Here is a 65,729-nt window from a genome sequence, read left to right on the forward strand (position 1 = left end):
CCAATGCACGTCCCACCCCGCCCAGGACAGGTCAGGATAGGGGCCCACCGCTGCGGGGACCGAGGGGCTCCCCGCCTGGCTCTGCCCACCCCAGGCCCGGGTGGCTCTCTCAGGTGGGCACAGGGCTGCTCTGATGTCAGATCCCGTCACACAGGTGGGAACACGCTCTGGGGCTTCTGCCCTCCCAGGGTCCCAGCCCCCCACCTCTCGCCACGCTGCAGACACCCCAGGGCCTTTGCACGTGCTATGCCCTCTCCAGGAAGCCCTTCCCGGGTGTCTTGGCTCAAGTCCCCCCTCTCAGCCAGGCCCCCTCCCCCAGCACTTTCCTCCTTCCTCGTGCCGTCACCCGGCTCCGGCGCATCCCGGTTAGTCGCCCGGCGTGAGGCTCGGTGGCGCCCACACGCGCAGAGAGGGTCTCACCCCGTCCCCACCCACACTCCGCATCCTTGTGACTTAGTCCTTGCTCGGCCACCGTGGGACGGTGGGAGGGTCTGAGCCACTGTCTGGATTCTACATCCACCATCACAGCCGCTGTCTAAGAAGAGCCGAGGCCCAGAGACGGGGAGTGACTTGCCCGGGGCCACACAGCAGGGAGGGCCAGACCCAGAGTCGACTTTGACTTCGGGCTGGGCTCCAGGGCGGGCTGAGGGGCTTGAGGACCAGCCTGGAGGGCCCCTGGAGCTCCCACCGGGAGTCCCAGGAACTACAGGGGACCCCAGGAGAGAGGGGAGGGACACTGGGCAGCCAGGGTGAGCCCACCCCACCCACGCTCCGCTGGGGCCCGGCCCCTGCCGCCCCGCACCCCAGACAGCACTCCCAGGGAGGTCCACGGAAGGTCATGGCGCAGGGGACAGGGACACTGTGGGAGGAAGAGGATGCCGGAATGGAGGGTGAGCCCTCCCCAGCGGGGGGCCCCAGGGGACGGCCAGGGCTCGGCCCCTCTGTCCCGTGGGCCAGGGCTTGGCTCCCCCATTTCCTGGCACCGGCTCCACCCCAGGCCCTGGCGCCCGCTTGACCTGGGCACGCTCACACCCCAGCTGGGCCGGCGGGTCAGGGGCTGCAGGCACCGGGCTCTGGGGCTGCTCTGCGGGGAGGGAGTGGGGGCGTTGCCGGGGCCTCAGCAGCCCTCGGGTACCAGGCAGAGCTCAGACAGCACAGTCTCTGCGAGGGGGCCCGAGACAGGCATCGGGGACCCCGAGTTGTGCGTCTGTGGACACAGCCGGGCCCTGCTACACCCAGACCTGTGACCATGGTGGAGGATGACGCAGGGTGGACGGGTGGTCAGCGCGGTGGGCAGGGACTTCCAGGCCAGGCAGGCATCTCGGGAGCCAGTGAGCCGGGACCACAGGGGGGACCAGGACAGGCCCCGTGGTTGTCCGAGAACTCAGGCCCCCAAGGCCGCGGGAGGGGACAGGCAGCGGCCAGGAAGGCTGAGAGGGAACCAGGGAATCCACCCTCCCCACGGGCTCCCGGTGGGTCCCCCTCCCCTCCAGGTGGGGGCGCGTTCTGAGTGTCCGGAAAGCCCCTCCTTGGCAGAGGGAGGCGGGGGTGGGGCCTTTGCACACCGTCACCCCAAGTCACCCCACTGCGTCTGCCGCGGCCCCCACTCCAGCTGCACCCGCGCCCCAGGGCCAGTCGCACCCGGCCCGGCGGTCTCCAGTAGGGGACCGAGGACCCTCAAAACAGGCCCCCGCTGCCACACGTAGAGGCCGGGCCGCCAGGACTTCCTCACCGACAGGCTCTCCGCCCCCCAGTTTGTGGGCACCCTGGAGCCCAGAATCAGAGCCGAGAGCCCCCCACGCCCTGGCGGGGGCCCCGCACTGCGTCGGGGCAGAAGTGGATGAGGTGCCACCCCCATGGGGGCTCGGGGCTCACTGGAGTCCCCATCTTCGTCCAGTTCATTTCCGAGGGGCCCTGGCGGGTGGTGTCGGCTCCTAGAGCCGTCACAGCTGGCTGTCACCCAGCACCTAGACCCAGGGTCGGGCCGCACGTCCTGAGGGGTGACTGGCAGGTGACAGAACTCGAATGGGGACCCGTCCCTCTGCTGCCCAGGCCTCTGCCCCACGACGTCCTCCTGAGACCTGCAGCTGCAGCCGGCGGGGGCCGGGGCTGGGTCCTCAGCTGGGGTTTCCTCGTCTACAGGGCGAGGGGCTGTCCCCACCTGGGGGCTCTCCAGGCGGGGGCTGCCACCCGGGGCCTCCAGGGCAAACAGCCCGGCTGGGCGCAGCGGGAGGGACGGCTTCCTGCCGAAACCGAAACTGCCAGGTGCTTCCCGCCCCTCCCTGCCACCCAGAGCCACCTGGGACTCATGGCCGCAGCCTGGACGCCCTCCCTGCCGCCCCACCCTCGCCGCACCTGCGTCCACCCTACGCGGCCTCTGCGGGCCCAGTGTCACTGAGGCAGCCCCGCCGGGCGCATGGGGCGTCGGGTCCCTCCCGCGGCTCTGGGGGCCGGCTGGTCCCAGCTCAGCCACGACGGCCCACAAAACACGCAGGATTTCAAAGCCTGTGCAAAAGCCAGGCTGCAGGATACCGCCACGGTCTTGAAACTGAACACGTGGGAACGCTGACATTTCACACGGCTCACGGGCGGACCACGGTGGAACACGAGTGGAACTGGGCGGAACTGGGTAGAACACGGGTGGAACACGGTGGAACTGGGCAGAACACGGGTGGAACATGGTGGAACTGGGCGGAACACGGGTGGAACACGGTGGAACTGGGCGGAACTGGGCAGAACACGCCAAGCGCCGGCTTCCTCCCTCTCCCGTCTCCGGCTGCTGGAACGCGTCACAGCCCCCTGCGTCTCGCGTCACACCCCTCCTGGACCCATCACTCCGGGGCAGACGTCGTTCCTGCGTTCGGACCCGAGTGGGAGGGACAGTCTCGGGCCTGAGCCTGCGTCTCCCGCTCTGTCTGCGCGGTGGCCGTCACGGCACGCGAGGGTTCGAACGCTCCAGCGCGCTGCGCCTCGTTTCAGAGCTCGCGCCTCCTGCCTCTTCCGCCTAAACACGACTGGTTGCAGGGTTGGTGTCCCCACCCCGGGGACAGCCCCACCGGGGGCGGCGAGACGGGTCAGCAGTGGGGCTGGGGACCCGCTCAGAGGTGCGGGGGTCTTGGTTGAGCCCCTCGACCCCCAGCCCCATCTCGGTCCCTCGTCGTGCACTGGGACGACCCCGGTGCCGTCTCCCGGGCGGCTGTGAGGCTGAGCAGCTGCTCGCGCCGGCGCTGGGTGGAGACCCCGCCAGGGCCCTGTTCTGTCCCCATCCCCCCCGGACACTCTGGTGTTTTACGCTGCACGGAAAAGGTATCGTGTTCTATGTTTTCCTCTTGCAACGTCTTTGAGGTCTGTTGTGTGGCTGGTTCACGTCCGGCCCACGTGCCACTGCGGGGTGGCCGTGCCTGCGTGGCAGCGGACACTGAGGGTGTCGGTCTCCTCTCGTTGCAGACGATCCTCCTCCTCGTCCGCTTGTGCCACCAGGGCGCCAGGTCCACCTGCTGCCTTCCGGGGGCCGAGGCCCAGTGGCCGTGGCTGGGGTCCCACTGTCTGCCCCTCCGAGCGGCGGGGGCCGGTCTCTGAAGGGCCCGACGGGAAGTCGGGTCTGGCTTCCCCCGCGGCCCCGAGCGAGGCAGGGCCGCAGCCCGGGCAATTCCGGGGACTCTCCGTCCCAGCACATCTTGGGAAGGGCCTTGTTCTGCCCAGCGCCCGGCCCGGCAGGTGCGTTGCTGACGGCCGTGGGCGCCTGTCGTGCCTGGAGCTCCTCGTCCACACGTGAGGGCGGGACAGGGGCCGGGAGGCCGGGTGCTGGGTGGCGCCTGGGCACCGGGCGTCTCTGCTGGTGCCACCGCCGCGTGCCTGGCGGCGTCCTCAGCTCAGTGGCGCCTCAGTGGTCCTCCAGGAGGGGCCAGGCAGGAGACCCCCCCACCCCGTGCTGAGCCGGTGGGAGACGGGCTGGGGGCCTGAGGACACGTGGTCCCCACCGGGCTCTGCTCTCTGCAGGGGGTGTGGGCAGCAGCCAACCCCGACAGCCCTGACTCCAGCCACGCTCCTGCCAGTGGCACCTTGTCAGCTGCTCTGGTGTTTGTCCCTGAGCCACGAAGGGACCGGCTGAGACGCGTCTCGGGAGAGCTCTGCCGTGTGACTCAGCGGCAGAAAGTCCTAGGGAGGCGCCGGCCGGCGCGGGGCAGCCCTCGGAGCAGCCTGGGAAACCCCGCTCCGCTGGCGCAGCCGGGGGGAGTCGCCGCGGCCCCCACGTGAAGGCAGAGGGGGAGACAGGGCTGCTCTCCCTGCCACGTGGCCGCTGGGGGGCTCTGCGTGGGCCCCGCCCCACGGAGGCTGCCGGCGCCGCCTCCTCCTCCCTCCACACCAGCCGGGGGCACGCAGGGGGCAGGGTCAGCGGGGAGGACACCGGGCCCTATTCCTGAAGCCCGGGGTGCTGTGCGGCTTTCATGCGCCCTGAAATTTTTCTGACAAACCAAGTCCTCCTTCAAGGTGACGTCTGTCTAAAAACGGCCTCATCCGCTTGGCCACACAGGCCGGGGGCTGCTGCTGTTTCGGCAGAAAACAGTGGCCACTGGGGGAGTTTTCAAAGGTGACAATTTTCTGCACCTCCGGGTCACAGGACAGGCGCAGAGCGCCCTGTGCAGGGGTGCATGAGGCGTGCATTCAGGGGCGCACGCCCTGCCCTGCGGGGGCCCAGCCCTGCCGTAGGAAACGCGGTCGCAGGGCTAGGACCAGGGCCTGGGCGGCCTCTCCCCGTCCTGGGACCCCCAGGAGGGCAGGGCTGACCTGTGACTGCTCATGTCCCTGCCAGGACAGGGCCCGGCGCACAGTGGGTGCGCAGAAAATATCAGCTGATGGGAATCAGAGAACGGCTGAGCTGGTAGGAGCTGGTCAGTCTCGGCACTACTGTGCGACTGAACCCCGAAAACCTCACGCTTAGTGGAAGAACCAGAGGAAGGCCCAGTGGAGTGTGGTCCCGTCTGCACAAAACGGGGGGACGGCGAGTGGACGGCGTCGCCGGGTGACCTCGGGGGGGTGGGCTTCCTGTTGGGGTGTGACGTGGAATTAGACAGGGGTGGTGGCCGCATGGCAGTGTGGCTGTAAACACCCCGACTTCAGTCCACTTCAAAACAGCTACAATGGCGGATTCCGTGTTCTCTCCCTCCCGCCTGGGCCGGAGCCGCCGCCTCCCACATCCCCAGACCTGCTGGGGCGGAGCCTCCTGCCGCCCCCGTGCACCTGCCCGGGGCCCCGCCCGGCCTCCAGGCAGAAGTGGAGCCGGGCGTGGGGCTCCCGCACCCCTGTCCCCGCCGCCAACCACAGGGTCGGCCCCGCGTCCTCCCCGAGGTCCCCGCGGAAGTCGAGAAAGTGAAGTTCTCGGACTCGCAGTGCAGGCCCCACCTGGGCAGACCGGGAAGTCGAGTCTGTGCCCAGAAACTGCACTAGGGCGACGCCCCTCGGCCCAGGGTGAGGAGCACAGACGGAGAGCTGCGCCCGGCTCCACGCCTGTGCCATGGCCTGGATGTCGCGCTCTGAGACGCCAGGGAGAGCGTGATGAATGTTTCAGTCCTGCCAGAGGCAGCCCGTGGTGGTCCAGCCCCGCAACTGCCCTGGGGAGCAGGTGGCCGGGGTCCTCGCCCTGGGCACACGGCAGGCATGGCCAATCTATCGGCGCACGGCAGGCATGGCCAGTCGGTCACGGCACTCGATCCCTCCACAATCACCCCGCCAGCCCCGCCAGCGTCTCACAGCATTGGGAGGAAACACGTGTTCCCCAAGCCGACGACGACCGATGCTTTTGTAAAAGTCTCAGAGTGAGAGAAAGCGGCTGGGACGCCCAGCACTCACCGTCCAGCTGCTGCAGAAGGTCCCATCGCCTCCCTCGCGTGCGTCTCGTCTGCGGACCTGGAGCGGCTCTGTCCTGGGCAGTGAAGCGCGCGGCGTTCGCACGTGTCTGAGAAAGCGCCAGAGACGCCAGGTCAGGATTAGAATAAGGAGAGGCCACAGTGGGCAGAGCCTCCTCCCACCACGTGGTCATGGCGAGACTTCGGACCAGGCAGGAAACCGCTCTCGTTCCTGCTGCTCCATCCGTGAACGGGGCTGCAGCTGAGGCCAAAGTCCAGATACGCAGTCGTGTCTTTTTTTTTTTTTTTTTTTTTGTTGAGACAGAGTCTCACTTTGTTGCCCGGGCTAGAGTGAGTGCCGTGGCGTCAGCCTAGCTCACAGCAACCTCAAACTCCTGAGCTCAAGCGATCCTCCTGTCTCAGCCTCCCGAGTAGCTGGGACTACAGGCATGCGCCACCATGCCCGGCTAATTTTTTCTATATAGATTTTTAGTTGTCCATATAATGTCTTTCTATTTTTAGTAGAGACGGGGTCTCGCTCAGGCTGGTCTCGAACTCCTGACCTCGAGCGATCCACCCGCCTCGGCCTCCCAGAGTGCTAGGATTACAGGCGTGAGCCACCGCGCCCGGCCCGCAGTCGTGTCTTAGTATAAGTATATTCCAAACATCGCCTGGGACATGTTGACACCAAAAATTACTCATTGCGCATGTGAAATTCGAATTTAAGTAGGAATCCGGTGTCTTTCTCTCCAAGTCTGGCAACTCTGTCTACGGAGGATTTGAACTCTGTATCCAATAGGATTGCGTTCAGCTGCGAATAGCAGAAACCCACCGGGAGCACAAGCAAGGTTTGTTTCCACTTAACAAAAGCCCTGACGTAAGTGGTTCCAGCTGGTGCAGCAGCAGCACCTTGGCCCCAGGTGTTTCCAATCCCTCTGCTCCATCCACCATCCTCCTGCGTGTGACTTCCTGGCTGCAAAGTGGCTACCCCACCTCCAGGCATCACCTCTGCATTCCAGGTAGGAAGAAAGAGGAAGAGAGAGGAGGCAGAGGACGAAGGCCGAGCCACCCTTTGTTCATAAGGGAAATCCAGGCTTTTATAGAAGTCCCACTCAGCAGACCCTGTTTAAGCCCTGCGATCGGGTTCCAATCCACAAATCAAGAGTGTTTGGCCAAACTCGGAGATGTCTGAGGCTCCTTCTCACACCAGGGCTCTCTGGCTGCCCCCTTGCACCGCTCTGCTGTGTTCTGTGCTCCACCCCGATGACCACACTGACGCAGCACGTGGCCTCGCGGGGTCATCGCGGCAGCGAGGCGCCTCATTTCACAGACACCGTCCACAGTGAGCTCGGAGAGCGAGGCCGAGGACCGAGCCGCCCGCCGCCCTCCCCTCCGCGCGGGCGCAGGGCTGAGTCCACCGGGCTGTCCTGTCCGGAGAGAGCAGGCGGCCCCGGGAACGGGGATCCTGCCTTGTCTCCGCGAGTTTCCTGTTGAAAATCATCTGAGGAAACAAGAGACTCTGTTCCCTGGGGCTCAGCGCTCTTTCTGAACAGAGACCCAGCCCTTCCTCCCGGGGCCCTGGCACGGGCTTCCGCGCTGCTGAGGAGGAGGAGGCGGCTCCCCGGGACCTGCTCTCCCGGTTCCTTTCTCCGGCACCTTCCCTGCGTGGGCTCTGCCAAGCGAAGCCGCGGTCACCTGCCACGGCCTCCCCGCGGTGGCCCCTCTGCTCCCACGGGGCCCTGTCCACCCTCGCGGCCCACGTGTGGTCGCAGTGTCTACTGTGTGACAGTCCACGTGGCACCCGGCCCAGGGCACACCCCACGTGGGTGCCAGGGGACACGCGGTGCTTGGTTCAGCCGCTCAGTCAAAGGACACGGCCGTGGCCCCTCGTGCTTCACCCCAGCAGCCTCTGTGGGTTCACCTGAGGCCTCGGTCCCGGAGGGTGGCCCCCAGCACTCTGTGTCGAGCGGGCCCGGCGGGGCGCAGAGAGGAACCTGCCCCAGGACTCAGGTGGGGGGACCCGCAGCCGGCGGCAGGGGGTGCAGGGCCCGACTGTGGACCTGCCCCACTTGGGCCTCGGCCGCCTGCTCTGGGGACCCGGACGCGGCCTCTGCACCCGGGTCTGCTACAGACGGGCAGCAAGTGACGCCCAGGGACTTTGGGAACTTGCGTTTTCTGCCCAAGATCCGTTTCCTCCTCCCTTGCTGCCCGGCCCCGCCTGGCTGCGCTCTGACCCCACAGGAGTTTCCCTCCGGGCGAAGTTCCCGTTCTCGGTGACCACGCTGCCCTCAACTTCTCCCTGGGGCTTTCAGGCTCTCGGAGTTATTTTCGGTCTCTTCCCCGTGGCCCGCGGCCAGCGCCCTCGCTCTGGGATAGCTGGGCACCGTCTGAGACCGGACGCCCGACCTGCCCTCCCGCGGCGTGGGCACGGCCGCCCGCGCGCCTCCACCCTCCCGGCCGCCGCCCCCGGGGAGCCGGGCACAGGGAGCGGCTCACAGGGGCTTCGGTTCCTGGTCCGCTGTGGCTCGGAGCAGCCGTGTGGATGTGACACACACGTCACGCAGCTCGCCGCCGTGCCCGCTGCTGCCGCCGGTTCCGCACGTCCCCGCCCCGGGCTCGCCGCGCTCGCCGCCCACCCTCCCTCAGCCCGGCAGCCCTGCTCTGCTGTCCCTGCGCATCTGCTGTTCCGGACGTTCCACAGAAAGGGAATCACGCAGCTCCTGGCCTTCCATGTCTCGCTCCTTCCGCCACCACGTTCCAAGGCCCCTCCTGGCCTAGCCCGTGTCACAGCCTCCGTCCTTGTCACGTCTGAGTGACACCCACGGTGCGCACTGAGCCTGCTCTGGCTGTGTCTGTGCCCGGCGACAGCCCGCTGGGAGCCAGTCCCACCCCAGGAGCCGAGTCTCGGGAGCCGCCCACCCTGCCTGGGCCTCGGTCCCCGAGGTGTACGATGGGGACGGTGGAGCAGCCACCGGGGCAGGTGTGAGGGCTCAGTGAGGGTGCAGGTGAGGTACCTCCCGCAGGCACACGTGCTGGCACGTCCTCCTGGGCTCCACACGACTCTGGCCTGGGGCCAGGGGCCATGCAGACAGGAGGGCCCCATGGAGACCCCAAAGAGGTATTTCACACAAAGCTAATGGCAGCTCCCTTGGTGACAGGTAGAGCTGCTTTTGTGCACACATAGGAAGGTGTCCCTGCCATCCCCCCGCCCCCTAACTCCCTTCCACGCAGCCATGCCAGATTTCTCTGCTGAGCCCCTCGTGCAGTGCACTCCCTGCACAACCTTACATGGCAGTCCTGATGCCAGGTGGAGAGGAAGACCCCCACAGTTCCATTTCCTCTGCCTTCCCTGGTGTCTCTGCCTGGGCTGTGGGTAGGCCTCCCCTTCTGCAAGCAGGGCCATCCCCGGATCGGGGTCAGGCCAGTCTCAGGGGAGGAAGCCAGGAGATGCTCACTGGGGCTGGGAGGCTTCCTGGCTGGAGCCCAGGACTCCCTCTGCGTTAGGTCTCTGTCCCTGCCTTCTGGTGGACTTAGTGGGCAACTTAAAGCCCGGGTATCTGGTGCCCATACCATCCTCCACTGATGGCCAAGCCAGGACGCCACCTGCCTGGGCTGATGTGCTTCCACTCCCGGCTTCCCTGGCATAGTCACTTCCTCCCACGTCTCCAAGAAAGGCCATGACTCCCTGCCTGGGACCAGCCTCAGTGCCTCACCTCCCTCTCTCACTTGCAACCAACAAGCCTTTTTTGCAATTCTGGCAGTTTCCAGTCTTGACATGCAACAAAACCATAGGAGGAGGTAATCAATTTGTCAGCTATGAGTCACTAACAATAATTTTTATGGCCGATGACCATGTGGTTTGAGCATCTGACTCTCAGAAAGAGGTCACGGTGAGACCACTGGGACACAACTTCCATTCTGAGCTATTTACGTGGTTGCGGTTTCTCTGGCTTTCACGTTAAATACGACAGAACAGAATCAATACCAAATGCTTCACGCACAAATACACAAACTAGTACCAAAAATGTGCCACATCCCTCTTTTTGGGAGATGCATTTCCAATAAAAATTTACTTTGAGCTTAGTGTGGTGGCTCATGCCTGTAATCCCTGCACTTTGGGGGTCCGAGGCAAGAGGGTCACTTGAGGCCAGGAGTTTGAGACCAGTCTGGGCAATATAGCAAGACCCTGTATCTGTAAAAAAAAAAAAAAATGTTTTTAAATCAGCCTGGCACAGTGCCTGCACCTGTAGTCCCAGCTACTCTGGAGGCTGAGGCGGGAGGATCGCTTGAGCCCAGGAGTTCAAGGTTGCAGTGAGCTATCAAGACACCACTGCACTCTAGCCTGGGTGACAGAGCTGTCTCTTGAAAAAAAAATTATTTTGTATGTTTAATAATTCTCAAATGCATAATACATTCACATTGTTTGTATCAGTTGTATATTTTAAAACTGTAGCCGGGCGCGGTGGCTCACGCCTGTAATCCTAGCACTCTGGGAGGCCGAGGTGGGTGGATCGCTCGAGGTCAGGAGTTCAAGACCAGCCTGAGCAAGAGTGAGACCCCGTCTCTACTAAAAATAGAAAGAAATTATATGGACAACTAAAATATATATATACAAAAATAACTAGCCGGGCATGGTGGCGCATGCCTGTAGTCCCAGGTACTGGGGAGGCTGAGGCAGTAGGATCGCTTAAGCCCAGGAGTTTGAGGTTGCTGTGAGCTAGACTGACGCCACGGCACTCACTCTAGCCCGGGCAACAGAGTGAGACTCTGTCTCAAAAAAAAAAAAAAAAACAAAACTGTAATGATAGCCCAATCCACAAGATACATTTAACAAAAGAATATGTTTAAATCTTGACATTCCAACTTATTTACATAGTCCTGTATGACAGGGGAGTCAAAAGACTTTCAACCATGAAACTATATGAGGTAAAAGACTGTTGGCTGGGATAGAAACACGCACTGAGGGAGAAAGAGCTACGTAGAGGTGAGGTGTCAAGGAGGAGACTATCCGTGTATGGTTTTCAGCTTCCCACGCCCTCTATTATTTATATAAGATGTTTAAAATGTCATATGTCTATATTTTTGTCTACTGGGTTTTTAATTAATAGATTTTATTTTTAGAGTAGTTTTGAGTTTACAGGAAAATTGAGCAGAAAATACAAAGTTCCCCTATACCCTCTCTCCCCTCGTTTCCCTACTAGGTTGCTCCTTGCATTGGTGTGATACATTTGTTACAACTGATGAACCAATATTGATACAATGTCATTAACTAAAGCCCATGGTCTACACTGGGCTTAGTTCTTGGTGTCACACCTTCCATGTGCTTGGAGAAATGCATAATGACACACGTGCACCATTAGAGTGTCACATCGGTGGTTTCAGGCCCTAAATATCCTCTGTGTGCCACCTGTTCACCCCCAACCCCCCACCCCTGGTAAAAAAAAAAAAAAAAGCTGATCTTTTTACTGTTTCCATAGTTTTGCCTTTTCCAGAATGTCGCAGCACTGAAATCGTACAGCACGTAGCCTTTTCAGATGGGCCTCTTACAATCAGCAACATTCACCTACGGTTGCCCAGGTTGTTCATGGCTTCACAGCTCATTTCTTTCTGTCGAATGATATCCTGTCGTGTGGATATACCACAGTGTTTTATCTATTCACCTATTGAAGGCAGCCTCAGTTGCTTCCAAGTTTTGGTAATTACGAATGAAGCTCCTGTAAACACTTATGTGCAGGTTTCCCGTGGACACAAGTTTTTGACTCAACTGGGTAAATGCCAAGGAGCGTGCGTGCCGGTTACTACTGTGAGAGTCTGCTCAGTTTTGTAAAAAGCCGCCAAACTGTCTTCCAAAGTGCCGCTTTGCATTCTCGCCAGCAATGAACGAGCGTCCTGTGGCTCCTCCTCCTCGCCGGCACGTGGCAGGGTCAGTGTGCGGGGTTCTGCCATCCTGACGGGTGTTCAGTGGCCTCTCGTTGTTTTAATTTGCATTTCCCGGTGACATAGGACACAGAGCATCTCTTCGTGTGCATGTCTGCCATCCCATCCTCTCTATTGCCTGTATCTGCGGCTCGTTTGCTCATGTGGTTTTCTTATTGTTTTCCTCTAAGAGTTCTTTGTGTATTTTGGAGAACAGCTCCTTTATCAGATGTGTATTTTGCAAATATTTTCTCCTAGTCTGAGGCTGGTCTTTTCACTCTCTTCGTAGCGTCCTTTGCAGAGCAGAAGTTTTACATTTTAATGCAGTCCAACTTATCAAATTTTTCTTTCATAGATCATACTTTTGGTGTTAGGTTTAAAAGCTCACTGTTTGGGCAGGGAGCTGAGAGGAAATCCAGGTGTTTAAGGAGAGCTTATTCACACATTGTAACATGGACAAGGGTGGCTGTCAAATTGCTATGGCATCTAGAACCTGTTAGCCACCCTCTTACTGTAGGAATACTCATATTTATACTGTATCCGATTTTATGCTCTTGGCAGCTGTCTAAACTTCTGTTGAAGATATCTAGGTATAGCAGAAAATGTTCGAGGGCATCCGTCGTTGCTCAGAACTATTTTCGAAGGTCCACAGGGGGCGCTGCCCGGTCTCCTCCCGGTTCCTCTAGACGGCGGGACGCCAGGTCCGCCAAGAGCAGCCTGTGAGAGGCAAGCACCAGATCTCCTGGGCCTGGTGTCCTCCTCCGGCAAACGGGGCTGGTGGCAAGACCCCCCTCCCAGGGTCGTGGAGGGCCACGCGGGAGGGCTCCGTGTCTACGGCTCCACCGGGGCCTACAGACAGCAGGCGTTGGGGGTCCGAGGGCGGAGCCCTTTACTGCAGCAGAGGGGACCCAGTGCAGGGCTGCCTGGGCACATCTTCGTAAATTGCACCTTTATCAAAACCCTGAGCTGGGGGCTGTGGCGGACAGAGGGGTTTCGGGTATGGTTGCTGCCCCTGCCCGGGGCCTGGCTGGCTTCCCAGGAGCAGCAGGAGGGAGCACCCAGCTGCCCGTCGGGAGATCTGGGTGTGCCCAGCTCTGCACCGTGGGCCTGGGGTGGGGCTCAGTCCCTCTTGGGGCCCCCATGGCTATGAGTGGGGGGCACTGGATGCCAGTGGGAGCCGGCTTAGCTCGGGGAAGCCAAGATGCTGTAAGGAGGGGCAGCGGCTTCCTTCAGGTGAACAGAGCTCCTGCCTCTACAGAAGCCAGCGCAGGGGAAGCTCCACGGGGCCCAAAGTCCCCAACCCCACTGCTCCGACCTCCTTCCAGCACCTTCCTGGGGCCCCTGCCTCGGCACTGACCCGGCCTCGGCCCATGATCTGGCCTCCTGGGTAGCTGAGTTTTGCTTCTCAGGACATACTGTGTACATCTTTCAAGTAGCGATGGGACTATCGTCCTTAAATGTCACCTTGCAGTGCCTAGGAGTCGTGACCCAGCCATTTCCAGTGTGAGAACCAGTTCGTGGACAGGCAATGGGAAGTCCAGGTGGGCGAGGCCCCTGCTGTGACATCTGTAAAATGGGGGTCCCCACAGCACCTGCAGGGCAGGTGGGAAGTGTGGAGATCGTGCCCGGCTGGGTGCTGGCCACTGTCAGAGCAGCCAGCCTGTGTCGTGGCCGGGCTGAGCCGCCCACGGTGCAGAAGGAAGCCCTGCTCGGCCGTTCCTGCCTTCCCCACCTGCCACAGTTCTCTCAGGTGGGGATGAGGGAAGGTTTGCTGCCGTGCCTGGGACTCGAGGTCGTATTCCTGTTGTTTGGGGATCTGTCACTCCTCAAATGGCCGTGAGCAGCCTGTGTAAATCAGGGTGATGTCACAACTGGTCGTTCAACACCAGGAGCCTGAGGCCCAAAGACCTGAGGTGATGGCTCAGCGGTGAGTCCGGGCGAGGGCTCCTGGGGGGCCGGGTGCAGCCCTGCTTCGCTCCGCTGGCCCTGCTCGAATCCAGCATCCTGAATCCAGCGACCGGGTGTCGTGGTTCAGCTCCCTGCCAGGCTGGGGGCTCCTGCTGCTGACTTCAGGGCTGTCTGTGCACTGCCGAATCCTCCCACCAGCGGCACCCCTTTTTTTATGATAACATCTCTGAAATCTGGAGGCATTTTAGGATTATAACAATGTTGTCCTTCCTTAGAGGCACATAAAGCAATGGTGTACCTTAAAATCCATGGGGCCGGGGCCTCGGAGCAGCATGGACACACTTGGTGCAGACGCGTGGCCTTAAGCCGCAGGCCCTGCACGTTTAGATGCACCTTCTCCTGCAAAGGGGGCTCCAGGCCCTGCACTCCCGGAACTGGCCTGAGCCCTCCGGGGCAAGCACGTGTTTCCCTGAATCCGAAGACCAGGAATATGCAGGTGCAGACATTTGCCTTAGGGTTTTGCAGAGTCTGTGGGGTTTTAGAAATCATCCGCCAGACAGAAGCCCAGGAGCCCAGCAGCTGGCGGGGCCCACGCAGAGAGTTGGTGACCCAGATGCCCAGGGCCCCTGGGGGTGGCATTTCTGTCCCTTCCTCTGAGCCGAGTCCCGAGAGGGGCTGGTGACGCGGAGACAGGACCGGGGCGCAAAGCCGAGGGAAAGGGATGTTTTTCCGCACATTGCTGTATTTTTATACTTGAGAACTAGGGACCTTGGGCCTGCACATGCAGATTTATGCCAAATGAGATGCAAATCGAGGCCCTGCTGCTCTGAGGTTCGGCCCGTGCTGTCTCCAGGACGGTCGCCCGGGACCCTGACTGTCTCTGGGAAATAGAGGGTCAGGGTGGGAGAGGGGAGATGGGGGGTCGGGTGGGAGGGGGAGATGGGGGGTCGGGTGGGAGAGGGGAGATGGGGGGTCGGGTGGGAGGGGGAGATGGAGGGTCGGGGTGGGAGACGGGAGATTGGGGGTCGGGGTAGGAGGGGGGAGATGGGGAGTCGGTGTAGGAGGGGGAGTTGGGGGGTCGGGGTAGGATTGTACCCAACCGCGCCAAGCAGGCGAATGCCCCAGACGCGCCCTCAAGTCCTTTGGGGGGGCGAGGTGTGCAGTGGGGTCGCGGGGCCGCGCCCGGGCCTGTCGCAGGGGACGCGCGGGGAGCGGTATGCAAATGTATGCAAAGCGTATGCAAATGCCCGGCGGGGCGCGGGACCGCCCGGGAGGCTGAGCGCGGCGGGGGCAGCGCTCCCCCTGGCGGCCGAGCGCGGAGGCGGCCCCGGGCCGTCCGGGAGCCGCGCGGGGGGCGGCGGGGGTGGGCGGGCGCGGGGGGCGGCGGGGGTGGGCGGGCGCGGCGGCCGGAGGAGGGGCCCGCGCCTCCCGCGCCGAAGCCGGACGCCGTGGCTCCCAGGCTGCGAGGCCCGCGGCCCTGGAGGTGGGTGTGCGCGCCCGGGGCGCGGGGCGAGTGGGCGCGGCGAGGGCTCCCCGCCGAGCAGCCCGTCTCCCGAGGCCTCGTCCCGCGCCCCGCGCCGAGCCCCGCGCCCCTGTCCCGCGCCCGGCCCCGCCGAGCCCCTCTCCCGCGGCCGGCGCCCCGGGGCGGAGCCGAGCGCCCTGGCGCGGGGCGGGCGGCAGGTGGCGCGGGGCGGGCGCGGGCGGGGCGCGGGCGGGGCCCCCGAGACTCGGGCGGGCGCTCAGCCGCGGAGCCACAGGCGCGGCCGCGGAGGCCGGGAGCGCCGGGCGGGTGCGCGCTTTGTTCCCCGCATGGCCCCGCGCGCCCCGGCCCCGCTGCGCGCCTGAGCCCGGCCCCCAGTTGCCGCGCGGGGCGCCGCGTCCGGAGCGAGCGCGACGTCGGGAGCCGCTGCGACCGCCCGCCGGACCGGACCGTAAGTGCCGCCCGCCCCGCGCGCCGCGGCCGCCCCCGCACCCCTCCCCCGACTTTACAAAGTTGGTGCCAGGGCAGGGTGGAGCCAGCCCGCCCCGCGCCACCGTGCGGGCTGAGTGCACCCCCAGGGGAGCGGGGCGCTTGTCCCGCGCGGGCTTGGACAAACTCAGGGGGAACTGTGCAGAGGGGTGGGGTGTCCTGCGGGCCCCCGGGGCGTCCTTTTGCCTGACAAAGGCCCCGCAGCCGGGGACAGAGAGCCCGGAGTGCGGATCAGAGGGTGGCCTGGCGGGGGAAGGGGGCGAGCTCTAGCCCCTCCCCCTGATTTGGTCCCTGTCGTGCCATCCGGGCCGGGGGTCAGTGGGCGACAGCGGCAGTGAGGAGGGGGCTTCCTGGGCCCTCCCTGGGGTCCGGCAGCCAGGGCGCCCCGCGCGCAGCCTTCGGGAACCGTCTATCTGCCCGGCAGGCCGCAGCCAGGCTGTGGGTTCGGTGGCGGGAGGTGCGAGCCGCCGCGGAGGGACAGATGGCTGGAAACCCGGCCCTAGACGGTGACTTAAGCGGCGCAGAGGGCGGCCAGGCGGCCAGGCTGGTGGCGGCTCGAGCAGCCGCCCGGAGCTGGTCCCTCCCCGGGATGGGTGTGCTGGGCAGACCCTGCGCCGCCAAACAGGACCGTCCCGGGCATCCGACTGACGCTGCCTGACTCCGGCACGTTCTGAGCCCAGGGAGGAAAATATTTCCCGTGAAAATAGAGAAAATCTTGTGCCCCTGCTTGCGGGTTGGTCCGAGCAACTGTCAGGCCCTGTTCCTTGCAGGGGGCCAGGATGTCGCTGCATTATACACAACGGGCGTGTGTTTCCTCCCGTGGGAGACTGGAGGCTCCCAGGGCAGCCACCTCGGGGGACGGGGTCGGCTGGGGACAAAGGGGGCAGTTACTCTGCGCCTGGCATTGCCCTTGCAGTTTGCCGCGGGGTTTGGAAACTTCCCGAGGTTGGGACTGTGCTGTGTCCCCCAGACCCCACTGGCGGGGCTGGTCGGAGGGAGTCCGGCCCTTTCCTGCTTGGGCACAAGGTGCCTCCAGCGTCTGCTTTCCTGGCAGGGGAAGGGCAGGAAGGGCCAGTCGACAGCTCCGGGGCGTGTTGTAGGGGTTCTTTGTGCCTCTGGGGTCTCTGTGTCATTTGCCCGCTTCCTCCCCCAAGCCCCGCGCTCTGGGTGACAGAAGGTGGCCCGGCAGGCTGAACGCTGGTGCACAGGGAGCCGCTGGCGGGAGGTCCTGCCGCAAATGCCATGCCTCTGGGGACCGTCCTGCGGGGCAGGGACGTCTCTCTTGTGCTGAAACGGACAAGGAGAGGTAGAAGAAAAGCTTAGAGCAGGAAGAGCAGATGTGGCCTTCGGAGCTCCCCAGGCGCTGGGTGCAGGAGGGAAGAGAATATCACGTTGGGACCAGTTTCTGGCAGAATCCATCTCTCACGGTGGGGGGCGGGGTGATCTCCTGGCGACGGAGGGAGGCCGGTGTGAGCGGTCCCTGTGCCGCTGGCCGGAGGGTCCCCAGAGGCCCCTGAGCGCCCCCTCCCTCGCGGGATCATCGCACAATCGAGTTTCCACCTCCGGGAAATCACTCTGATTTGGCTTCACATACTTTCATTTCTGCACAACTGGGAGAAATTAATTTTCCTTCCTACAAAAGGATCTGGAGACGCTGCCGGCAGGCGAGGTCGCTAATTCTCAATTCGCAGCCACAGGGCTGCCCCCGGCGGAGGGGGTGGAGGGCCAGGCACTTCCCCGCCGGCCCCAGAGCCGCCCCCACCCGCACTGTAAGCCGGCTGAGTTGGGGGCTTCTGAGTCATGCGCTCAGCCCCCCCCCCCCCCGCAGCGCCAGGGTAGCGCGGTGTTTGGGTTAGATTGCTCTGAATTCCCCCCAGGCAGGAGGGACATCCGTGTCTGCACAGAGGTGTGTGGCTCACACGTGTGTTCAGAACCCGCCTGGGGAGGGGCTGGCGCGCAGGAGGTCCCGCGTGAGTGGCGCCCCGGGCGAGGGCTGCGTTTCTGTGCTCCAGCCGTCCCCTCCCGAGAACAGCAGCAGGCGGCTTTCTGAGCAGCTCCTGTGGCCGCAGATGCGCTGGGCACCTATCGTCACTGTGGAGTCCCCGCAGCACCCTGTGAGGGGTGGAACTTCCCAGCGAGGTGCACACGCTCACCGCTCACCGGGGCTGGGAGGGGAGCGCGGCCACGCACCTGGGTACCCGAGGGTGCCTCGGGGCCTGGCAGGACAGCTTGGCAGCGAGGAGGGGTTGGTGCTGCAGATGTGGGAGCCCTCAGGCCATGGGTGCACCTGGGGTCGGGGCAGGGAGGGAGAACGTGACCCCTGCCTCATCCCAGCTGTTCCCCGCCTCCTGTGGCTCTGGCCAGCCCATCCCCCGTGCCATGTGGGGGAGGGGGATCGTTGTTCAAGACCCTCTAGAAGCCACTAGCTCGCTGTCTGGATGCTGTAGCAGACACAGCACCCACTACTCAGGGACAGCTCTGTCCAGGCAGCTCCTGTCACCTGCCCGGCTGGCCCCCGGGCTCCTGGGGGTGGAGGTGTCCTGACCACTACAGTTGGTGACGGGGAGAATGTGGCTTTGCTGCCACTGCACTTCCTGGGCAGAGCTGGCCCCAGAGGCACCTGTCACGTTGTCCGCTGGGCAGACGCTGGGTGAACCTTCAGGCCGGGCAGGGCCAGAGCCGTACCAGTGATACTGATGCGGTGACAGTGCAGGTTCACCGCGGGGCACTCGGGCTGCGTGTGCTGCTGTGTCTCCCTCGACCTCGGGGCAGCCCTGAAGTGGGTCCCGCTGCTGGGGCCCAGGGTTGTTCACCTGGCCCCGCAGGAGCCGGCGAGGTGGGTGCCACATGCTGCGCCACCTCCTGACTCAGAGCGGGCAGCCCCTGTGGCTCCCACCGAGTTCCAGTCCAGCAGGGCCCCCGCGGGTGGGGTGTGGTGCCGGCCAGGGGGCACGGGCGGCAGGGCCAGGGCCCGTTTGTGGGCAGCAGAGAGGAGCCGACCAGGCTCGGCTTCACTGGGAGTCCGGGGTCTGGGCCAGGCTGGGCGGACACCGCGCCGTTCATCCAAGAACAGTCACTTGCCAGCTTGTCCCCGTGGCTTAGTCAGCGAGCCACACCCCCCGTCCTTTCCTGGGGGGCATTGCCCCCTGACTTTCCCCTCCATATGGGAAGGGCTGATTCGACTCCTGAGGCTCCTGAGGCTGGGACCCTGCTTCGCGCGGGCCGGGGCGGCCGCTGGGCGGCGGGAGGCGGGAAGCAGCCCACCCAGGCCCTGGAGCCGCGTGAGCCAAGAGGGCGATGCAGCGAGGGCCGTGAGTCTGGAAAAACACTCCCGGAGCGACGCCGCCCTCGCAGCATCAGTGGAAAAGGCCGGGCGGGGACCTGGCTCTCGGGGCGGGAACTCACCGCGGGGACAGTGATAAACAGTCGGTTCCTGGTTCCCACTTGTGCGCCGGCAGCTTGGCCGGTGGGAGCTGGCGGCTCCGGACCCGCCTGGCCGGTTGCAGGGAGCGCGTTTCCTGTGGCGATGGAACAGAAGTGAAGACTTCTGCTTTCCGTGCTCCGTGGGACCCGCTGGCTGCCAGATGTCAGAGGGAAGGAAAACGAAGATGAGGAAGACTCTCCTGGGCCAGGCGCCAGCCCACAGCCGCGGATCGGCCCGGGCGCGAGGCCTCCGGGTCGCTGGCCGCTTTCCCCACGGGATTCGGGGCTGGCTTTGCTGCTGTGGGGTTGGGGTGCTCAGGGTCCCCCAGGCCGCCCCTGCCGCTTGGGCATGGCGGGTGGGGCAGGTTTGGGAGGATGTCCGGCCGGCCGGCCGGCACTGGCGCTCTCTTCCGTTTGCTGGGGCAGAGGAAGGTCCACACGCAGGAGGCCTGGATGTGACCAGAGAGACCAGGCTGGAGACGCCCCGGACACTCCTCGTGCACTCGAGGGCTCTGGGCGATGCGGGAGTCCCAAGTCCCGAGCCCGGGAAGGCCAGAGTGAAACCAGGCAGCAGAGGAACCTGCTGTGACGGGGGGCGGGGGGGTGTGTGTCAAGAGGGCAGGGCCAGGCTAGGGCTGGCTGCAGCCCCCACCTGGTCTCTGAGGCAGTGGGGTGGGGGTGGCAGCGCCGCCTAGCTCAGCCCCACATGGGTTTGAATCCCCTCCCAGTGCTGTGTGACCTTCAGCAAATCGCTTACCCTCTCTGTGCCTCCAGTTTCAAATGCAAAATGTAGTGGGAAAGATCCGTGAGTGGGGATGGTGGGGACTGACATGGTTGTCACACGCCACTCTGGGGGACACAGTCCCAGGGACATCAGGTGGCTCCGCACACAAACCCTCCTTTCTCCCCTTCCCCACCAGCCCTGGGCCAGGAACTCACCCTCCCTGAGGCTGTGTCCTCCTTCGAAAAGTTCTGTAACCCAGAGAGACAGACCCCGGCCCGCTGTGCTCGTCCCCTCCCGCGGGGACAGCTGCAGGCTCCCAGCCACGCACGGAACTCCGTGGGCACCGTGATCCTGAGCACTTGGCCTGTGCGTGCCGGTGTCTGTGGAGCCCCGGCTCTGCCGTGCTCCCTCCAGGGACGGTCGTCCTGACCCTGGGCCTCAGGTACCCCTGCACCTGTGCCTGCCCCGCCAGGCGCTGTCCACGGTGGGGAACGGGCAGGCCCAGGTGACCCGGCACGGCTCAGCCCCTGGGAGCCTGCGTGTCCCCGTCTGTCACACCTGGGAGCACGGTGGGGTCAGCCGTGCGGTAGCGCCTCACGTGCCTCCCGCCTGTCCCCCGTCCTGACGGTGCAGGGCTGGGCGTGTGGGCTGAGACCCGTCCACGGCCCCCCCCTGCGCTCGGGGCCGAGCCCCTCCCTGGTCAGTGCTGCTCCCGCCGGAGCCCGGATCATCAAACGGCCACCAGCACGGATGGCTCGTCCCCGTCTCTCCGCGTCTGAGCGGCGGCTTCTCCAGGAAGCGCCAGGCACTGTCGGGGACGGAGCCCTGCGCCAACCCCTGGCACAGGGCAGGGGCCCGTCTGCGAGTCCGCACTGCCCAGTGGCCCTGGGGACAGTTGTCTGTGGTCACTCGGCGCGATGCTGGTCCAGGAAGTCGGGGCTGGTCCCTGGAGACGGGGGGGTACCCCGGCCAGAGCTTCCCCTGTTTGCCTGATGAGCAGGGCTCTCGGGCTGTGGCCACTGCCCCGGGCTCCCCTGTGGGTGCACGCACGGCGTGTTCACGTGACGTCCGTGAGCGTGCGAGGCCCTGCACAGGCACATGCATGCGCACGCGTGTGGTGCGGCACAGTGAGGACAGGCCAGGCATGAGTATGACCTCCGACCCGGCTGTCCAGAAGGGCAGACTCGGAGGGGAGCTCCACGGCCAGCTTTGGAGAACGTTCTGGGAACTATTAAAGCTGCGGCAGTGCAGCGGAATGCTCACCTCCCCCCGCCCCCCGCACTGTGACCCGGGCCGGGCAGGGCTCAGGCGGGGCCCAGGGCACCTGACAGAGGGACCCGCTGCCCCTGGACAGAGGGGACACCCGGGTCAGCAGGGGCCTCGGGAGGGGAGGGCGTCTCCGGGGCGCCTGCGCACCTGGCCCGGAGGCTCCTGCGCCGCAGACCTTTCCCGCTGGGCCCTGCCTGCCGGTCTGGGCGTGTGTTTGCGGAAGGAAGGGGCTTCCCTGCCCCCAGTGGCCGCCGGGCCCTGCTCAGCCTCACGGTTCCTGGTGCTCCAAGGCCCAGGGGAGTCACGGTTGGGGCACGGGGAGCCACCGCTCACCTGCCTGTGTAGGGGTGGCCCCAGGTGGGCAAGAGCGGGGCACCCGGGCGGGGGATGGGACCTTCACTTCGGAGGTGCCGAGGGCTGGGGCCGGCACAGCCGGGGGGGGGCAGCATGGCCGCGGCTCCCAGCGACTCGGATGGGCCCCTGGGGGCAGACTGAGCAGGTCTCGAACAAACCCCACCGGGCTTTTTTAATTGTGGGAAAATATATATGTGACATAAAATGCGCTATTTTCACCATTTTAGAGTGTGCGGTTCAGTGGCATTTAATACAGTCACAACGTTGTGCAGCCGCCACCACCAGCTGGTGCCCAAACCCTTTCGTCCGTCACCCCTGAAAGAAACCCCTCACCCGCTGGCCGTCTCTGCCCCTCCACCCCGGCGGCCACCGTCTGCTCGGTCTCCGCGGATTTGCCTGTCCCCCCCCCCCGGGCAGTTTGTAGAGACGGGGTCACGCGACATGTGGCCTTTTGCATCGACTTTGTGTCCTCGAGGTCTGTCCCCCTGTGGCCTGTGTCAGAGCTTCGGTCCTTCTCGTGGCTGGACGCACCCACCGCGTGCGGAGACCACGTGTGTGCACCGTCGTTTCCTGCCTTTCTGGCTGTCACGCGTCGTGCCGTGCGGACGTCCGTGCACGGCTCCTGCACGGGTGTGTGCGTGGCTCCTGGGTGGGCTCCTGGGAGCGCAGGCGCCGGTCTGCCCGCGGCCTCCAGGGTGGACTAGCAGGGGGGCTGCCGTGCACGCCAGGCTTCGCGGCTCTGTTACCTGGTCCCCGGCCCTTTTCCCAGGTGGTGGGGCCGCGGCGGGGGTGGCTTCGGGGGTGGCTTGGGGACACCCTGCCGGGTGCTGGGAGAGGGCTGTTTGCACAGCAGCGGCTGCTCCGCCTGCAAGCTGTCGTCGTGTTTAGTTCCACAAACAGTCACTGGAGCCCTCGGCACCTGCCTGCTGACCCTCCTGGCAGGAGCCAGAATCCGGCCTGGCCTCTCTGCTTCTGCCCACCCCCGCCCCACCCCCCGCCCGGCCGTCCTGCACACAGCAGCCACGGGGTCCCCTGAAGGCCAGGCGGACGCAGCCCTCCCGGAACAGAGCCGAGGCTCCAGGGTGGCCTCCAGTCCAGAGCCCCCATCTGTCCCAGCTCCCTTGCTGGTACCCAGACGTCCCAGCCACCTCCGGGCCTTTGCACGCCGGGTGCCAGCAGTGCCTCCCCCGGCACCCACAGGGCTCCCGCCTGCCTCTGCCTCAGGCCCTGCTCAAATGTCACCTTTCCAGTGACCCCTGCCCACCCTCGACCCTGCCGTCCCGCCCTCTTGCCTGTCATTCCCGTCTCCCCTCCGAGGTCAGCTCCGTGGGGCAGGACTGCTGTGTCTGTCCCAGCGTCCCAGCAGGTACATGTCCTGCCTGTGGGGTGGCCCTCCACCCCCGTCCCACAGCTGGTGGTGCCCGGGGTCACGAGTGGCTTGGGGACACCCTCGGGTGCATGGAGAGGGCTGTTTGCCCAGCAGGGCTGCTCCGCCCGCAAGCTGTCATCCTGTTTGGTTCCACAAACAGTCCCTTCACCCCCTGCGTCTGCCTCTGGCCTTCGAGTTGGCCGTGAGTCCTGCCCGCCTGGGCCGGCGTGAGGTCAACCTGGACAGCCTGTCCTGACACCCGGACTCCTGGTTCCCTGAGCAGACATTGCGAGGACCCGCTCCCGGCCAGTCATTGGCTACGGCGGCAAACAGGGCCCCGAGGCAGGTGAGGGAGCACCCCAAGGCCCAGCGAGCCCAGGAGTGGCCCCCTGAGGACAGGTGCGCGGGTGGGGAGCCGTCCGGCTTCCCCTGCTGAGGAACAGACCACCCCAAACCCAGCGGCGCGAGGCAGCCGATTTGCTCTGTAGGTCAGGAGCTGGGGCAGCGTGTCCCTGCCCCGTGGTGTCCGCAGCCTCTGCCAGGTGGCCTCAGCCTGGTGGCCCAGGACAGAGGACTTCTCGGCTGGGCTGGCCCTGCCATGTCAGGGGCCCTGGCTGTTCCTGAGCCGACTTCAGAGTCTGGCGGGGACACTCCGCTGCGGCCGTGCAGCCCTTGCGGGAGGCGGTGGCCAGACTGACCCATCTGGGGCCTCGGGGTGGTGGCCAGCCGGGCCTCCTGGGCCTGGGGGTGTGCGGTGGGGGACAGTCCCACTCAGCATTTGCCTCCCGTCCTCCCGGGGCCAGCTGAGACCACCCCTCTCCAGCTGCCCCCAGCCCCACCCCACCCGGAGAGGCAGGAGAGGCAGGCGGGGCTCCCGTGCCAGGCTGGCACCTGCTCCGACCCCACGCGGGCAGGGAGGCCCGTGCAGAGGTCCCTCGAGGAGAACAGATGGGCCCTCCCCTCCCCCTGCACCGGCCCCTCCCCCAGCCTGTCTGGACACAGGGCAGAATTCAGACGCCCCAGGGAAGATGCATCGAGATGATTGTTTTTTATTTCTCTCCGAATTGGGAAAGAACGGAGCTCTTGCTGTGCACCCTGTGGGGCCGACACTCGACCCTCCCTGCCTGCCGGGGCGGCACTAGGGGACGCTGTGCCCAGCCGCAGCCTGGGTCGGGGCCTGCGGGTCTGCCCCGGGTGGGGTCGGTGCCGCCTGGAGAGATCCGCGCCCTGTGCCACTGAGCTGCTGAGCCGCACCGAGGGCTTGTCCACTCGACGGGGCAGCCCCCCGGAGACCTGGGCGTCCTCGTCTCAGGGGCCTGCAGTCAATAGGGACGTGGTGCGCTAGACCAGGCTTTGACGCCTGCCGCGTGCTGGGCACCGTCCCAGAACCCCGCAAACCACTGCCCTCTGGGGAGGGACAGACAGTGGACGAGGGACAGTGGTGTCTCCACCCCGGCCGCGGAGGTCACTGTCCGGCCCAGGTCAGGCCTCTCTGACAAGGTGACCTTGCGCTGAGGCCTTCGGGGGAGGAGCCAGTGCCTGGCGGGGACACGGTGGCCGGTGGCCGTTGGGGCACATCCTCGGGCAGAGGGGCCGCTGTCACTGAGCCCCGAGGTGGGAGTGTGTCCCTGCGTTCGAGGAGCGGCGGGGGAGAGGGCAGGGAGTGACAGGCGGGGGCAGGGCTGCCCAGGGGCCAGGACACACGTAGCTCTGAGAGGCGGATCTAAAGTGATTCCCGCCCAGGCCCAGCCGCCAGCACCTGTCACCCGCCTTGCAGCCGAGGATCTGAGACTCAGAGTCCCCACCCTGGTCAACTCTGGGCACAGCCAGCCCGTCCCTGGGAGAGATTCCCACTCCCTGGTCTCCCTGCAGCCGCACAGTTGGGGTCGTCACCCACGTGTCCTTCCAGAACAAAGCTCTCTGGCCACAGGGCCACCTCGGTCCTCCGCGTCACACTTCCCGAGAATTGGCCCAGTGACTGCCCCCAGCCGGCGAGACTCGGGGGGAGGGGCAGGCCCTGAAAACTGCCCCACGAGGCAAAGAACAGACGCGTTTCTGCTGAGCTGGGCCATGTCCCTGTGCCCACCGGGCGCCAGGTCTCTCGCAGCGGTCCCCAAGCGGAATCCCACACTTCAGGGTGGGGACAGTGAGTCCCCGGCAGTCACCATGCTCCCGTGAGCCCCCACCCCCCCGTGGAGCTGACGTCCCTGGGGCGGGAGAGCCCACCTTTCTTCACTGTCCCTTTCAGCCTCTCTTTAAAACCATCGTAAAAGTTTTCGCACGGCCCAGGCTTGGAGGACGGTAACTCCAGAGTGCCACCCGCAGCCTCGGGGATCGGGGGTCCCCACCTCTCAGCCTGCGAGGCCCCCCCAAGGGGCTGCTGGGAAACCCGGGGCAGCAGCCCTGGTGTCCCCGGAAACAGGCATCGGCAGGGTCGTGCGCGAAGGGGTCCCTGGATGTCCCCTAGTCCCGTCCTCGGGGCCCTGCCGCGGAGCCTGCAGTGAGAATCTCCTGCTCAGGGCCAGCGGGGGGGGGGGGGCCCTCAGCAGGTCCTTAACCTCTCTGAGCCTCAGTTTCCCCCCCTGTAAAATGAGAGTTCACCTCCTGCCAGCCCGGGGGAGAGGAGAACTTGGCGTGCACCGTGCGTCTCCTGCCTGGCACGAGGACGGGGCCTCCCCCGGGAAAGTTCCCTGAGGGCTGATTTGACTCAGCAGAGCCGCACCCCAGATCTCCTGGAGGTTCCGTGAGACCATTTGGTGGAGTGAGTCAAAACATCCAGAAGGTTCCTGCTCCGGAGGGGGCGGCAGAGCCCATCTTCTCTCGGGTCTTCCCCCGGAGCAGCTGCCGCCCCGGCTGGGCTGCACCAGCGCCCGCACCCGGCCCATCTGCCCGCCTGGCGCCTTCCCAAGGCCGGGCTGGGGAGGATGGGCCGGTGGCGCTGAAGAGAGACCTGTGCCCGCCGGGGACACGGCCCGGGCCCTCTCTCTGGGGTTGTGGGGAGGGGTCCGCGCCGAGGTCGCTGCTGTGTGGCTGGGGGCGGCTTCCTCTCTGTGTGGCTGTGCCCTGGGGCTGTGCAGGCCTGAGACTTTGCGCAGACCCAGCCCTGGGCTTGGCGCCGTGACTGGTGGCTTCTAGTCTCTTCCGGGACCGCCCTGGGTTCTGTCTGCCCCACTGCCCCGTCTCTGGTGCGTGGTGGAGGGGAGGACGCTCCGTGGCCGTGGGGAGACAGTGCTGTGTGCGGAGGCGCAGGCTGGCGGCTGCAGCACGGGGAGCCGGTGGCCTTGGGTTTCGCCCGCCTTTCGGCAGGCCGGTCCCCGCCAGGTGGCGGTTGCCAGGCTGTCCGCGCTGTGTCCTGCCCGCCAGGCAGCGTGTGAGCCCGGGCTGAACCCAGGCATCAGACGTGGCCTGGCAAGACAGACCCGCTCCCTGCGGCCGGGGCCCTGCCTCTGAGGGGCCTCACGCCTGGTCCTGAGCCACCGCCCAGGGACACCACGTGCCCCGTCCAGTCACCCCCACGCAGAGCACCGGCCTGGCCCTCAGCCTCCCCTCCCTTCCGGCCTGCAGCCTGCACCTGCTGTCCGGGGGCAGATTCTGCCTTCTCGCTGCTCCTCTGAGGCCCGCCCCCCCAACTTAGAAGGTGCCGGAGTCGAGCCGGGAGCCCAGCGCCTGGTTTGAAGGCAGGACTCCCCTTCCCGTCCCCACCGCTGTCAGCCCTGAGATCAGAGCAGCAGACGTCTGGGCCTGTTCCAAGTGGCAGGGGCCCACGGCCTGGCCCGCTGGCCTGTGATGTGTCCCTGTGACGTGTTCCGCACTGGGAACGGGCTGCACGGAGCCTCCACCCCGTAGCAGCTCAGCTGCTTTCCAGCTCACTCGGGAGGAGACAGGTTTTACTGCTCAAATTGGTTAAAAGGCCGCAAAGAGGTGGCCGGTGGGTGTTGACAGGAAACGCGGGTTGCAGACGTTCAGGAGAGACCCTCACTCGGGCGAAGTCTGATGGCGTCTTCCCAACAGCATGCTGGCCTCGGCCCCTGGCAGCTCCGGGAACCACCAGGCAACATGCAGGAGCTCAGCCTGGCGGCCTGCCTGGAAGGGGAGGCAGGAGCAGGGCGGGAGGCCCTGCGTCCTCCTGCATCCTCATGTCTGCATGGGGGGCCGTACTGAGGGCCCTGTCTCGCGGGGAGCACAGTGACCAGGCCAGATGAGGGGACTCGCCCACGCCGGGAATGCCCGACTTCAGGCCCACAAGCTGCACCCTCCCCGTCAGCCTGCGAGTGCCCCAGGCTTGTGACGGGGCTCCCCCAGCTCTCCCCCCACATCTGCCCAGTCAGGGAGACTTGGGGTGTTTGGAGGGACCAGGCCGGAGCCAGGCAGCTACGTGGGTGACGGCTGGGCCAGAGCCCTGCTGTGTCCCTGCCACGCCCTGAGCCTGGGGCAGGTCCCGACCCTCCCTGGGCCTCCACCTTCCCATCTGTGACGTGGGACTAATAGAACGTTTTGTTTGCAGCATTATGATGTGACAGGACAACCTAATAGGGTTGTCACATGGGTGGGCTCAGTGCGGCAGGAGGGCGACTGATTTAGGAAACGGCGGCCCCGTGCTCTGGGACGGGAGTGGGGGGCAGACGGGTCCCAAGGCTCCGGTGCAGGGCCTCCCCCCGCCCACCCTGCTCGGGGCAGGCACTGCTGCCCTCGGAGCTCAGCCGCGTCCTGCTCTGGGGAGGCCCCGGCCCTGCTTCGGGGAACCTGTTTGCACCCAGGCCGGACAGGCTCCTCTCAGCCCCTGTAAGCCGCAGAGACCTGGGTGGGGGGGGGGGTTCAACAGCTGCACAGACCCGTGGGGGGCTCTCCTAGTGGGGACCCTCAAGATGCCCCTAGGACAGACTCCGGGAGTGGAGCCCTCCGCACCCCAAGGGTGGTCCAGGACTGGCCCAGCTCCCGGGACAGCCTGGGGTGTGAGTGATGTGCCAGGGCCCGGCTTGGTGGTGTCAACACCAGCCTTGGAGTCCGAGTCCTGGGCCCACAGCCTCCTCCGGCCTGTCCCGGTGACCTGGCCTCGGACCGTGAGCCTCAGCTTTGCCGTCTGTGAAGTGGGCGTAATGCTGTGTCCTTCCAAGGTGCCGGAGGCTCGGCCAGGTGTCTGGTTTCTTCAGTGGTTTGCTGGAGCAAGCAGGTGGTGACCGTGTAATCACCAAAAGGCTGTGGAGGAAGAGCCAGATGGCGCACGTGGGGTGGGGTCAGGTGCTCCCCAGGAAGTGACTGAAACTGGGGGTGGCTCCTGCCCCGAGACACCCGGCACTTCGTCCTGTCCCAGGAAGGGCTCAGCGGACGGGTGGCACCGTTAACGTTGCCAGGCAACCGTTCAGGGTGGATTTGATCCCCCTCCGCCCCCTGGATGAAATCCAGACCCCACCCCCTGCCCACACCCCCCCCAGCAAAGTGTGGACCAAGCTGCAAATGGGGACCCTGGGGCCCCCTCGCTTCCTCCCGTGGGCCTGCGGGACCCCAGGGCAGAGTCCTGGGCTGTCAGAGGCAGGAGGGGGCGTGGCCAGGCCCCGACTCAGGGAGGTCCTGGAAGAGGCGCCCACACCCGCACTGCAGCCCAACGGGGAAGCTCCCCGTCCCGGCCGAGCTGGGGGTGGGCTGGGCGGGCATCGCCCGGCTTCCCTGCTCCAGAGCCGTCCTTTCTGCTGCCTGCGTGTAATTAACAGAGTAATTAAAAACAGGATGAGTTAATTGGTATTCATTTATGTGGCAGATGTTTTTAATTGAGGCAGGAAACAGTTTACCTGTTTACATAAACAATGGCAAAGGCAGGCTTGTGAAACACTTTTTATATATATATTTTCCTCCCCCTTCGTAAAAAGAAGAATTGAAATCCCTGGGTCTGCCCCGCTCTGGCCTCGCGGGCGCCCGGGCAGGCCGGTGGGGGAGGGGCAGGAAGGTCTGTGCGGAGAGGAAACATCTGTTTGAAGGTTTGTCTGGGAGGAGCCTGTTTCCCTTAGATTCAGAGAAAGGGGGTGTTGTTCCAGGTTGTGGGGACCCCGGCGCAGTCCCAGAGCTTGTCAGTGACGCCCGGCCCCGTGTAATGGCACCTCCAGGGCCGGGTGGGGCTCCGGCCTCCGGAAGGGTGGGGAGCAGCCTCTCAGCGGCCTGGCTGGGGCAGGACCACCCAGCGGGGTTGGCAGAGCTGGGAAGGGGCTCAGGACCCCTGCGTGTTTGGTGACTTGGCGTTGCGTGGTGGGCTGCGCCTGCCACAGGCACATGTGACGATTCAAACTTAACATGAAATGAAGTTTAAACTTCAGCTCCTCCCTGGCAGGCCCACCTTTCTGGCGCTGTGGCTTTCTCTCTCACCCCACCCAAACGCACACACGTGTTTCTCCTCCATTCTCTGACACTGAGGCACCGACCGGGGCCCTCCCTGACCCTGCAGGCCGGGGACGAAGGGGGCCCGGGAGAAGGTCCCACAGCAGTGTGGGCCCCCATTCTCCTGTCTTTGCAGGGTAGCCCGGAGGCAGAAGCTTCCAGAAGGGGTCCTGCCTGGGTTCCTTGCAGGCAGCACCCAGGTGGCTCACTTCCCACGCAGCCCGGGCCACCCGCTCGCAGGGGAACACGGGGCAGGGAGGGAACCTGGAGCAAAGCAGCCACAGCTGCCGCCCTGGTCCCAGCCTCCTCCAGGGAGGTCACTTGCCACTAAGCTGTTCCAGCTGCTGGCATGGCGGGTGCACACACGACATCACCTGGCGCCTCCAGCTGCGGCCAGGCGCGATGGGGTCCACACCTGCTCAGAGCAGGACGCGAGTCTCGAGCCAGACTCCAAACCCGGGTCCTGGGGGCTGCATCGCCCCCTCATCCGTGTGCATCTGTCATACGTGTGCACAGCACACGTCATACTTAGGGCGATGCTGTGGGTTGGTGGGAGAACCTTCTGGCGCTTCAGGAAAAACATACTCAGTTTGCCACTCGTGCATGATAAACCACCAGTCCCTAATTATTATTTAGCGTTCCTGTGAGCAGCATTATTATTTCAAATTTTGGCAGCATTCCTCTGGGGAGGGCAAGGTGACAGGCAGCCAATTTGCACGTGTTTTAAACAGTGCAAACACTTTGGGACTTGGTTAAGCCTTCGCTGGCGTCTCATTGCCGGCAGAGGAGAATCCCGAGTAATGGGCCCTGGCCGGGCACCTGCTCGTGGATGCCGGGGGTGCCATGACCAGGGTGGGGTTTGTCCCCCAGCCCTCCGGTCCGCCTGTGGCCTCCCTGTGCCCTCCCGGGAACATCTGCCTTCCAGGTGCGCGTCCGACAGCGCCAGAGTCCAGATGCAGCAGGACCCCTTCTGGAAGCTTCTGCCTCTTGGCTGTCTGGGGCTTTCTAGGACTTTCTGGCCAGGCTAATTTGCATCCGAAGCCTCGGGCCAGCAGATAACAGATGAATTCCTCAGATTTCATCTGTAACAATGTATCTGTTTGTTAACTGACGTGACAGTTTGTAACATGAGGGTTTGTAACTGTGTCTCCTTCCTCGCTCTGCCATTCCCGGCCCAGCGCCGGCAGGTCTCCGTCCTCCCCGGGGGCCAGAGTGAGGCGGGCCCAGTGCTACGAGCAACAGGCACTTTTAAAAATAAATCAAGGACGTGGTTTAAGTCAGCAGTCCCCAAGCTTTTTGGCACCAGGGACGGGTTTCAGAGAAGACAAGGAGAGGGTTGGGGAGAGGGGTGGGGGATGGTTTCAGGATCATTCAAGTTCATTACATTTATTGTGCACTTCATTTCTATTATTAGTACATTATAACGCGTATTGAAATAATTATGCAACTCGCTGTAATGCAGAATCAGTGGGAGCCCTGAGCTTGTTTTCCTGCAACTAGACGGTCCCGTCTGGGGGTGATGGGAGACAGTGACGCTGAAGTGTGATGCTTGTGTCCAGTCTGCTCCATAATGCCGATTTGGTGGCTGTCGCTGCAGAAAACCCGGCTTCACAAAGACAGGACGTAGGAAATGGAAGCAGACTTTTCAGTGCTTTGTGGCAATCTCGGGATATTCCACCTTGACTTTAATCCAGAACGTATGGAGATTTGAGGTTGTCTCAGACATACTTTTAAGGCCACCGTCATTTGTGATCTCAAGCAGTTGATCCTCTTCTGTCTAGCACCCGCAAAGTCGATTCACCAGGGTTGTTCACAAATGGTCTCGGATCCATTCCTTCCCAGCTTGGGGTCTCTGTGGTTGGGAAGTGATGCTCCAACTCTTTTGCAAGCTGAGCTGGGTGATCGTGCACCAGCTGGGAGAGAGAAGGCCCTGGCTCAGTCTCTTTCGAAATCTCTGCTAATGTTGGAAACATGTCAGAAATCCCGGTGTTCACTCGTTGCCCCTGTAACTCCAGTTTGGCTTTGAAGGCAGCCACTTTATCTGCCGACTTGAACACAGTTGTCCTCTCCCCTGAAGTGACAGATTGGGTTTGTTGAGCAGGTTGACTATGTCACACAAGTAAGTTTTGTGACCCATTCTGTGTCACTGAAGTGTGCTGCCAGTGGTGACTGTTTCTGTAAGAGAACTCTCTGAGCGGCTCTCGTGACGCAAACACTCTGGCCCGTGATCTGCCTTTAGAACCCTCTCACTTCCGTGTGTCAGAGAAGACGTGTGTGCTCTGTGTCCATCTCCTCACAGAGCTGCGTGAACAGACGTGAGTTGAGGGCGTGTGCTTTGATGTGGTTGATAATTTTAATCACGTGCTGCAGAACGTTGTTTAGTTCAGGTGACGTTTTTCGGCCAGCGTTTCTCTATGAATGACGCAGTGCGTAGACTCACGCTCAGAAGTGACCTCCTTGATCCCAGTAGTGACACCAGAAAGCCGTCCAGTCATGGCAGCCGCTCCCTCCACGCACGTACTGACACAAAAGGACCAGTTCAGTGCTCCTGATAAGTAATCATTGACCAGTTCTGCAGCTGTGATGCTGGCTGGCAACAAAAGTGCACGTAACATATCCTCCCGCACGTCCTCCTGAAAAATACATGGCACAGAAACAAGCATTGTTGCCTTGTCAACAGGGGTAGACTCGTCAACCTGGATTGTGTACCATGGTGCCTCAGTATCCCCTGCTATTTCATCAATGCGTCTAGTTACGGTGCTAGCCGAAAGAGGAACACGTGCCACCTTTAGAACTGCAGCCTCTCCTAAAAGTTCACGGCCAGTGTCCTCAGCCGCAGGCAGGGTCAGCTCTTCCCCAGTAGTGAGGGGCTTCTCAGCTTCAGCAGTGCGGGAGCCGCGAGGATGATGATGCTCTCAGTGCAGACACCGCGGATGAAATTGTGGGCTTCAATAATTGCTTCTGTTCTTTGTGTTCATGTTTTTTTCTTTTGAAAAACTCGGAAGGCTTGTCTTTTAGTGCAGGTGCTTAGTCTCCACGTGGCGAAGCAGTTTTGAAGGGTTCCTGGCTTCGTTGGACGGCCGGTCGCCACATAATGTACCAAGCGGGCTTGGAGAATGTGAATCGCCTGTTGCCGTGAACCCATAATTTAAGTAGGGCTCCTGGTATTTTCTTTGAAATGCAGCTTTCGTTTTGTCGGCAGTCTTAGAGCCTTCTGCTGTCTCATCATTGGGTCTTTGCAGAGAAGCTCTCCAGCGACGTTTGTGTTTTACCCATTTTCCCTGGAGTTAGCTTGTGGGCTGAGCAACACCGCGACTGAGACGGTGTGTGGTGCGGGAAGGGGGTGGACAGAAGTGGTAAGTCAATAATGGGCAGGCCACGTGTGGACTAAAATCAGTCTCGGATTCTGACTTAAAGCTGCCACCACACACAGCTGTACAACTGAAGTACATCAGCTCACTTACCACTATAAAGCCTGCCACCGGATGCAGCTTAATTGTCACTTGCCACTCACTGACAGGGTTTTGATATGAGTCTGCCAGCAGTTGGTTTATCATGGTCTCTGTGCAGTCAGGCCTCCCTGCGAATGATAATCTGTACCTGCAGCCGCTCCCCGGCGCTCGCATCTCCACCCCTGCTCCACGTCAGATCGTCAGGCGTTAGATTCTCATAAGGAGCCGCAACCCGGATCCCTCACGTGCAGTTTACGGCAGGGTCCGCGCTCCTGTGAGCGTCTCGTGCCACGGCTGATCTGACGGCAGGCGGAGCTCAGGGCCTGCCGTGAGCGATGGGGAGCGGCCGTGAATGCAGGTGAAGCTTCCCTGGGTCACCTGCCATCACCTCCTGCTGTGTGGCCTGGTTCCTAACAGGCCCCGGGGTTGGGGACCGCAGGTCTGCGTGCAGGGGGGGGCGGCGGGGGGGGGGGGGGCGCCTCCCTGCCCCGCCCGCTCCGTCCTCCCCGAGGCTGCGTCTCGTCCCCTTCCGCAGATGCTCTGTGCACACGAGGCCATCTGCTCGGCCGTGGGGGGTTGCGAGGTGTCTTGAGGCCACACACCCCTCCCTAGAGAAAATGCACATGCAGACACCCCCACCCCAGTACACACATGCGCATACACATGTATGTGCACACACGCACGCACGCACGCACATGCACACACGGTGTCCGCAGTTGCCCTGCCCCACTGAACTCTTCCGTCCACCAGGGTCTCCCTGCAGGAGCCTCCGCTGGCTGCCCCCGCCTGCCCCTGCCCTCGGGCCCCAGGCACAGCAGCCACTCCACATACAGATGGGGAAACTGAGGCTCAGAGAAGCGAGGGGGCTTGCGGGTCGTCAGACAGGAGGGGGCAGGGGTGAGGGTCTGACAGTGGCGAGTCCCCACCCAGGCAGCCACGTGCGTCACCGCAGCCCACTACCCCGCTGGCCCCGCCAGGCTGCAGGTGGGCCCCTGCCCGGGGCCCGTGCTTGGCTCCGCCAGCTCCCAGCGTGCACGGCCGTGCTTCCTCCCTCTGCCCCCGCCCGCCTGGCACCCCCCAGCCCAGGCAGCGGGCGGCCCAGATGGCGGCCGCCCCCCCACGCCTCTGGGGGTGGGACGGCTGTTGTTGGCGGCGTGGCCTCAGCAGCTGGGGAGGAATGTGCTCTCTTTGTGTGCCAGCCGCGGCCAGCAGGCCTGGACATCTGGGTCCCATTTGCGGCCCTTTGGGGAGCGCGGAAGGTTTTAATTCCAGCCACTTGGAGCTCTCCACCCTCCCCAGCCTTTTCCTGCTCTGCTCGGCCCCCGGAAGCCGGGACGACGTGCTCTGGGCGCGTCATGGGACACCGAGGGCTCTGGGCTCCGAGGCCAAACCAAAGCCCGGGCCCCAGACTCACCCGACCCTCCTCTAAAACCGCCGGCAAGAACACGGCAGGCCTGACTGTCTCCTGCCCAGGGACATGCCGCGTTTCCTTTCCAGCCGTGTTCCTACATGCATTTCCGAGATGGAATTACACGCTTTGCCACGTCTGATTTTGCTCCTGGGTCACTTTTCCACGGCAGTGGACGGCATTCCGTGACATCACTTTCGCAAGTAAACATGCACTTGAAGTACAACACGGAGAACAGCGTGCACACGCGTGTGACCGTCAGCCAGAGCAACAGACGTCTTCTGACCTGTCCCCCGGGCCCCTGTGGTCACTCCCTGTCCCCCGTCCTGACCTCTGGCGTCCCAGAGCAGTGTCGCCGGGTTGTGAACTCCGGGCAGATGGGATCTCACGTCCGTGGTCTGCAGGGCCTGGCCCCCCCGCCGTGCGTGTCAGATCCGTCCGGGTTGTGCTTGGTCCTGTTGGTCCTTGTGTCCTGATGTCCCCAGAAGGAAGGCCACGGCTCGGGAATCTCTCAGCTGTCGATGGGCATTTCGGCAGTTTCCAGCCTGGGCCTCCTGTGACAAGACGGGTGGTAAAGGTGCGTGTGTGTCGGTCCCAGCGGACGTTTGTTCGCGCTTCTGCTGTTTCCGTCCCGGAAGTGAGTCTGCCGCGCCATGGGGGCACCGTTCAGGATAGCGGGTGCTGCCGGGCAGCTGTCCAGAGTGAGTGCACCTGCCATGCGGGTTGTAAGGTCGCTAGTGTACCCAGCCTGGCTGAGGGGTCGTTTATCCTGTTGTTGGTCTACTCGCCACCGTGATGAGCACCCTGGGGACAGCGTCTGGTGTGCCTGGTTATCTCCTTAGAGGACGTGCCTCACGGTGGATCCGCCCAGCCTGCCGACACCGCTGGGGAGTGGGTGCAGCCGGAGGGGCGCCAGCCCGAGTCCCCTGTCCTGCCCCGTCCTCCACGTCACCATCTGTGGGGTCTGACTGCGGCCTCTCGGGCGCCTTCCAGCTCTGACACGTTGAGATTCTACATACCAGCGTGTACCCGTTCACCGTCACCGTGTAACAAACCACCCGAGACGGAGTGGCTTAAAACAGCCACCGTGCTCTGGCTCTCGGACCTCCTGGTCGGCGGTTTGGCAGGCTCCGCTCCGTGGTTCCTGTGGGCTCAGCCGGGCTTGCTCCTGGGTCTGTGGCCAGCTGTGGCCCCGTCAGCAGCTGTGGCCTCGGCCGGGACAGCTGGTGCGTCCCGTCCCGCAGTGGCTGCCGGCACGTGTTCACTTGGGGACCCAGGAGGGAGCAGGTGGAGCTGGTGACCTCTCTCGGCCAGGCTCGGAGTGGCCGACGTCACTTCCGCCGTGTCCTGTTGGCCAGAGCCAGTCCTGGGGCAGCCCAGGTCCGAGGGGCAGGGAAACGGGCTCCCTGCTTCCTCGGGGAGAGCTGCAGTCACAGTGCGGGGGGCGTGGGCTCCGCAGGGTGGAGAACTGAGTCCTCTGCAGTGAATCCACCCCACGGCGGGGAGGAGTGCCTGTCACAGGACAGACTCAAATAGCTCCCGCGAGGGTGTCCTCCCCGACTCACACAGCAGAGGGACAGGTGCCGGTTTGAGCCAGGCTCTCCCTGCTGCCTGGGGAGCAGGTGGAGGGTCCCTCTCATGGGCTGGGCGGCAACTCCCCTGGGCACCGTCGGGGCTCTGTCCTCAGGGAGGCGGGCAGTGCACACAAGGGCCGACATAAACGGTGCCTCCGGGTGCCGAGAGCCGCCCCAAAGAAGGTAAACGGGTGACGTGGTGGGACATGCTGGGGCTGGGGACGGTTTTGAGTTCGGTGCTCAGGGAAGGGTCCTCTGAGGAGGGATGTTTGAGCCACAACCTGAGTGATGAAAAGGACATGGCCTTGCAGAGATCTCGGGGAAGCGTTGTGGCAGGTGCAAAGGCCCCGGGGCCAGGCGGGAGGGAGGACAACAGTGGCCGGCGGGCCGGGGCAGAGGAGTGACCCAAGGCGTGGACGGCTCTGTCCCAGCTCCCGATTCCTGTGGCGATGCTCAGGTTCACCCTCAGAGTGCAGCATCCAAACACGGTCCTTGGTCCTCAGACACCCGCACGAGGGAAGGTGCAACGCCGAGTCTGCCTGGCGCCATGCAGCTGTCCAGACAGAGAGGGACGGGAACCAGGTCTCCCGAGGCCTGCCCAGCGCTGTTGCCATGGCAACCTGGCCACCTCCACCTTCCTCATCTGCAGCCCTGGGTCGTGGGGTCCCTGCGTCCTGTCCGGGGGTGGCCCAGCGCCAGGCGGCAGCGAGTTAGCAGGCGGGGTGGGGGTGGTCGGGTCTGCCCTGGGTCGGGCGGAATCCGGACCTGGCTCTGCGTCCCCTCGGGGGCAGGGCCACCTGCCCAGTGGGGAGAAAACACTAATCTTGTATTTTTATGTTACTGGTTATTCACGGGGCTCGATGGGGACCAGATGCAGGAAGCGGCTTCAGTCCCAGCCTGGGACGTGTTAGCGCTGCGCCCCACCCCCGTTCCCGCCGCCCGGCAGAGCCCCGGGGACCAGAGGCCCCGCCCAACGCTGGCTCTGGGGGTCAGCCCCAGTCACCGCACGCGGGGTCCTCTGTGTCCTGGGTTTGCCCAGAGGAAGCCCCAGACCCTCCCCTCAGCCGTCACCTCAGCCTGGGAGCCTCGGCCCGACCCGGGCGGCCTTCTCAGAAGTGGTGGCTTCCAGGGGTCACCTGTCCCCTTCTCCTGGCGCCCCCGGAGGCTCGGCCTTGTTGGGGAGATCATCCCGGCTGCGCGAGACCCCAAGGACTCCAGCGTTGTGGCTGGGCCATGGGGGTTCAGGAGAGAAGCCTCCAGAAGGCCCACGGAGGTGCGGGGGAGGGTGTTCTGGGCCCGAGCCGGGTCTGGAGACTCAACGTGGCCCCCCCCCCCACCGTGCGTCCACACCTCACTCGGCCCCCTGCACGCCAGTCACGCGGCGCCGTCTCGCCTGCGCCAGGGCCCAACGGCCACACACGCTGGGTCAGCGGCCCCGGGAGGCGTCTGTGTCGTCTCGGGGCGTTTTTAAACAGCTCAGTGCTCCGGGGCCTCCAGGCCCCACGTAGGGACCATCCGGGGGTCTCCCAGCATCGACGCCTGCCCGGCCGAGGGGGGAGCTGGAATTCGGAGCCTGGACCCTGTTCCTGGCAGGTGCGGCCATGGCTGGTGGCCTCAGGTGACCTCACCTCTTGCGGGCAGCGAGCGCCATCTTGGCCGCGGCCTCGCAGGGGCTGCTCCCTGCACAGACCTGCACCCCCTGTGAGGGGACGCTGCACCGCGTGACCCAGAGAAGCCAAACGGTGCCGTCCAAGCCCCCCAGGGTTCTCCAACTGCCACTGCGTCCTCGTCCCCAGCCCACAGTGGGGAGGTGGGGGCTGCCCACCCAGGTCACCTGAGCTCATCTGCCAACACTTCCCTTTGACAAAGAAGGAAACTGAGGCACAGCCCCACTCCTCAGGGTGCAGGCCCCGCACCGGGCCCCGAGCCCGCCCGGCAGCCAGGAGAGGACCTGCTGCTTCTGAGCTCTCGGCCGTTGGGGGTATGAGGGGCCGGCGGGGCGGGGCAGGGAGGCCCGGAGCCCCGAGGGCCGTGGTCAGCTCCAGGGAGCAGCCGGTGAGGCTGCGTCTGTCCCGGGACCGCCAGGCCCTGACTGCTGCCCCACAGGGGTCCATCCCAGGACCATGGAGGGAGTGACTCGGAGCCAGGCTGCCTGGGTTCGAGGCCCGGCACCCCCTGCCTCAGTTTCCCCATCTGCTGACCGCATAGACCCGTGGGGGATGAAACGAGGGGATCCGCACAGATGCCCAGGTCAGGCCCGGCTCGCAGTGAGGCTTCATAACCTGCGCAAAGGCCCTGAGGCAGGAGCAGCCGAGGCAGTTCACCTGTGCCATCTATTGTCACCTGTGCTACCTGCCCGCCTTCCCGTGCCCCCGTGCGGCTTTTGTGAGGGTCACTGAGGTCACAGCAGAATCAGACTGGAGGGTCATTACTTCCAGAGGTGGCAGGACGTGAAGACGGGCTCCCACCCTGAAGCTCAGGGAGCCACCTCCCATGGAGGGTTCTAGAACCCGGGCTGGGAGCATGGGGCTGCAGCCGGTTCCCAGCTGGGCAGGGCGGGCTGGGAACCACAGGCGGACAGGGACAGTGATGGATGGAGCGGCTTGTTCCGGCACATTCTGTGTTCTTTCCTACCGGCTCCGCCCGTACTTGGAAAGCTGTTTCCTCTGTCATCGGATTGGTGACGTTCGGCTGGGACTGGACGCGCCGTCTGGGAAAGACACAGGGTCTCCCATGGGCCCTGGGGAGCAGCCACCAGAGTCTGGGAACTTTCTGGAAGGGCGGGAGCTGGGGAAGCGGGTGAGGCTGTGCCGGGGCTGGAGGAGCTCACGGCCTTTGGGGCAGCAGCTCAGCAGGAACCCCCATGAGGCTGTGCCCCGAGGGGCAGCACACGCCCAGCCCCGCCCGCCCCACGCCTGGGGGGGGCTCCCGATGCAGCAGCGTGAGAAAGACGGACCAAGCCCTGCGGGGGGTCGGGGTGGGGGGAGACAATGAGAAACGCCCCCCTCGGCGCTGCAGAGAGGGGCAGGGGAGGCTTAGCAGAGACCCGCAGACGGACGGAGGGAGGGCCGGGCCCCGCCCCGGGGCTCTCAGCTGCAGCTGCCCCCCATGGCCAGGAGGGAAGAGGCGGCTGAGCCAGGATGTCTGGATCCACGCATGGCTCTCCGCCGCCCTGTGCCTCAGTTTCCCCACCCATGAGCAATGTTTATGCCGGGGCTGTCAGGAGGTCAGCGAGGGTTGGCTCAGCCCCTTGCAGGAGAATTCTTCCCAGGGACGCTGCACTCTGAGCCGGGGAGGAGTGAGGAGATGTCATGCGGGGCCCTGAGGGCTGTGGCTGAGGGCGGCAGCTGCCCGGGGACCCCTGTGTCGGGCGGCCGGGCAGGGGCGTCCCTTCCCCAGAGTCCACACTTTGCACGTGCGAAGCTGGGCCCTGGTTTTGCTGGGGCAGGTTTCAGCCCCTGCAGAGCCGGCTCACAGGTATTTGAAAGGAGACAGGGTGTCCTTGGGGACCAGGGCTGCTGCCGCCCCAGCTTGTCCCCTGGCTGCTGGCTTGGGGCTGGGACACGCTGGTGGCCACGGCTCCCTCTTGCTCATGGAGCTCTGAGCTCTGGAGGAAAACCCCGTGGTGTCGGGAAGATTGTCCTCACAGTCACGTGTGCAGAGTCAGGACACCTGCGGTGCCACCCCTGACTCAGAGCGATGAGGGGGCACCCCCCTGCCCAGAGGCAGCCGCCCACCCGCCGTTCCCACCCGCCATTCCCGGGCCGGTGCTGCCCAGCGTGGCGCCTGGGCCACGGCCGGGCCAGTCCAGGTCGGGACTTTCGTCTCCGGCCACCGCAGGGCTCGGCGGGTTTCCTGGTGCTTCTGGCTCTGACACCCGCACGCGTCACTCGCCCTCCGCGAGCCTCAGTTTCTCTGTCTGTAAAATGGCTGTGATCGCCAAGCACCCACCAGCCGGGCCCCACCCGCCCAGCCTAGCGCGTTCCTCACTTCTCGGTTTCCTTCGATTCTCGTGGCTCAAGCGAGGCCACCTCCACGAAGGGCTTTGGAAATTCCAGACAGGCGGCATCCCTGGCGTCCGGCCTGTGTCCCCAGTGCCAGCCCTTGGCCCCGTCCCCGCCTGCCCCTCCCACGCGAGCCCAAGGGCGGCCTGCTCAGACGAAGGGCTGGTCAGGACAGGCCCGCACCCCACAGGGCAGCCGGCCACCTTTGCCTTCTTTGGTTGTCACTGGGGACTGGGGACTGGCCGCCCGCCCTGCTGCCGGACACCGCGTTGACGAGTCCCACAGCTGCGGCCACACATGTGCCGGGCCGTCAGCCTCTGACAGGCGGGTGGAGGGGCCGGGCGGGCGCGGGAGGGAGCCCGGCGGCTGCGCTGAGGGACAGGTGCTGCGGCCTGGGTGGCTGCTGTCGGCGGCTGCCCCCCCCCCCCGGCCTCCCCGCGGGTCCCCGGAGCACAGAGCTGGTCCAAGCCCCCCACCCCGGCACCCCCCACCCCGCCCCAGGACGCTGGGACATCCGGAGCCTCTCCGAGCTTTTCTTCCCGCCGTGCAAGGTGGGGGTGGGAGATTAGGCGAGGTCTGTGCGGTACTTGCTGTGTGATGACGGGAAAAGCCATTTATTAATCACCACCCGGAGAGGCTGGGGGGCCGGCCCACGCCGGGTCTCTGCACCTGCTGACGGTGGTCACAGTGACGGTTAGCGGGTGTCACGCGCCCAGACGCTGGCCCCATCTCCTCCCCCGGCCCGCACTGGGCCCCCACAGCTGTCAGGGGGGCGTGTGGGGGTCTCGGGCAGTGTGAGCTCTGCCCTGTCCTCATCACGGCCAGAGAGGTCCGAGCCGAGGCCCCCAGGTCTTCCCGGCCTGGCGCGACCCCTGCAGGGCACCCCAGACACTCGGTGGGAGGCCCGGGTCCAGCCCCCCTGGGCTCCCCGCACTGAGCAGGCGCCTGACACTCGCGTGAGCTCAGGCCACGTGGGAGCCGTGTTCAGCCTCAGGGCCTGACCACCACTGTGTCCAGGTGGTGCTGACATTGGTGGCCACAGTCCGCGTGGCCAGGGCAGGAACGTCCTGAAATTGACACTTCCCAGCCTTGGCTGGACACACGACTGACGGGCAGGAGAAGGTTAAATAGAGGAGCCCCCCCCCCCCCGCCAACCCTGGGTGGATGCCCCTCCCCAGGGGGGCCATTAGTGTCTGACAGCAGAGGACCCGGAACTGCCTCCTGAGGGCAGCAGCCTCACCTGGGGACGTGTTGGGAATGCAGATTCCCGGGCCCAGTGCAGGCCTGCCACAGGGACCGGGTGGGGAGGCGGCACCCGTCTGGCTGCACCGGGCTGGCGCAGGTGGGGCATGGCACCGCTGCCTGGGGCGCTGCCAGCCCCTGGGCTGCAGGAAGTGCAGGCCTGGGGGCTCCCTGGTGCGGCCACACCCTGAGGGTGCCCACCTGTCACCTGTCCCCTGCCGGCTGGGCCACCTGACACGGGCTGACCCAAGCCTGTGCACTCAGGCCCCAAACCAGTGCTGAGGGGGCCTCCGCCCTCCTCACCCTCCTCACCCCCTCACCCTCTCCCTCTCTCTCCCCGCTCCGGTCCGACCACAGCCGACGGCAGGAGCAGGACGCAGCGATGCCCGACTCCCCCGCTGAGGTGAAGGCACAGCCCCGGGCCACGCCACCCGCCATGCCACCTCCGCCACCCGCCGCCTCCCAGGGGGCCACGCGGCCCCCGTCCTTCACGCCGCACACAGGTGAGTGACCCCCACCCTGGGCAGGGGGACCGCCGCCCCCAGGGAGCCCCCGCGGGGTGTGACATTCTGAACTCTCGGCCTGAGCCAGTAAACGCTGCCGTCAGGCCCCAGGACGGAGGGTCCGTGGTGGCCAAGAGCCGAGCTTTGGAGGTTCCGGTCCCAGCCCTTTCATTCCGGGCCACCTTCAGGACCTCTCGGGCCTGGGGTCCTCGTCCACAGAGCAGGGCTGGCTCCTGCCTGCTGAGGGTGCCACCTGCCAACTCAGAGGGACAGAGACGTCCCCAGGTCACAGCAGGTTCCCTGAGTGCAGGCCCCGAGAGAGCCTCTGAGTCCAGGAGTCTTGCAGCCTCTGCCGGGCTGAGGACCGGCCGAGCGCCGGGGCCGTGGCTGACCCAGCCCTGGGCAGATGGGGCTGGGCCTGCTGGGTGGGCGTCCGGGGGCTCTGGGGCAGGGGCGGCTGGTTCTCCTGCACGGCCGCCATCCGAGCACCTTTTCTTTTAGGCAAGAAGCTTATGACCCAGTGACTCTGAGGTCTCAAGTGGTTGGGAAGAGGGTGCCCCCAGGCTTGGGCCACTGTGGGGGACAGTGTTCTCTGCCCCCCGAGGCCAGCGGCCGGGAGTGTGTCCTCAGTGTTCCTGGTGGTGATGGGGGGGTCCACGTGCCACCCCCACATGCAGAAGCCAGAGCCCGGGCTCTGGAACCCAAATGAAGCCCCCCTCTGGGGAGGAGCCTCCAATTCCTCATCCTGGTGGGCCTGGTCCTCCCCAGGCCAGGAAGAGCTGCTTCCTCAGCCCCCCGCCCCGCGGCTCTGCTGGAAGGTGGGCCAGGGTGGGCTGCGGTCTGTCCCCGGGCGGCAGCACCCTCCACCCAGATAGAGATGCCAGCTGTCGGGTCAGGCAGCGGGTGCGGGCCGGGTTGCCCTGTCTGTGGGATGTGGGCTTTGAGCCGGGCGGCCTGGGCTGGTGAGGGGCCACACCACCTGCCCCAGGTGCGGCCACCGGGAGGCAGGGACGTCTGGGAACGTGCCCAGTGCGGCGCCCGGCACATAGTGGGAGCCTAACGGCCTAACACCCCCTCCCTGCACCTTCAACTCGACCAGAAGCTTCCGGCTCTCTGCAGGGGTTGGTCCAAGCCAGCGCCCCGCTGTGTGTGGAGACAGGAACGGCCCCGGCCCTCCTCTGACAGCCAGGACGGGGCCGTGGCCGCCGGACTCAGCACCCAGCGGTTCTGCGGGTCCTGGCCATGCGGGTCCTGTGTCTGCCCGCGCTGGCCGCAGTGCTCTAGTGCAGATGTTGGCTGAACTTTCATTCTCACGTGGCAACAATGCGTCATTCTCACGTGGCAACGTGGCCAGGCTGGGGTCACCCTTCCCTGTTGTGCAGAACGGTCCTCACTGTCCTGTCCACTCAGTGGTGTCTGTCCACGTCCAGCGCGTAGGCAGAGAGAGGGGCTGCGGCCCTGTGTCCCGTTCACCTGTCCCCCCTCAGCACGGCGGGAAGGGAGTCGGCCGTGAGGGCAGCAGCTCCCGCGCCCGGGGCTGGGGGGCACCGCCTGGGACAGCGACTCCCCCGGAATGTGCTTGGCCCCCGCGTCAGGGACAGAGAGACCATTCCGTGGTCTGCATGGGCTCGGGGCCTGGTCGCTGACCTCCGTGGGTGCGTCTCCCCCGCCCCACCCACTGTGTCCCCCTGTCCCGAGCGTGCTGGACCAGGTGTTCCCGGTCGGGACCAGCTGAGACCTCCGGGCTTTGTTTCCGCGAGGCCTGAGAACAGCCGTGCGGGCAGCCGGCGGTGTGGCTCGGGGTCCCCCCTGCCCCGCCAGTGCTCAGCCCCGTCAGGTTACATTTCTGGGGTGGAGGACCCGGCTCTATTTAAAGAACACAGAGCTTATGAAGACACGAGACGTTTTTTTCTTTTCTAAGCTGACGCTTTGGTTCCATCGGGTTGGTAGGAACGTCCGTCCCAGGCTCCAGCCGCCCCCCAGGTGGCCTCACATTTGTTCCCTGATCCCCGGAAAGCCGGGTGGTTGACCACGTCCCCGCACCTGGCTGGTGGCCGCCCTCGGGGAGGCCCCGCAGCTCTGCTGGAGCTTCCCCAGGAATCGGCCTCCCAGCCGAGCTGACAAGAGACCGACCTTGAACCGCAACTTGGTGGCCATGGTCTTCCTTGCACGGTGACTGCCCTGGGCTGTGCAGGACCATCGCGGTGTGGCTGGCGGGATTGACAGGAGGCTGAGGGAAGAGAGGACTCTGGGAAGGGGCAGGGACCAGACCGGCTCCTCTAGGACTGGGCTGCATCCCACTTTGATTGCCCCTGGGACAGGGGGCTCACTACCTTCAGAGCTGCAGCCTGTGCCCCTGTGGCTTCCGCCCACTCAGCTCAGACAAATCAAATTTTCCTTCCTGTTTGGTGCTTTCTCCTCCAAGCCTGCTCCACCCTGGGGTTCCTCTTAGAGACTCCAAGCCCTGAATCTCAAGTCACTTTTAAAACACACAGCTTAGGCTGCAGGTCCCTTGAGGATGGTGCCAATGAGTCGCTAGGCACCTTCTAGGAAGAGGGTTTTAAAAAACCAACCCATGCTGGCCAGGCACGGTGGCTCACGCCTGTAATCCCGGTGCTCTGAGAGGCTGAGGCGGGAGGATCTACTTGAGCTCAGGAGTTCGAGACCAGCCTGAGCAAGAGCGAGACCCCGTCTCCAATAAAAATGAAAACCGCCCCACGCAACAGGGTGAGGGAGACGCCAAGCTTCTTGCAGACACCTCAGTGAGCCCCCAGCCAGCCCCGATATTTTACAGAAGGAAACTGAGCCCAGAGCGAGGAGTGGAGGCCCCAGGTGGTGGCGGCGTCAGGACCTGAGGCCGCTGCTGCGCCGAGGGCGGGGCCGCCTGCCCGGCGCCTGCTGACAGCCTGTTCTTATTTTGCTCGCAGATCGAGAGGACGGGCCCACGCCGGCGCTGCCCCCCGGCTGCTTCCACGGCTGCTTAAAGTGGTCAATGGTCTGTCTTTGTAAGTAACGTGCCAGGAACCACGGCCCTCCCGGGGGAGGCCACGCCCTCCACCCGCCGCCTCGCGCCCACATGGCGTCCGCCGGGCGCGTCCTGCCTCCTTTGAGAGAGGCTCTGATGGGGCAGGTCCAGGAGAGCAGAGCGGCAGGGCCCTGAGTCCACGGAGCCTGCGCCACGTACTGTGGGCCCCAGGCAGCTGGGCAGCCTCTCTGGGCGGCTCTTTCCCAAGCAGCACAGCAGGGCCAGCGAGGCCGATCCCCGAGCTCCGAGAGGTGGCTCAGCTGTCCCAAGGGCAGACCCCAACCCACGCGGAGTCCCAGCTCCTACTCTTGCTGGTAGGGGGACCTTGGGCAGGTACGGCCCCCTGTGCCTCAGTTTCCTCAGCTGTAAAAAGGGAGTATTCTTGGCACTTAGTGCTGAGGGTGACACAGGCAGCCGGGAGGTGACACAGGGGAGGCCTGGCACACACTGGCACCCCGTGGAGACTGGTCCCGAGGGACGTTCCATCCGAGTGCCTGGCCCACAGCGGGTGCTCAGGAAAGAGAAGCTCTCAAGGGGCAACACGTAGAGTCCTTGCCAGCCAGCCGCGCGGTCACGCCACACTCGAGCCGTCAGACAGACGCTGGCACAGCCCGGCGTGGCCTCGGCGTGGCTGCCGGGCTCTGAGAACAAGGACGACGCCCTTGCGCATTGCTCCTGTACTAAGGTGCTGTCCCTGTTGCTGTCCTGGTGCGGGGCCGTGGTGGCCGTGTGCTGGCGTCTGGCACGCAGCCCTGGACCGGGGCTGTCATCATCGGCTGTGTGGCTCTGTGACGGTGACGGTCGGTTCCCAGGTCCAGGGAGCTGCCCGGAGCCCCTTGGCGGGGGGTGAGGGGGCTGCCCGTGGGGTCCTCTGTCCCAGCCCGACCCCTGCGAGGCCCTGCGGCTGGGGGAGCCGCGTGGCCACTAGCGTGTGCCCCCAAACCTCAGCCCGGGACACGTGTGTGGTCTAACTTAGTAACACACCTGTTGCGGGAACGAAAGCACTTGTGCCGCGGCTATTTTCGGCGTCTCTTTAGCAAGTGCTGGGCCCGCCCGCGGGAGGGAGTCGGGCAGCAAGCGGCGAGCAGGCCGCAGCAGCACCCAGGCGCCCCGGGCAAGGCTGGTAAGCGAACCCCAGGGAGGCCGGGCCCGGGCCGGCCAGGGGCTGGCGGTTGGGCCAGGCGGCACGGACGGTGGCGTGCCTTAGAAGCCACTGGAAGGTCCAGACCCCTGGTGACCATCCAGGTTGGCCTTGAGAGGCAAGCCTCTGGCTACGGGGATGTCTCCCGTGGTGACAGGCCACCTCCTGGCCTGGCCGGGTGACAGTGAGTGGCTATCCTCAATGTTGACCGGGTACATATGTCAGCGTCCACCATGGGGTCGGCTGGAGCGCGCCAGTGAGGGGAAGATTCGTGCCATGGGGGCGTCCTCCGGGCAGAGCCTAGAGGGGAGAGACTGGGGCCACCATCCACCCCGACGCGGGGAGCCGGGCAGTGTGGTGCCCAGTGGGGCCATCGCGGCCACGTGTCCATCTGAGCCCCGGGAGCTTCCGAGATCGCTCAGACCAGGGGGGGCAGATGGGTTTCCACCTGCACGTGCATCTCGGGGGCAGCTGTGTTGAGAAGGATCCAGAGCCCTGGTAGCCCCTCGGTTCCCGTCCTTCAGCCTGTCCTCCAGGGGAGGCAGCTCACACGCTCAAGTTCTGTGCCAACCCCACCTTCAGCGGGGGGTTCCAGAATCCTGCTCGGTGGGGGGCCCTCGTTGCTGGGCAGAATCACCACACCCGCACGTAAAGCCAACCGGGCATCTCGGGGCGCTGGGGAGACACACGTGTGCAGCAAGACGGGACCGGCCACACCACCCTTGACCCCTGGGGTCCCCGTGGAACTCAGGGTGGGTTGAGGGATACTTGCAAATGAGGAAACTGAGGCCAGGCCCGAGTCCGACCCACACGGCACATCTGGGCCTGGCGGCAGGGCCCTGCTCGTCACCTGGGCGGCCTCCCCGGGCCCTCGAGAGCAGCCTGCATCGGCTTAACGTCCGCATGGCCTGGGGCATCCAGGAGCTCTGTGGGGCCCTGAGCTGTGTGGCCCCCTTTCTGTCCCAGCTTCTGCCCTGCAGGGGTGACGGCATGGCCCAGGGGGAAGGACAGCAGACCAGGGCCCTGCGCGGGGGGTGGGGGGGGGGGCCCAACAGTGGCATGTCTGCCCCACCCCCACCACGGCGACGTCTGGGCTCGGCTCTTGTTGTGCTCAGTGGCCAAAACCCTACCAGTGGCCGCTGGGTTTGTGGGGTGGCCACAGCGGGAGGTCATGTCTCAGAGCCAGGCTACCCTGCTGGTCTTCTCCCGCCCCGGGGGAGACGTGTGACAAAGCACGGTCTGCGTGTGTGTGGGGTGCGCCTGCCAGGCCCGCAGCCCTGCCAGTGGGGAGCGGCATGTGCCGGTGGGTCCCGGGCGCAGGAGCCCTGACAGCTTCTGGGGAAGGTGGAGCCGGGGGGGAGGGCGCAGCAGTCTAGCCTGAGGGTTAGGGCAGGAGGGCGTCCGGTGGGGGTGTGGGCCGGTCAGGAGCCCATGGGGACGGTCCCTGGGCCTGCGGTGGGGACAGAAGTGAGTGGACCCAGTGAGAGCCGCAGCTTGGGAGGCCAGTGAGCAGCGGTCACCCCCCCGGATGGGCAGGGCAGGCCTGGCTGGGCACCCCGGCCCCACGGAGCGGGCAGTGAACCGCTTCCCAGGTGGCAGGATGTGGCTGGAGCCTCGGAGGAGCCGGGCCTGAGGGAGCCGGGGGCTCTGAGCACCGGAGAGGAGAGCCCGGCGCCGTGCAGACCCGCCGGACAGGGAGGGGTTCGTGGCAGAGTGAGCGACAGGAGCGTGTACGCGTGTGCGTGGAGTCAGGGCGTGCAGGGCTGGTTCCGGGAGCAGCGTGTGGCGAGTGTGTCCGGGCGCAGAAGGGCGCAGGCCGGTTGGGCCAAGTGCCGTGGGCCGGGCTGAGGGGTGGGTGGCCAACGGCCTCCCAGGGGCGTCCAGTCCCCTCCCCGCCACCAAGGGCCCTGGGAGCCCTGTGACCTCTGACCTATTTGCAGACACTCTTGAGGCCAGGGCACAGGGTGCAGGTGGCCAGGTCACGAGATGCCACAGGCACAGCCTTGGCCTCCATCACCCAAGGCTGAGGGCCGAGGTCCTGACCCGAGACTCCACGGTGGCCTCAGGCACCGGCCAGGGCCCTGGGACGCTGACCCCGAGGGCAGGGCCAGGCAGGCTCGTCTTTGTGTCTGGCAGGGCGGCCCCTGCAGCCCGACCTTCAGCTGTCCCTCAGGTCACCTGCGTGTCCTCAGCTCGCACCCGCCAGGGCCTGTGTGCGCAGGCGTCTGTGTGTCCTTGGGTGTCCCAGCCCCCCTGCCGCTGTCTGAGCCCCTCAGCCGCTCTCCGGGCTGGGGAGGCCCCGGGGGTGTGGTGGGGGCTGTCGCGGCAGAGGTGACGGCCCCAGCCTTGTGGGGGGGACAACTTACTTCCCGAGTCCCTGCAGCCCCCAGAAAGGGGGACGAGAGCCAGCAGGTCCCGATGGGGGACGCCGAGGCCAGTTGTGGGGTCCTGGGGTGAAAGGGCCTGACCTCGGCCCAGAGCAAGGCCAGGGCTGGTGCCAGGCCCGGAGGCCACACTCAGATCAAGGTCACTCCACAGCCATCGCCAGCACGCGGGTCCCCCGGTGCCACACGGCTGGGGAGCCTAGGGCAAGGGCGTCCCCTCCCCGTGTGCCAATGTCCCTTGTAGCGTGGCTGTGAGGACAGATGGGTGACACGCCCCAGGCACTGGGCACAGTGGCCCCCACGAGGGCCTAGGACCCCACCGTCACCCTCGTCACCTCTGTCCCATGTCTCCTCATTGTTATCATCGCTGTCATCATGGTGGCTGTTGTCGTTTGGTTCTGTCGTTTGGTTGCTGCCACCCTCGGCCGTGACACTCTGCCATGCCTTGTCACTGCTGTCACCGCTGTGGACGTTGTGGTCACGGTCACGTGGCGTCGCCGTGTCCAGGCCTTGCGCTCACGCCGTCTTCCCTCCCGCAGTGATGAACGGCAGCAGCCACTCGCCGACAGCCGTCAACGGTGCCCCGTCCACGCCCAACGGCTGCAGCAATGGCCCGGCCACCTCGTCCACGGCCTCGCTGTCCACGCAGCACCTGCCCCCGGCCTGCGGGGCGCGGCAGCTCAGCAAGCTCAAGCGCTTCCTCACCACGCTGCAGCAGTTCGGCAGCGACATCTCCCCCGACATCGGGGAGCGCGTGCGCACGCTGGTGCTGGGCCTGGTGGTGAGTCGGGTTTCGGGACAGGCGGGTTCCCGCGGGGACGGCCAGGCCTGAGTGGGCTGCGTGCCGGTGGCCGGGGCGGACTCGGTCTCGTGCTGCCCGGCTCTCAGGCCCCCGCCCGCCCGCCCGCTCACGGCCCCGGGACGGCGCTGACGGGACGGGGGTCTTCTCCCCCAGAACTCGACGCTGACCATCGAGGAGTTTCATTCCAAGCTCCAGGAGGCCACCAACTTCCCACTGCGGCCGTTTGTCATTCCCTTCCTGAAGGTAACGGCGGAAGCCCCCGGAAGGCCCCAGCCCATTCCCTGCCAGCATCTGATGGGGCGTCGCTCTCGGCGGACCCAAGACCCTCCGGGCCCTGGTCTCCCGAGGAACGGTGCCGACCCGTCAGGGTGGTCCCCTGGGGAGGGCTGCAAACTGGTTGGCTGACGGGACCACCCGGCCACCGGATCCAGCACGTCGCAGCAGAACCGCCGGTTGGTTCTGTTGTCACGCGACGCGCCAGGTACCGTGAGGCTCAGGGACGCAGCCGCGAGCAGGCAAAGCGCCTCAGGGAGCCGGCGTGCAGGAGGGGGGAGGCGAGCGGTCGGCAAGCCCTGCAGAACCTGGAGATGTGTGATGCTCGGAGATACATTCCCCAAGGCCTGAGCAGTGGGCGTGTGGCGGGGGCAGAAGAGCATGAGGCAGGGAGCTGGCGGGCAGCTGGCACAGAGTCCTCCGGGCAGCAGGAACAGCACGTGCAAAGGCCCTGAGGCAGGAGCTGCCCACTGTAAGGAACAGCAAGGCGGCCAGTGTGGCTGGAACAGAGAGAGGCAGAGAGGACCACGGTGAGGGCGGGAGGCCGAGCACAGGCGACAGGCAGGCGGGCAGCTGGGTGCATGGTGGGCATGAAGAAGTGTCCGAGGACGGGGTGGTGGGGTTCAGCTCGGAGGATGAGCCCTGGGTGGCGGCAGCGGCGCCTGTGTGCTCAGCAGGGCGGGCTCTGGGCGCAGCCCGCACCCCCCAGGTGGAGTCTGCGCCTGAAAAGGTGCCGGTGGTTTGTGCGCACAAAGGCAGGGCGGGCACAGGCGGAGTCCGGCCAGCGTGGTCCCTGCACCCCCCAGTGAGTCCCCCACGAGGGTGGCATGTCTCTGAGGGATGAGGGTGCAGCGTTCCCACGTGTACTTGGCCACGTGACCCTCCTCTGCTGAGCTGCTCCGAGGTCAGGTCCACAGAGCTTAACCGGGAGGAGCTGGCCCGGCCGCCCGGGGCCACGCTGAGCACCACGGCCTCGGCAGGGCCGGGCTTCCCGCACCTTGAGGACAAACCACACCGGACAGTCCCCGTGTGAGCCTGTCCCTGCCGCTCGGCAGCCACGGGCCAGGGCCACGCAAGTCCTCTGCGCCTGTTTCTGCAGCTGCAGCATGGGCGCCACGCTCAGCTCGCGGGAGGTCTGCATGAGGGACGCGTGTACGCGCTGGGCACGTGAGGCATCGTCGCCATCAGGCTTTGAGTGTCCGTAGAGCAGGAAGGCCCCAAAAGCTCCTGGGCTCCTCCTGGGCCCCACGAAGGGGGTGGCAGAGGCACCACCGCTGTTCCTGCTTAGCAGTCGGGAGACTGAGGCCCGGAGCCGGGCTCACACCTGGTCTGTCCTGCTCTGGAGCCCACCACCGTGTAGGGCCCTACTGGTCCCCGACCCCTCCAGTCCCTCACCAAGGGGGACCCCATGTCACACCCACAGCCCTCCCTCCTGCGGGGTTTCCACAGCTGGTCTGCGGATGAGGCAGGATCAGAGAGGTCAAGCGAGCTGCCCAAGGCCACACAGCCCCTCGGTGGCGAAACTGAGTGGGCCGTCTGCAGAGCCCACGGTCAGGCAGGCTCTAGAGGAGGAGCTGAGAGCAGCAGAAACGTCACAAATCCCCATGGCTCAACTGGTGCCGTCTTTGTTGTTTTTGCGAATATTAACTTCCCTTGGCCTGAGGTCCCGTCTGTGAAGAGGGCAGTGTCAGATGGTGGCGTTGGGGTCCAGGAGTATTTTGTGACCCGCTCAGTTTGTCCAGCTTTTTATTGGTGACACTCCTGGGGTGCACTGGGCTCCTGGGGACGGAGGGTGAGGGCGGCTGCCTTGGAGGTGGCTTCAAGGTCGGGCTCCTCACTGCTGTCTGTGCTGGGGGAGCCCCCCAGCCAAGAGCCACACGGTGGGGTCCCTGCAGCCTCTCCTGAGCCCACCCCGGGCACGGCAGACGCTGGGAGAAGCCGCCCCAGCCGCCAGCCCTCCACCGCGGCCCCGGCTCCCAGCTGGCCCAAGCCGGCCGGGAATCCAGATGTTTCCACTGCCCTGGTGGCGCCCAGCGGTGCCTGCCTGGCTGAGGGGAGGCCCCGGGAGGGGAGAACGTCTGGCTCCTCAGCCCTCCCGGGACCTCCGTCCCAGCTCCCGCCCCTAACGTGTCCAACAGATGGCGGTTGGCCCGCGTTCAGCCGCCCAAATAGAAAGCAGGCCTCCGCGCTCGGGCTGCCGCTGGGCCGAGTGGCTGCGCTCACGGTGGCCGGGGAGGCTTGGCAGGAGGAGGCCGCCATGGCAGCTTGGAGACGTAGCAGAACGCTGGGGATTGTATTTATTTACAAATACTTGGAACCGCCAGCTCTCGCAGGCGGCCTGCCACCGGGCCTATGGCCAGCGCTTGGGCCGCCCGCCCTGGTGGCTCTGAGAAGACTTTGCGGAAGGCACGTGAGGAGCCCACGCACACGTGGGAGGCGGGTGGGCGCGGTGGCTGAGCACAGGGTGTCAGAGGCGGGGTCCACGTGCGGTCCTGTGCACCGGGCAGTCTTTCACCCCCTGTCCCCCCAAACACTGCCAAGTCGCCACGGCATCGCTGGTAGTAACGGCCGCGTGGTCAGCGTGGGCTGCGTGGAGAGCGCTGACCCTCATGGCCCAGCACCCAGCTTCCTGCGGGGCTGAGGCTGGGAGCCAGCAGGTCATGGCCAGGGCGGGGCTGACTCCAGGGGGGTCCCGTCGGTGCATGTCGGGGTCCAGAGCCGAGGCCCTGCGAGTGGCCACGCTTGGGTTCTGCCCCCAGCTGGTTCGTGCCGTTAGCTGTGTGCCTGGAGCTGCCTGCTGCCCCTCTCTGAGCCCCAGTACCCTCCTCCGTGTCCTGGACGGCGTGGTGCCCGCGTGGCCAGGGTACAGGTGGGAAGACTAACGGGCACCTTCCCGCCACCATTGCATCCTCGTCTTTCCCAGATGGCACCACGGGAGGGACTCGGTGACCTGGAAAAGCCCCTGCCTGGGAGACCAGAGTCTGGGCCTGGGTCCCCTGCACCCCAGATCGCTGTGTGCCCTGGCAAGATGCCACCCTCCCGCAGTGCCATGAGGAAGGTCAGGCTCAAGGAGCGGGGGGCCCAGAGAGGTCGTGTCACCCGCGCAGCGTCACACAGAAGCAAGGCTGGGACTCGGTGCCCCTTGCCCGCCGCCCAGCCTCTCTCCCGCCCCGCAGGCAAACCTGCCCCTGCTGCAGCGGGAGCTCCTGCACTGCGCCCGCCTGGCCAAGCAGACCCCCGCCCAGTACCTGGCCCAGCACGAGCAGCTGCTGCTGGACGCCAGCGCCTGCTCCCCCACCGACTCCGCGGACCTCCTGCTGGACGTCAACGAGAACGGCAAGAGGAGGACGCCTGACAGGTACCCGCCCCCGCCAGCTCGCTCGCTGCTCACCTCTCCAGAACCGCCTGGGGACCAGCGCTCACCAGGCAGGCCTGTCCCGGGGCCGAGGGAACTTGGGTTGAGACTGTCCTGCGTCCCAGGCAGGTGAGCTGAGGGGCTGGGGAGGGGCCGCCCAGGCCAGCGTGTCGGTGGCCTCCCGTGGACCGTGGACCCGCTGCCCTGGAGCCCCAGGCAGGGCGTCTGTCCACGGAGACTCCCGCTGTGCGAGACGTAGACCCTGAGCATCCAGAAGTCTGAGGTCCCCAGGCGGCGCCCTCTGTGCCGGCCACAGACATGCTGTCCCTGCCATCCCAGGGGTGGACAGGTGTCTCCCGCCGCCCAGTCCTGCCACAGGAGGTCGGGCGTCGTGACCGCTGGGCCCGGGAGCAGGGGGGTGGCTGGGCTGGGTGCCGGGAGCTGGCCTAATTCTCTGTGTCTGTCTCCCTCGCCCCCCTTTCTCTCTGCCCACGCCCGTCTCCCCTCACCCCACGCCTGGGCCTGTCCCGTAACCACTGCCCCGCCCCCACCTGCTCTTCGCGGTAGGACCAAAGAGAACGGGTCGGACCGTGACCCCCTGATCCCCGAGCACCTCAGCAAGCGGCCGTGCACCCTGAGCCCCGCCCAGCGCTACAGCCCCAGCAACGGGCTGCCCCACCCCACGCCGCCCCCGCACTACCGCCTGGAGGACATAGCTGTGGCCCATCACTTCCGGGACCCCTACCGGCCCCCCGACCCCCGGGAGCTGCGGGAGCGCCATCGGCACCTCGGTGAGCAGAGCACCAGGGACAGGACACGTATGTGTCATCAGGAACACATGTGTGCCAGTGTGTGTGGCTGAGCTGTGTGCGTGGGGGCAGGGCCAGCAGCTGTGTGCCCCGAAACTGGGGCCACCCTGTGCTGCCACCTGCCTTGTCCAAGAAGGACACTGAGGGAGGCGGGGAGCCCGCCTGTCTGGGCCTGTCCCCGAGCCTCTGTCTTGGGGGCAGCCTGACTTCCCGCCTCACACCCCTTGGGGCCAGGTGGGTCACATGGCCCTCTGTGCCTCAGTTCGCTACTCTGCCATCTGGTCATCAGGGGAGTTAGCGGGGGGTGGGACGAGCGCACCGTGAGGCCCGGCCGTGATCAGCGAGAGCGAGGACATCTCTGGGCAGGGCACCCGCCACCCGGCTCCCCTATGTCCTTCACTCGGTCCCCGGAGCCAGGGGGCGCGGTGCGTGTCAGCACACCTGGGCACTGAGGCCCAATGAGTACCGGTGACCTGCTCAGAGCTCTTAGCCCCGTCTGCCTGACCTTCCGACCCTCCTCTGTGCGGGACCGAGGGACGGTCAGGCCTGGGACCCCCAGCATGGTGACAGGGAGGCAGAGCGTGCAGGCCGCCCATGGGGAGCTGGCGGCAGGGTCAGCAGAGGCCTTGCCCTGAACAAGCCCGTCTCCCCACCCCCACCCTGCGGAAGCTTCCAGGGCCCAGGCCCAGGCAGCAGGTGACGGCGTCTGGCTGGCTGCAGCCGGGGTCAGGCAGGTGATAATTCCCACTCGCTTCTGCTAATGCAAAAATAAACGCCAGCTGTTGGGCCTCAGCCACCACTGCGGTTGCGGCATCGGCGCGGGCCCCAGCGCGGCAGGCGGCAGGGCAGCGCGGTGGGCACGAGCTGTGGCCGCCACCTCCCTCCCCGTCTGCAATGTGGGGAACCGTTTCGGGTCTAGGGGCCAGGAGACCTTTAGGGGCTTAAGAAGTCCTGAACAGAGACTCAGCCCCTGGGAAGCTCCAGCACAGGGTCAGCCAGCACGGGGTGGGGGCTGGGAACACCGGATGTTTCCGAGAAGCCGTAGGTGGGAGCGGTCATCACGGGCGTGGGGATGCGGCCGGACGTCTCCTGCGGCTCAGTTTCCCGTTACCTGGGGGTGCCCCCTCCCCGCTTCAGTTCCTGGGTCCTGTTAAAACGAGAACCTTAGACAAGTTCAACGGGATTTAGCTGAGCTAAGAACTCTCAAACCGGGCAGTTCAGCCCCAGCGCAGGCTCCGGGAGCTCGGCCTGCGGCGTGGCCGGCAGCGCGTGGGGGTGGACCCGGCCAGCGCTGCGCCTGCGAATTTGAGTCTGTTGCCGCCAGCCACGCATGGCGGTTCCGAGAGCGTCCTCCCGGCCGTCAGCGAGCTGCACGCCAGTTAGGGGGCTCCTCACGGAAGGGCTCCACAGGGAGCCACCCGAGGCCATGTCTAGGGTGGCTGGGCCAGTGTCACCAGCCTGGGCCCACACCTGCCTCCATCACTCCCCGCACGGTGACCCTGGGCAGACGTGTTCCCCAACCCGCCTGGCTCTCCCGTCTGTAAAATGCAATGGGACAGAACGTTCCATGGAGCTGACGGGGAATGAGCAGGTGAAGATGCCCTCCAAGTGTCCTAAATCAGCCTGGGCTCTTGCCCCAACATGCTTCCTGAGTCTTTTCAAACCCCCAGGAGGTAGGCAGGGAAGGGAAACTGAGGCACAGAGCCGTGAGATGAGAGCCCAGGGCCCCCTCGGGAACAAGTATCTGTCCCTACCCTGGCTCTGAGCCCACTGTGGTGCTGGAGGTGTGGCCCAGGGGCAGCATGTGGCCTGGGAGAACAGGGCGGAGCCTGGGGTGTGGGCGGGGCCTGAGAGCAGGGTGGAGTCTGGGGTATGGGTGGTGCCTGAGAGCAGGGTGGTGCCTGGGGTATGGGCGGGGCCTGAGAGCAGGGCGGAGCCTGGGTTGTGGGCAGGGCCTGAGAGCAGGGTGGAGTCTAGGGTATGGGTGGTGCCTGAGAGCAGGGTGGTGCCTGGGGTATGGGCGGGGCCTGAGAGCAGGGCGGAGCCTGGGTTGTGGGCAGGGCCTGAGAGCAGGGTGGAGTCTAGGGTATGGGTGGTGCCTGAGAGCAGGGTGGTGCCTGGGGTGTGGGCAGGGCCTGAGAGCAGGGTGGAGTCTGGGGTATGGGTGGTGCCTGAGAGCAGGGTGGTGCCTGGGGTGTGGGCGGGGCCTGAAAGCAGGTCGGAGCCTGGGGTGTGGGTGGGGCCTGAGAGCAGGGTGGAGTCGGGGGTACGGGTGGTGCCTGAGAGCAGGGTGGAGTCTGGGGTATGGGCGGGGCCTGGGAGCAGGGTGATGCCTGGGGTGTGGGCGGGGCCTGAGAGCAGGGTGGAGTCTGGGGTATGGGCGGGGCCTGAGAGCAGGGTGGAGTCTGGGGTATGGGTGGTGCCTGAGAGCAGGGTGGAGTCTAGGGTATGGGCGGGGCCTGAGAGCAGGGTGGAGTCTGGGGTATGGGTGGTGCCTGAGAGCAGGGTGGAGTCTGGGGTATGGGTGGTGCCTGAGAGCAGGGTGGTGCCTGGGGTGTGGGCGGGGCCTGAGAGCAGGGTGGAGTCTGGGGTATGGGTGGTGCCTGAGAGCAGGGTGGAGTCTAGGGTATGGGCGGGGCCTGAGAGCAGGGTGGTGCCTGGGGTGTGGGCGTGGCCTGAGAGCAGGGTGGAGTCTGGGGTATGGGTGGTGCCTGAGAGCAAGGTGGAGTCTGGGGTATGGGTGGTGCCTGAGAGCAGGGTGGTGCCTGGGGTGTGGGCGGGGCCTGAGAGCAGGGTGGAGCCTGGGGTATGGGTGGGGCCTGAGAGCAGGGTGGGGCCTGGGTGTGGGCGGGGCCTGAGAATAGGGTGGGGCCTGGGTGTGTGGGTGGGGCCTGGGCAAACATGGAGCATCCTGGGATGCGGGCAGGGCCTGGGAGAACAGGGTGGAGCCTGGAGTGTGGGTGGGGCCTGAGAGTAGGGCAGAGCCTTGGTGGGTGGGGCTTGGGTGTGGGCAGGGCCTAAACACACACCTGCCCCTCCTGCAGCAGTGTCTGGGTCCCGGCAGGAGGAAGTGATCGACCACAGGCTCACAGAGCGCGAGTGGGCGGAAGAGTGGAAGCACCTCAACAACGTGAGTGTCTAGGCGGGAGCCTGGGGGCCGCAGCTGCTCCCAGGGACTCTGTCCCACCATGGAGCCTGGGACTGCTGGGGGCTGCAGGGCTGCGTGGGGGGTCCCCCAGGCTCAGCTCCCCCTGTCTGTCCTGCCCCCCACCTTCCTGCCACCTGCCCTTCACCTGGGCCCCGGCTGTCGCCAGGCCTGTGCAAGGCATTGTGGGAGGAGCAGGAAGCAGGCCTCCCTGCACTGCGCTTCTGCTCAGTGGCTCTTCCCAGAGCAGCAGGTTTGGGGAAGAGCCGTTCTGGGGCCTCTTCGTGGCAGGGCACCGGAGCCCCTGGTTCGGGGATGGTGGGCTGCGTCCTGAGGTGCCCCTGCCCTCGTGGGCGCTGGGCCGGCTGAGCCTGCGGCACAGGGGTGGGTGTGGCCCTTCCTGGGCCTGCCGAGGTGCTGAAGGCCGCCCGCCCGCCCACAGCTCCTGAACTGCATCATGGACATGGTGGAGAAGACGCGGCGCTCGCTCACGGTGCTGCGCCGGTGCCAGGAGGCCGACCGCGAGGAGCTCAACCACTGGGTCCGGCGCTACAGCGACGCCGAGGATGTGAAGAAGGGCCCCGCGCTCGCCGCCGCCCGGCCCCTCAGCAGCTCCGCCGGCCCCGAAGGGTCTCAGCTAGGTGAGCACCGAGGGCGGGAGGGCCAGGCAGGGGTGGTGCTTGGGCAGGGGCGGGATAAAACATGAACCGAAACAGTTTCACTTGAAAAAGAAGCACCTTTTCCACTTTGCACAAAAACACCACGTGGCCCGCTAGGAAGCCCAGAGCTCAGGGGTCTGGCGGGTCAGAGGCTCAGAGCTAGGGGGCCCCCGAGTGTCCGTGTTTATCCACCTCGATGATGAGAAAACAAAACGGGTGCAGGACACACCCAGCTCCCAGCCCGAGTCCAGGTCCGGGGGCTCCAGAGGATCCCCCTGCCCGAGCACTGTCCTGCCCGCCTTGGAGACAGATGCAGACTCTCCACCAGGGCACCTGGTGCCCCTCCCCCAGGCAAGCACACATGCCCACCCTCGGGACCCAGCCAGGAGCAATGGGTCCCCCAGCGTGAGGGGGGCGGCCGACTGGCCCCGTCCTGTGCATGACGCCGGCCCCCCCCATGTTTCAGATGTCCACCGGGAGTTCATGCCTAGGACCCTCTCTGGCTACATGCCTGAGGACATCTGGAGGAAGGCCGGTGAGTGGGGACGGCCCAGGGGAGCAGAGCTGGGGGGCCGGGGCCCCCGATCCCCCTCGCCAGCTCGGCCTACCGGGAGCTTCCGTCTGCACCTGGGGCTCAGCTGGGCTCTGGCACAGGGCAGGAGCTCACAGGGCTTGGACCTCCTGCCGGGAGGGTTTGCAGAAGGGGTCAGAGCAGCACTTGCTATTCGGGGCTGGGCAGCTGTGACCCAGCATCTGCCAAGAAATGGAGGGGGCGTGACGCTGAGCAGCACACAGCACGTCCTTGCCGCCGCACACGGGAGGGGGCACAGAGGCGCACACACCCTTGGACCTGGGCTGGCCAGGGGCTTAGGGCCGGAGTCCACATGGCCTTCAGGGCAGAAGGTTGAGCTCTGATGCTGGGAGAAGGCTGTGAGGACGTTCGCTTACACCATGGGGACCAGGCTTTGGGGGAGGGGCCGGGGCCCGGGCCCAGTGGGCTCTGTGGGCACGAGGGGGACAGGCGCCCAGGTGGGGCGGGTGGTGGGGACAGGAGGGGGACCCAGGCAGGCTTTGATCTGTGTGCGAAGAAGAGAGAGGAGAACTTTAGAGTCTCTAAAGCAGAGAATGGAGGGTCCCACCTGGAGGCGGGGGCAGGGGTGGCAGACAAGCCTGGACCCCAGCCTGGACGGGAGGGTGGGGTCCTCCCTTGCCTGGCCTGTCCCCTTCCTTCTGTCTGGCCTGTGGCAGGGCCTTGCGGGACCCTTGCTAACAAACGTCCAGCCTGGACAGTGACCTTGGGCCAGTGTCTGTTGGCCACTGCCAGGTCCTGGGGCTCCAGCCAGCCCTGCCGGCGGCTCCGGCTCCGCACACTCCCTGTGTGCGGATGCCCAGGGGGAGGCCCAGGGGCTGTCTCCACCCCTTGAACAGGACCCTGTCTAATCCCACCCCAGCCCCGGCCGATTCTCACGCCACCCTGCAATACTGTGAGTCCCGCCCTGGGGGGGCCTGGCCCTCGCCCTCACCCTCCGGGGCGCCGGCACACGCTAGCGCTTGGGAACTTCAGTGGAAGGCAAGCTTTGGAAGTGTCACCATGTGCTGCTGCTGCACACGTGTGCCAGGGACACGTGTGCCAGGGACGCATGTGCCAGGGACGCGTGTGTTTACCTGCACATGCTTGTCTGCACAGGCTAAGGCCACTGGCGTGTGCCTGCGTGTGCACACAGCCCCTGCCCCTAGGCTGTGGCCGGGGAGGCCCACGCCCCTGTCTGGACCAGCCCATGTGACCACTGGTGTCCCCGCATGTCCCCGCAGAGGAGGCCGTGAACGAGGTGAAGCGGCAGGCCATGTCGGAGCTGCAGAAGGCTGTGTCGGATGCGGAGCGCAAGGCCCACGAGCTCATCTCCACAGAGCGCGCCAAGATGGAGCGGGCCCTGGCCGAGGCCAGGCGGCAGGCCTCCGAGGACGCCCTGACCGTGGTCAACCAGCAGGAGGACTCCAGTGAGGTAGGGCCGCCCGGCGTCCCGCACAGCCCGGGGTCACCCTGGTGAGCTCTCCGAGTCTCCGCGTGGCTGTCAGCGGGGTTGCCGTGGGTGCCACGCCGCAAACACACTGTCCCTGCCACACAGAGACCCCGCACGGCCTGGCGCAGTGTCCGGGGGGCATCCCTGTCCTGCAGATGCAGAAACTGAGGGTTAAGGAGGGTCGGTGGCTTGTCGGAGGTCACGGCCTTGGGAAGTGGCAGGGCCGTGACTCAACCCCAGGGCGGCTGGTGCAGAAGCCCAGGTTCTTCTGTGACCTGTGAAAGCCCGAGGCCCAGGGGCACCGTGAGGACCCCTAGGGGCTCCCAAAGCGCCTGGCTCACTCCTCACACGCACGAGCAGGCGCTCAGGAAGAGGGACAGGCACAAGGGGTGACATCCTGCTCATGCAGGGGCGTCTGGGGGGCCGGGCTCCGTCCAGCAGGGTGGGCACGGGACCCTCTGCAACCCAGGGGATGGCCGAGAAGTGGGAGAGGGAGAGCCGCTTCCAGGGAAGTGTCCCCTGAGAAGGGGCGGCCTCCAGCGCCCCGCGTGTATCCTCGCCTGGGCGGGTTGCAGTCCCGGGTGTGGGCGTGGGAGGCCATCGCTCAGCAACGGCCCAGTGAGTTGGATCTTCTAAGTGGCCACGGCCCGTGGCACTGGGGCTCTTTCTCGTCTCGCCAGGGGACGGCGCGGCTGGGTCCAAGTGGCTCTGTCTGGGGTGTATTCTGGGGATTTGGCCAGCCCTGGCCCGCCCCTGACCACCCCCCTGCCCCTCCAGAGCTGCTGGAACTGCGGGCGCAAGGCCAGCGAGACGTGCAGCGGCTGCAACGCGGCGCGCTACTGCGGCTCCTTCTGCCAGCACAAGGACTGGGAGAAGCACCACCACGTGTGCGGCCAGAGCCTGCAGGGCCCTGGGGCCGCCGCCGACCCGGTGCCCGGACAGCCCGAGGCCACCACCGGCCTGGACCCCTCCCTGCCCGTGGGCGCCGCCAGCCCCAGCGAGGCGGGCTCTGCGGGGCCCTCCCGCCCCGGCTCCCCCGGCCCACTGGACGCCGTGCCCCGCTGACCCCTCCCGGCCCCGGCCTGCTGGACGCTGCGCCCCGCCCGGCCCTGGGGAGCCGGCCGATCGCAGTTACTGCTGCTGCTGCCCCTGTTTCTCCAAAAGAAGACACAGAACCAGCAAAACCTGCGCTCAGTGCAACCCCTCAGCTACCTGACGGCTCACGCCGCGACCTCCCGACGGCCCCTCTCTTCGCAGGCGCCCTCGGCAACCTCCGCCTGAGCAGGCGATGGCCGGCAGGCGCCGCGGGCGAGACGGCTCTGCACACTCACGCCCTGTCTCTCTCGTCCTCCTGCCTGTGTGACTACCACACGTTTTCTCTTGAATGAAAAAATCTAACTGGTGGCTTCTACTGTCGGCGAAGTTTCCTGGGGTTTGTTTTGTTGGCAGAAGAGCTACTCAGATAAACGGACAAAGAAAACTGGGGGGTCCCCCCTTCCCGATTCAAAGGGCAAAAAGAAAACTTATTTTATAGCCGGAGACCTGGACACGGCGCCACGCACCCGAACCTCCCCGGGGCGCGTGGCGGACGCAGTGAAGACGGTAGGAAAGATTGCGGTTTCCGACTCAAGAAGCATTTTCAGTTTCAGATTTTCTTTTTCTTTTAAGGTTAAACTCTTTGGCTTTAAGTAAAAATCCAAAAAGGTTTTTAAAAAAAAAAAAACAAAGGAAGCACACCTGCAACTACCTTGCTAGCTGGCCACCCAAGGATGCCGGACTCACCTCGCTGCCAAAGGACACCCAAAAAGCAAACAAGAAGTCGAGATCCAAAACGTCTCTGTCACTGCCAAAGTATCTTTTCACTGTTTCCCTCCGTTCTTGGGTTTGTTTGGATGTTGGTCTCTTTCTTTTATTTTTGTTTGGATTTTGCTCGTGGGGTGTTGGGCTATTGGCGTCTGGAGGGTTCGTACTCGACAAGAAGCAACTTTTGTTTCCTTGTGGCGATTCTGCCACGTGGCACCGCGTGTCCCCGCGTGTCCCCGCGTGTCCCCGCGTGTCCCCGTGTGGGGGGGAGACCCCTCCGTCTGTCCTCACGCCCTCTGTGACTTTTCATATTTCATTTTCCCACTCGTGGAAAAGAAGTGCTGAAGTTTTCCTCCCAGAGAGAGCAAAATTCCGAAACAAACTGTGACAATCTTTTGGGTTGATTCTTCACCGCTCTGCAAGGCAGGAGGAGATGGCGGCCTCTCCGTGTCCTCCTCTACCTCTGTCCCTCCGTGGCCGCCCGGCCCCGCCCCGCCCTCGCCACCTGGCCGGCATCTGACTGCGGCCACTGTCCTCTCTTGCAAACCTTTGCAGAAGAACAGAAGTACAGACAGCCAGCTGTCTCCCGGCCCGCGAGGACCGAGGGGCGTGCGGAACCTTGGCACCTGTCCAGGTGCCCCTCTGGGCGACCGCCTCCTGCCCTGGGTGTGTTGGGTAACACTGGTTCCCCAGCGTTTTCCCTGCCTACCCTCCCTCCCCCCGCCTGCCTCCCTCCACGACGTCAAGGAGGAAATGAAGGGATGAAGTTCACGCTCGCGCCGAGCGGAAGCCCTGGCACTTCTGTGCGTGCGAAACGGTCCCCGACCGAGTGCAATACGCGTGACCAGCTACTGACCCGGCCCCGCAGCCCTGCCGCCCCACCGCGGGCCGGAAGTCCCTGGGGTGCGTTACTGTGAATGTACATAGTCTCCGTCCGCAGAGGCCCAAATGCTGATGCCCATGATGATGATGAAGAGATGTTTGCCAAATAAAAAAAAAAAAAAACACAAAAATGAGAGAAACCACGAAGTCTGTAAAGTTTAGGAGATAGATTTTCAAAGAAGTCTGAACTGTGTTCCTGTGGGAGCCATGGTTTGTCTGGTGGTTGTTTTTTCACCGTTGTAAAATTCCTCCCTTTGAGCGTCTCGAGGAAGGACCCCATCGGGTCGGCACCGGCCGGCGCCGTCGGAACCAGGCCCGGCCGCGGGAGCCTCACGCCGACAGCCGAGGCAGAGACCTGGCCCTCAGGGAGTCCCTGGCCCCGGCGCCCCCTCCGCGCCCGCCGAGCTCCCAGAGGTTTGTCTGTGGGTTTAGAGAAACAAGGAGCAGTCTGGGGCCCTGGCTCTCGGGTAAACGGTGGGAGGCCGCCTGCGACCGCGGCCATGTGGACGTGCCCATGTCCACGGAGATCACCTTCCTCTCACCGTCCCCGACAGTCCGTGCCCTTCCAGGGGGCAGAGCCATTGGCCACAGGCGTTGAGCACCACCGAGGAGCACAGTGGGGTGACCAGGGGTCGTGCGGCCCCCCCAGGCTGTGCTGGTGAACGGCGGCCTCTGGAGAGCGCCTGGCCCGCAGGTGAGGGGACCCGGGGGCGGCTTCCCTGGTAACTCAAGTTCCCGGACGTCACGGCTTGCTCAGGGGGTGAGTCCCGGAGATTCGTGTGTCTGCTTTGCGGGAAAAGCCTCCCCTCCTCCCTCAGCTCACCGGGTCCCTCCGTGGGGACGACAGGTGGAGCGGGGACAGGTCACGGACCACAAGGCTGCCGGGGGGCGGGCCCTCCCACGCCAGCTGCTGGGAAGAGGTCGCCCCCCACTCCGACTACTAAGTGCCGACTGCCGCCTGCACCAAGACGGGACCCTGGAAACCTGTGAGGGGCTGGCCAGAGCCCGCGGCTGAGAGCTGCACAGAACTGGGTCGGCAACGAGAGGGGGTGGGGGGCTTGCAGTGGGGAAACTGAGGCCTGGAGACCACAGAAGGGGTGTCCTGGAGTGTGCTGTGTCAGGGTGGCTGAGAGGGGACCAGGCATGTGAAGCGAGGAGCCCCTCCCACCCAGGGGCTCCGGGCAAGGCCCTGGCCCCCCCCACGCTGGGAGCGGCCTTTGTGTCGGTCTGTGTGCTCAGGCCAAAGACCTCCCAGTGGAACCAAATTCGGGGTCCTTAGCTTTGGGGAGGGAGGGGACAGGCGGCATTTTTGCGTTAGGACTTGTCCAACTGGTGGACGTACATGCGTGTGCCCGTGGGTCGGACCTGCGGTCTGCGCCTGGGGGCTGCTGCCGGGCGAGGAGGGGCCACACCTGGGCAGGAGAGCCGCCCCGTCGCTGCCTCCTGCCTGGGGCCCACCAGCCCTGCCGCCCCCACGAGTTCCGAGGGGTGCAGCTGCCCACAGAGCCTCCCCAAACCCCAAACCAAAACCACAGCTTTACCTCCTGCTCTGAGGCCAACGACGGGAGGAAGGGCTCCCAGCCACAGCCGCTCCAGGAGGAGTCTCCTGTCACGGCCCCTCGGCCTGTCCCGCCCACCCCTCCTGTCCCACCTGGCCCAGGCCCGCCTTGCTCTGAGGAAGGGTCTCTGTCCTCGGCAGTGCCTGGCAGACGTTCTTCCTGCCGCCCACCCAGGGGCTCCTTCCAGGCCAGTCTTCCGACCTGAGCTCAGGCAGGGCCAGTGTCTCCCGAGCCACACGCAGACACAGGTGGGGGGAGAGGTGGCTGGACATACCCCGGCCCCCGGCCCCAGGCAAGACAGCCGCCCTCTCCCCTCCTCGTCCCGAGGCCTGGCAGGGCCAGGAGGGTCTGGCCAGGTGGGCGCCCTCAGCAAGTCCAAGGCAGAGGGGCGGACGGGAGAGCTGTGGGGCTGGGGGTCACTTAGGCCCCAGGGGACGGGGTCAGACGGGCCCTAAGTTCTTCCTGTTCTGCCAGTTTTCCCAAACAGAGCCTCCAGCAGTCGTCAAAGCCCGTCTCTGGCACCCACCCCACTTCCGCCCAGACCCACGCCGGCCGCACGCCCGCCCGTGACTGCCCACCCCCTGCCCACCCAGGACTGACTGATCTTCCGTCTTGCACACTCCGACCCTCCCCTGCCCCGGCTCCGGCTGTGCTCTCAGGCCTCCGTGCCAGCCACCACGCCAGCCCACACGTGTGCATCTGCTTCTTCCCGTCTGCGCCCAGCATCCCTCACCCGGCCCCGCCATCCCTGGACCCAGGGCAGCGTCGCCAGCTGCCACTGTGTGCAGGTCACAGGGCCACTCTGGGTCCTGCCAGGCCTTGACCATGCCCTAGCGGAGCTGCCTGTGGGGCGGCGGTCCCTGCGGGACCCGGCCGCGGTCAGGCCTGCGCCAAACACCTGCAGGGACAGGCCAGTTTCCGCTGCAGGCGTCGCGGGCAGGTTGGACCAGGGGCCTAGCAACAGCTCCAGCCAATCCGGGCCCGCCTGGAGGGAGCGGTGGCCAGGGGCCAGAACTGCGCTGGGCGGCTGCCCGCACACCTGCTTGGGGCACTGTGACCGGGGCTGCCAGGGTGAGCACATTCCCTGGCAGGTCCTCGACACTGCAGGGCCCGGCCACCCTCTCCGCCTCCTGGTCTCCAGGGGTCAGTGCCCAGAGGACACGTCCCAGGAAGGGAGGGAGCCAGTGCTGGCTTCCCCCCCAGCACCAGCACTCCTGGGGCCCTGCTCCTCCGGGGGTGCTCAGGGCACCCCACTCCCCTCCTGGTTCCTGGGGTCCCAGATGACTCAGAGTTGGCCCTGCAGATCTGAGAGCGGGAACATCTCGGGGCAGGGCTGCCCAGCTGCTCCGCAGACCCGCAAAGCCCGGCCCCTCCTGCACCTTCAGGGCGTGTTCTGAAGCGGGGCTGGGCGGGGAAGACACGGGAGGGGTAGAGGAGGCTGCACCCCAGGGGACCGCCTGCCCCTGCAGACGCTTCCCGATGAGGCCGGGCGGCTGGCGCTGGTCACACCCCGCACTGTCCTCCTAGAGCTCCAGGAGCTCCGCTTTGCACACTCTGTTCCTTCTGTTCCGCCCAGCGAAGCCCTGGCCTGGCACCCGGAGCCCCGAGTGACAGGCGTCGACGTCGGTACTGAAAGTGAAGCCGATTTTTAAATATTTAAGTGAAGGCAGCGGGCACCTTGCCGCCCGCTGGACGAGGGGCCCACGCTCGCCCGCCGCTGGGGGTCGGGCAGGGGTCAGGCCGGGGGCTGGGCACCGCCGCGCACAGCCTGGCGGGAAAGGGCTTCTCCTCCACTTCCTCCTCTTTTCTGTAAACTTCCCCAAAGGAGCCGAACTGCGTGTCGGGTTGTTTCCGCCCTGGGGTCTCCGTGGGAGCCGCACCCTGCAGCCGCCCGTGCAGGCGTCGTGGGTGTGGCCCCGATGTACTGTACGTGTGCCCTGTGGACGCGTAAGACTGCGTCAGGTTCACTGTCTCTGTGGAATAAAGCGAGCGTCTGCTACCCTGTGGCTCTGCCGTCCTTGGGTCCCCAGCGACTGCCAGCCTCGGGTCACACCCACATCCGTGCTGCACCGTGTGTGTGCGGGGCAGGAGGGCAGGCCCAGCACCGCGGCCCCGCTGGGGGGATGGACATGTCCCGTGGGGCTGGGGTCACGCAGAGGGCAGGAGCCGCACACGGACTCCAGCAGTTCTGGGCAGCGGGGGCGGCCTTTGAGGGCTGGGCCTGCGGGGACGTCAGGACGACCTCAGACCCAGGAGGTGACCCTGATGGCTGCCCAGGCCTGACCGTGCTGCAGCCACGGCCCACGGCGAAGCCACGACGAGGAGGACCTGTGGGGACATGGGACCTGCGGGGACCCAGGGGCCTTGGGTGGACGGTGTGGGAGGGGAAGCCTGGTCGCTCTGTGCAGCCGGGACGCGGCCGGGGGTGTTTCAGTCCCAGTCGGCACCAGGCGCTGGTCCTTGGCGCTGGCGGCACCCAGAGGTCGCGGCTGTTACTGATACGCAGGCCCCGGCTTGGAACATGCTGTAATTTGAAAAGCGTCA

General features: G+C 65.5%; 1 protein-coding gene across 1 annotated transcript; it reads left to right on the forward strand.

The window, feature by feature from the left end:
• The first annotated feature begins 15,564 nt into the window (after positions 1 to 15,564).
• On the forward strand, positions 15,565 to 60,223 carry CBFA2T3 (CBFA2/RUNX1 partner transcriptional co-repressor 3). Its single transcript, XM_069497841.1, has 12 exons — positions 15,565 to 15,601; positions 41,182 to 41,327; positions 44,255 to 44,332; positions 48,417 to 48,658; positions 48,833 to 48,922; positions 52,129 to 52,310; positions 52,875 to 53,098; positions 56,161 to 56,246; positions 56,704 to 56,902; positions 57,387 to 57,455; positions 58,733 to 58,923; positions 59,719 to 60,223. The coding sequence occupies exons 2-12, from the start codon at positions 41,207 to 41,209 to the stop codon at positions 60,004 to 60,006; spliced, it is 1,770 nt and encodes a 589-aa protein (XP_069353942.1). The 5' UTR covers positions 15,565 to 15,601; positions 41,182 to 41,206; the 3' UTR covers positions 60,007 to 60,223.
• The last annotated feature ends 5,506 nt before the right edge of the window (positions 60,224 to 65,729 follow it).

The sequence above is a fragment of the Eulemur rufifrons genome, chromosome 23, assembly GCF_041146395.1.
Source record: "Eulemur rufifrons isolate Redbay chromosome 23, OSU_ERuf_1, whole genome shotgun sequence".
Taxonomy (NCBI): Eukaryota; Metazoa; Chordata; class Mammalia; order Primates; family Lemuridae; genus Eulemur; species Eulemur rufifrons.

Bases quoted from the DNA above. Each gene is read 5' to 3' on its own strand.
- CBFA2T3 (XM_069497841.1), top strand. From the start codon at position 41,207: ATGCCCGACTCCCCCGCTGAGGTGAAGGCACAGCCCCGGGCCACGCCA. The intron at 44,333-48,416 runs GTAAGTAACGTG...TCCCTCCCGCAG, and splicing joins GTGGTCAATGGTCTGTCTTT to TGATGAACGGCAGCAGCCAC. The intron at 56,903-57,386 runs GTGAGCACCGAG...CCCATGTTTCAG, and splicing joins CCCCGAAGGGTCTCAGCTAG to ATGTCCACCGGGAGTTCATG.